This window comes from Panthera tigris, chromosome B2 (genome assembly GCF_018350195.1).
Source record: "Panthera tigris isolate Pti1 chromosome B2, P.tigris_Pti1_mat1.1, whole genome shotgun sequence".
NCBI classification, from domain to species: domain Eukaryota; kingdom Metazoa; phylum Chordata; class Mammalia; order Carnivora; family Felidae; genus Panthera; species Panthera tigris.
In genome coordinates this window covers 44728183-44789130 of record NC_056664.1, presented here as the reverse complement: position 1 = coordinate 44789130, position 60948 = coordinate 44728183, and the positions used below count along the sequence as shown (strand labels likewise).

Here is a 60948-nt window from a genome sequence, read left to right as displayed (position 1 = left end):
CCTGATTTGTTCATTTTAGCCACTCTGACTGGCGTGAGGTGATATCTCAGGGTGGTTTTGATTTGTATTTCCCTGATGAGGAGTGACATTGAGCATCTTTTCTTGTGCCTGTTGGCCATCCGGATGTCTTCTTTAGAGAAATGTCTATTCATGTCTTCTGCCCATTTCTTCACTGGATTATTTGTTTTTCGGGTGTGGAGTTTGGTGAGTTCTTTATAGATTTTGGATACTAGCCCTTTGATATGTCATTTGCAAATATCTTTTCCTGTTCTGTCGGTTGCCTTTGAGTTTTGTTGATTGTTTCCTTTGCAGTGCAGAAGCTTTTTATCTTGATGAAGTCCAATAGTTCATTTTTGCTTTTAATTCCCTTGCCTTTGGAGGTGTGTCAAATAAGAAATTGCTGTGGCTGAGGTCAGAGAGGTTTTTTCCTTCTTTCTCCTCTAGGGTTTTGATGGTTTCCTGTCTCACATTCAGGCCCTTCATCCATTTTGAGTTTATTTTTGTGAATGGTGTAAGAAAGTGGTCTAGTTTCATTCTTCTGCACAACATGTTATCTCTTGACTGTTGTTTTTTTTTTTTTTTATTGAGGTGTAATTGACATACAACATTATGTTAGTTTCGGATATACAACATAATGATTTGATATTTGTGTATATATTGCAAACTGATCACCACAATAAGTCTAGTTAACATTTATCTTTTTTGACTTTTTAATAATAACCATCCTAACAGGTATGAGGTGTTATCTCACTGTGATTTTGGTTGGCATTTCCCTGATGATTGGTGACATTGAACATCTTTTTATGTACCTCTTAGCCATTTGTATGTCTCCTTTGGAGAAATGTCTATTCATGTCTTTAGCCCATTTTAGGGTGTTTTTTTTGTTTTTGTTTTGTTTTGTTTTGTTTTGCTATTGAGTTGCAGGAATTCTTTATATATTTTCGAAACATGGTTTGCAAATATTTTCTCCCATCACATTGATTGTCTTTTCACTCCATTGGCTGTTTCCTTTGCTGTGCAGAAGGTTTTTAGTTTGATACAGTTCCACTTGTCTATCTTTTGTTTTTGCTATCTGTGATTTTGTTGTCATACCCATGGAATCATTGCCAAGACCAATGTCAAGCTGTCCCCTGTGTTTTCTTCTGGGAGTTCTATAGCTTCAGGTCATGTATTTAAGTCTTAACTCCATTTTGAGTTGGGTTTTGTGAATGGTGTATGATAAGGGTAGAGTTTTAGTCTAATTTTTAGGGAAGTCTTGACTTCCTTGCTCCTTTTACATTCTGTCAGGGAGAATTTTGTTCAGGTGACTTCAGGTCAGTGTCAAAGAATGGAACTTAAGTCACTTAGCATTTCCCACACGATGTTCTGAGGAACTTCTGGTGACATGTTTAGAGTGTTCCACAGAAAAAAAACTCTATAGGCCAATAAATTTGAAAAAACTACATACTCCATTTTTCTCCCTCCCACTCCCTGAATTAATATTACAATGGTCATTAGTAGCATATTAAAGGGCCTGAAAGTCTTGCAATGAAGTAACACACTTAGCATTGTTTAACACAGCATTTTCCAAATTCACATGATTATGAAATATACATAGATATACTCTTATAGTGAATTTGTCTGCTTGTTTTACAAATGCTTATTGTCTCACGGAATACAAATTTTCTGCAGAACAGAGTGTAGAAAATGCTGAGATAGATCAGAACATTGTGGCACCTGGAAAGAGCACGGATTTAGGAACAGAAGATCTGTGCCCATTGCTGCTGTTGCTTAATGCTGGGAATATCTGAGCACATCCGAGCCAGCTGTTGGAATAAGGTAATAACCCCATGGCTAAAGAGGCCCTGAGACTTCTAGGGAAGCAAGAGGCATAAAACGGCCACTGTTACCATGGTCAGGTCAAGCTCTGGGTCCAAGACCGGCATTAGGACATATAAACGAGAAAATTCATATGAGGCGAAACCAGTTAGAAAGTGATAATGTGGTGCTGATAACTGAAGCAAAGCTTTGGTAGAGCCAGAGATTTTACAGTCACTTTCTTTTTGGTCAGAAGCCAAGTCTGGGATCATAAGTGGGGCCTCTGGCCTGACAGGGGCTGGGACAGACATGGGAACTATGTGGGGCGATGAGCCTAAGCTGAAATGTCAAGTCAGGCCTGAAGGTCCTCATGGGAGCCCAGCTGGGAGATGTAAGGCGGCATGGTTCTAGGTAGGGTGTGTCCCAGGGATCTAAAATTTGTAGGTCACAGGGACAATTTTAAAGGCCTCACGGTTTAAAACCCACTGGTGGCTTTGAGCGGGAGTAGGGTGGGAGATCAGCCAAGGCCCAGAGAGCAGGTTTCTAGAAGGATAGCAACATGTGTCCGGTCAGCAGCTCTCCAAAGATTGGAAATAGGGGTAAAATCCACACCTAGTGATGGTCTGGTGGTGATTGAGGAGGATTTTAGTTTCCAAGTACCCCCCAAATAGCCCTTTACCTCCAAGACTAGATCTATTCCTGGGGGTCGAGGGTGCCATTGAGCTTACAGATGAGGGTGAGAGGCAGGTGAGTGGAAGGCAAGCAAGATAATCCAGTCAGGGCACAGAAAATCATGGGCCACAAATGAGGAAAATAGGCGAGTGAGCCCCTGACTCAAATGGGGGAGAAATGAGTGGCAGGGAAGTCACGTCTGGACGCAGGGACCTGGCATCACGTGGAACAAGGTTCTAAATCTCATAAAACGTGAAACTAGATCTCAACATGGTCAAACTCTCCCCTCCACCATTCAAACTGGTCACTGAGTCATCTTTCCAAAGTCTGGTTAACGTAATTTTACAATAAAATGATTATCAATGCAGTAGCTCCAGATATCCGTGTTCCAAGGATGGGGGAGTTACGTAAATGCAAGGAACATTAGAGGTCACTTAATCACCCTTCTCACTCCCAAACTCTCTCTTGCATACTTCATTGCAATTCAAATGCATGACCCCTGGGACCTACAAACATCCCTCCAGTCTTTGGGCTCTGAAACCAGTCAAGTGCAACCGCTTAAGTGCAAAGTGTGGGATTTTCAACTGCCAAGCAAATTGGGGCAGTGACGATAGCCAGAGTAGATAATTCCACGGCAATGATTGTCTACACACTCCAATTCAGCTGCCAAATGGCAACTCGGGATTGCATTTTGAGTTCTGCAAATCTAGCTCGAAGTCTCAGCTACGTGATTAAGCGGCTCTTGCGCTATGAAGTGAATATTTCCAAATATATTTGCACAGGTGCAATTGCAGATACCGTGAACCTAATACCAAGCCCAATAAAAATAATTTATGTACATTATCATCCTTTCATTCCAATTAGCATTTGTTTTGTTGCAGCAAGTGAAACAAATTGAGAAAAATAATGAGGTCTGGGCCGCTTTCTGTTTTGAAAACATTTTGGGAGAAAACAAATATTTGCACACTAAATGAACGCGCGTGCTTGAATAATATGCCTAGTCCGGCAGGTAGGTTCTATATCAAGGAAACCTCTTTGAGGGAGGCATCAGTCTTTAGTAAACTATCCAAGAGATATGCTAGTCCCAGGAGGGCATGTTCTTTGAAGTTTTTTTTTTTTTTTTTAATGTTTATTTATTTTGCGAGAGAGAGAGCGCGTGCAGATGTGCGCCTGGGCAAGAGCGGGGGAGCGGCAGACAGAGAGAGGGAAAGAGAGAATCCCAAGTAAGCTCTGCACTCTCAGTGCAGAGCTTGGTGGGGGGCTAGATTCCAGGAACCATGAGATCATGACCTGAGCCGAAATCAATAGTCAGACGCTTAACCAACCGAACCACCCAGGCGCCCCTGATAAGGCCATGTTCTCACAGGAGATACTGCAGAAGGTGAAAAGTGCCTTGGTGAGTCCAAGGGCATAAGATGCTTCATAGCTGTGTGTTCAGCATTCAGGACTCCTCTCTCCTACCAGCCCTCCTCCAACCAGCTCCCATGCCACTCCAATCGGCACTGTCCTCCAACGACTGGACATTGCTTAACTTTATGTTTTCAACTCTCATTATTCTCCCCTCTTTATCCACTCAGATTGATTGGTCCAGCCAAAAGATATATTTTGCAGTCCCCCCCCACAAGACCCAAATTTCCTTCATAGACCCTTGTCAGGGTCTGCTTCCTCTGCCTAGAATGCCCTTCCTGCACCCTCAACGGCCTCCCGCCTCTACCTTTGTTTAATTTACTTTTCAAATCTTTTTCTTGTTTTGAGAGAGAAAGAGCGTGAAGAGGCGGGGACGTAGGGACAGGGAGAGAGAGAGAATCCTAGGCAGGTTCCACGCCCGGCGCGGGACTCCACAGGGGCTACTGTGAGATCATGACCTGAGCGGAAATCAACCCACGGAGCCACTCAGGCACCCTCCCACCTCCTCCTCTGTTGGCGAATGCATCCCTACCCGGCAAGACTCAGCTGCACTCACCAGCTTCCCACTACCTCTCGGCCTCCCGTGGTCTGCTAGGTGCTCCCAGCTTACTTTTGTCAGCTGTATGGCAGGAGCCCTGCCATGTAAGTGTTGACAGAATTAATAAAAGGAAGCTTTAGAGTCATGAGAAGGTTAGGAGGTTGGTTAGGGAGGAAGAGAGAACATTAAGAAGAAAAGGAGGAAGGCAGGCCAGATGTCCTGTGGAGCACTAGAACATAGAATGTTAAATTCATGGAGAAGAAAACGTGGCTCTTGCTTCCCAGGTGTTTCCAATCCAATTGCAGCTGGTGAGGCAAAGCCACGTAAGACTATTCAATTACAAATTACAGGGAAACATATAGAACTACGATGAGAAAGGATAGATGGAATAAATACATAGTGGAGAAGCAATTAAAATGGTGTAGAATTAGTCACTTGCTGCCCATCCTGGCAGCTGGATGTCTCAGAAAAGTAAAAGGTATGTAAGACGTATGTGTCCCTTCTCTCTTTCCTTTCTTTTAAAAATATCCTCATTTCGGGGCGCCTGGGTGGCTCAGTTGGTTAAGCGTCCGACTTCGGCTCAGGTCATGATCTCATGGTCTGTGAGTTCAGGCCCCGCGTCTGGCTCTGTGTTGACAGCTCAGAGCCTGGAGCCTGCTTCGGATTCTGTGTCTCTCTCTCTCTCTCTGCCCCTCCCCTGCTCGTGCTCTGTCTCTCTCTCTCAAAAATAAATAAACATTTAAAAAAATTTTTTTAATATATCCTCATTTTATTAAATGATACAGTATTTGGGATTTCCTTCAAAATAATTTGGGTTTGGGCAGGGAGAGAGTGGGATATATGAAAATGCCTGGCTATGAGTTGACTATTCTTGAAGCTGGATGATGGGTACACTGGGACCTATTAAACTTTTCTACTTTCCTGTAAATTATTCATAATAAAAAATACAAAATAAATTCTCCTCAGGAACTGGGAGTTCTGCCCTAGTTGAATAATTTACCAAGCTAAATGAAATACTAATTGGATGTTTTTACATGCCTTCAACAAAATTTAATGCACACACGAAATGTGTCAGATATTTGTGAGGTATAAGATATTTACTGTGATACATGCAAATATCCTTATGTTTCCTGCTTCCTCCTCAACCTGAATCCTGGTTTTCCTGGACCCTCAGTTCAGGGATGATATATTTTGGGGGAGATGGTAAGGGTTATCAATGGTCTCATGGCTCAGTAATGGGAATAGCTTTCTCTTGTCATTGGATGCCACTGAGGGCCTCTTACATGGTAAATATCCACAAAATATGGGGACATTTAGCACTAGCCATGCTATATCTCTTACGTGGTTTCATTCATCCACTATCCTTAGATAAGGAAACTAAGGCAGGGAGAGGCTAAGTAACTTGTCCAATTTCACACAGCAAGTAAGGGACAGATAGAAGATTTGAACTTGAGGGTGTCAGACCCCAAAGCCAATTCATTTAATCGTTAAGAAATGCCCAAGTCAGCTTCTATGCACTGGTTTCCATATCAACTTCATTTGGTCTCATACCTTCCCACTCTCAAGTACTGGCTTTAAGGAAAACTTTCTCACTCCCTTTCCCTCATTTTAGAGGATAACTACCCCCCACCCCCCACCCCCCACCCCTCACCTGATGCCTGGATTGCCTTAGGCTAAATATGTCTACTCTAGCCCTCAGGTATAATTTTCCTGCTTGGCTAAATTATTTTTGGTACTGGGGTCTTTGAAACTTTCAGTTATAAGACGTGGTGCTATGATGGCCAAAGACAAAGAGCAGAAGGAAGGAGATGTCAGTTGCTGTCTTAAGAAATTACTGACGCTCCTTCCTCTTTCTAGAGACAGCTCATTGAAGAGGTAGAGAAGGCTAATGACAGTAACAGCAAACATTTAGTGGCCACTCAATGGATTCTAATGCCCAGCACTTTGTATTAGTTTCCTACTCAGCTCTTAGAACAACCCAGTAGGGTAGGCACAATGGGCTCCATTTTATAGATGAGGGACTGAAGCTGACAGAAGTTAAGGGCTTCCTGCAGGTCAAGCAGCTAGTGGGCACCGGGGGGGGGGGGGATTTATACCAGGGCTGCTGGGTACCTTTGTGCAGGTCTTTCTGACGGGCACATAGGTGCCATGCAGATTAGTGTGGGCCCTGTGTGAACCCGGGCCTAGCCGACTTGGGATTCGGAGCTTTGAGTCTCGATTCCCCTTGGACTAAGTCTGAACGTCCTACAGAGGACAGATTCAACATTCCATGGGGTCCAATGGACTTTACGATGACACTTTGAAAAGGGGGAGGTCAACATGGATTGGTAGAGAAGAAGCATTCATGAATGAAGTGAGCCTAAGCCATACTTTGATGGATAGGCAGATCAGTTTTAGACAGGGTTGAAGACAAGATTTCCCAGGTAAGAGAGGAGGGGAAAAGACAAGAAAGAAGTGAGCACAGAGAGCACAGGGAGGAGTAAGGGGCGGTTCTGATTAAAGTGGGAGTGCGGGCGAGAGGGTTGCTGAGCATGGGGAGGGAGGCTGGGCTGGGCTGGGGGCAGAGAAGTTTAGACTTGAAGCAGGAGGCAGTATGGAGCCAGGGGAGTGCTCTGATCCAGGGAGGGGTGAGATGAAAGCATTTTCGAGAGGATTAGGTTGGCCAAGGCACAAGATGACTTGGTCTTAGGCAGGTTCAGACCGAGGGTTGACAAGAAGTCCCGAAGGAACTGCCATATCCTGAGGTTTGGCCCAGCTTCGATCTCCCAGTTGTGGTAATGGCAGTCTTTGTACGAAGGCTGCAATTATCTAGGGGACCTCCCAGTGTGTCTCTGGGACCCATCCCGCCACCAGCTTTGCTTCTCTGTTGTCCTCTCACCCCTGTTATCCTCTCAGCAGGCTGGGGTTTTCAGAGGCAACTCCCCAAACTTGCCTGGTCTGGCTTTCCTCCCCTGCAGAGAGGAGAGAACACATTGCTCAACTTGACCAGGGCCTTGGCAATCACGTGTCCACAGCTGACCTGGGATTCTCTTGGGCTTACCTCGTATCCCCGTCTCCTCTCGGGTGGCCCTTTCTCCCACCTGTTCACTCATTGCGCTTGTTGAAACCTTCTCTAACTCCGCTGGCTTCTGGGAGTGGAGGCCCTGAGGGGAAATTCTGCTGCCAGCTCCAGCAGCAAGCTTTGGGAAGACACCATGCACTGCCAAGCCAAGGATGGGGACTTAATGAGAGGTGAGCCTCATTTCTCCTACTCTCCCTACTGGCAGTGTTTTATGGGTGACAAAGAAGGCTCCCCGCAGGCATGGGTGGCCCACCCCTAGGCAGGTCGAGGGTGGGCCTGAATTACACCTCTTGCTCCGCCATAGCCTGGCCCAAGCCCGCCACTATCTCCAGGTCCCAATTTTCCACTGGTACGATGGCAGGCCTCAGGATACCCAGCCCTCAGGAGTCACTGAGCGTCTTCCCAGTCTCAGCGTGTTGGCCGCGTAGAATCCTGGCTCCACCTGGGGCTGTGGCTGCCCAGTGTGGGTACGTGCAAGTGACCACCATGTAGAAACCACTCCTACAAGCAACAGTCACGGAAGGGCTTACCCTCCCAGACACACATACCAGCTTTGCTTCCGGTGACTCTGACACCTCTCTCTCTCGCCAGGAGGGATGAATTTGAATTCCGTTTTCCCGAGAAGCTTTAGTGAACAAACTCCCTGGCCCTTGTCACTCATCCTCATGCGTTAAGGTCCTCGGCTGAGACAAAGCCGAGGAAAATTCTATGTTGAAGTTGCCCGTGTGCTCCCTAAGTCAGACCACCGCCTGGTCCCACCGCTCTGCCCCATTCCCTTGAGTTGCCGGACTCACTTCTCTGCTGTGCTGACCCCACAGCAACATTAGTCCACAGGAGATGATGCCCACGGCGCTGCCTTGGATGTGCGCAGGACGAGGTTTCGGCTGGAAGGAAGATTTCAGTCTGGTTAAGGGAGATCGGTACCAGCCCTCAACCCTGCAGAGGTTTATGTGGTAAATCCCCAGGAAGGAAAGGGGCCACAGGAGTCCTCCCTTCAGCTGAGGAACTGATCGGCACCGGGAAGGTTTCCCGAGGATGTAACTGCGGTGAAGATAGGACGGATTGGGAAGATTTGGTAAGTGGGGTATTCACAAGGAGGTTTCCCAGAAGAACGTGAGCCAGTGCTCATGTCAGAAAGAGGAGGCCTGGGGGTGCCTGGGAGGCTTAGTCGGTTAAGCGTCTGGCTTTGGCTCAGGTCATGATGTCAGGTTTGTGGGTTCGAGCCCTGCGTCGTGCTCTGTGTTGGCAGCTCGGAGCCTGGAGCCTGCTTCGGATCTGGGTCTCCTTCTCTCTCTGCTCCTCCCCATTACCGCTCTGTCTCTGTCTCTCCCTCTCAAAAATGAATAACATTAAAAAAAATTAAAAGAAAAAGAAAAGAAAGAGGAGCTCCATGACAAGCCTGGACTTGCTATTTAAAGCAGTTTCATGGGTAGTGGGAGATGATGTTGGGGAGAGAGGAGGCATCTGTCAAGGACACTGGGGATGAGCCGAACAGCCAGCCTGCAATCGGAAAAGTGAGTGTGAAGCTACTAAGGTTCTCACGGGATAGTAGGTCTATCGTAAAGACTTGGCTATGAGTTCGCACTGCTAAGAAATCATAAGACGGCTTTGAGGAAATGAACATTGACAAGAGGTCCGTTCGTTTCTGCAGCCAGTCTCTTTCCTTGCAGTGAGATTGGCCATCCTCTGTCCATTCCACTCCCTATAGTTGCTTACAGTGCTGCCTCACAGACTTTGAACGTGAGTTTGATGCGGGCAGGACAAATTGCTAGCAATCTCAGGCGTGTGTGCATGCGCGGGTGTGTGTGCGAGAGCGAAAGAATGAGAGACAGAGAGAGACATGGAGAGGTAACACATTGAGGTTGAGCAGGGAGGAGAGAAAAGGCAATGTGGTGTCTTACTGTTGACGCTCAGTAAAAGTTAGTGCTTAACAAATGCCACTGTGTTGAACTCCAGAATACAGCACAATTAATGATCTGTACTGGGACCACCATACATTCCCTTTCCTGTTTGCTGGACTCTTTCACCCACCAAGTCAGCACCACGCAGCTGGCGTGGCATGGCAAAGCCCATGGCAACAGAAACGCTGGCAAAAGGAGGGAGCATCTTGGAAGCCAAGGTCTTTGGAGATAGCTTTGCTCTTTCTTGCCCTTAGGTTCTATAGTTCTCCCCAGTCTTGGATTTATTAACTTTGCTTCACACCAAGGCTATTACTAGTACCCACAACCCCGGGCCAACCACCTTATACCTGCAGAGACCCTTGAGACTGTGATTGTCTCCGCATTAAACTGTCGCATTAAACTGTCACTGCTACTGAAGTCCCGCGAGCGTCCCCTGAGGGTGGGCCAGCACTGCCGTGATCTGTGATGAATGGTAGGTGACATATGCCATCTTTCCCAAGGAGCTGAGCTCTTGCTCCTGTTAAACAAGCAATCAATTAATCTAATAGGTACTAATTGAATGTCTATTATGCCAGTCAGTATCTGGAGGCAGCCTCCTGGCCTTTGACACCTCAGAACTTCTAACTCTGGCTTGAGCTTGGACCTGCCCTTGCTCCAGAATCACTTGGTTTCTTTTAATTAATTTTTTTTCCTTCCTCTGGAAACCAACAAAATATCTCTGACCTAAGTATCCATGGGGCAGTAGAGAAATGGGATATTTATGAATCAGTACAAGAAATTCTTTCATGATTGAATTCGCCAGTAATTTTGGACTGCATAGATCTCTGTTCTCTTATCTTAATGGTATGGAACATTTCATACCAAGAGAGAAAAATAGAGAGTAACATTGCAGTAACCCGGATAGCCACTATCCAGTTCTGTGAGGTTACTAACATTTTGCCATCGTTGGTTTTCAAAGAAATGAAGCTTTGTACTTAGTCCCAATTCTGTGATGCGACCTAGGAACGGGTTGGTTATCTCTGTGCTGTTTTAAAAATGTAGCAAAAGGTTGGGCTTTGAGAGCAGGGAGGGGACTCAAGTTCCAGATTCTGTTGCAGAAGAATTATAAAATATACTTAATGGAAATTCTAAAGTATTTTTCAATGTGGTTTATCAATTGTATTCATCAAACAGGGTTTAAGTGGATCTTAATTTCCCTAACCACTAAAATTTTTGAAAGATTTTGAAAGTCTTTCTGTCTACAGCAAAATAAATAAATTCATCTATGATTCTAATTATTGCCCTTGCCTTCCTCAAATTAGCATGTCTGAATAATCATCAGGCACTTGGAATTTAAGAACATGACTTATTCATTTGATTTCAGTTCTTGGAAACCCAAAAGTTCAATGTCACTTCTCTCTTTTGGCTTCGTTTAACAATTTCCTAGGTTGTTCTTTGAAAAGAGACATACGTGTGAATATTAACTCAACCTCGTTAATGAGTACCATGAGCTTAAAGGTTGGAGAGGCCTAGACTTATTTCACTTGAATCAGAAAGTTGGTTTGTATTCATTCATATAGAGAGCCAATCTGATAATGATGTATAGCATTTGAAATATGAAAAACATGTGAGTAATAGTGGAAATATTTGGAGAGATCAAAGATAACCCTAGCAAATCCTCAGGTTTTCCATTCTCATTATAGGTACTATTAAAAATCACTGTCTCCGAGGACAAAGAGCATGTCATACATATAGCATGAGTTTACATCAATGCAAGAGAGAGAGCAGTCAGTTGAGATAATTTAGGTGACAGCAATGCCCAATGCACTTAGTTGGGAACTCTGAGAAGTTCAAAGATGACTAACACACAGCTAGCTTGTCATCAAGTTATGTAGTCAGGGAAACAGGTGTGTGCAACTAAACAAACCACAAGTTAAGAAGAAGCAAGTGCTATGACAGATGTACAAGGGAAATTCCGTGTGATCAGTTAACACACTTTGCTAATTCAGCAAAGATTTATGTGGCAAGTTCTGAGTAATCCATTCTAACTGCCAGGAGTGCAGGGAAGCTCAAGATATGGTAATTGATTTGGGTCTTGATAAATAGCCACCATTTCAGTGGGAAAAGAATTGGGAATAACGGTATAGGTAAAATAGGGAAGGAAGTGGGACAGGAGGAAACTGGTACAGAATGAGCAAATGGAACAAAGATGTAGTGAGTTTTGAATTTCCATAATGATTTTTTAGAATTCTAGTTGTCAGTGTCTTACCCTCCATCTCTCTCTCTCTCTATTGTAATCTAGCTTTGCCTGCATCAATTGCTTGAAGGACTCCTGGCCAGGTCATTAGTGATTTTTCTATTCTAAATCCAATGGACACTCTAGTCTCCATCTTACTTGACCTCTTGGCAGCATGGACCCTGTGGTCCGCTCTGGCTTTCTCATTCATCCCTTGGCATCTGCAACACTTTGTTTTCCTTCTTTTTCCTCTGATCTCTATTCTCATTTCTCTTTTGTCTGGCCATCCTTTCCTGCCCCAAGTCTTTATGCATACATTTCCTTCTATATTAATAACAGCCCTCTTCCCATATTATATCTGAACAATTCTTATTTAGCTTCAGTTCTCAGCTCAGTTATTACCTACTGCAGAAAACCTTTCCTATTTCTGCATTCCCTAGATCTTGCCCAATACAGTTAGGAACCTCCAGATGATTGCTCATAGTACCGAGCTGTGATCCTAGATTAGTACTTACCACATTGTGTTTCCATTGATTGTATCATCTAAGTCTGAACGCAGAAGTCCTGTCCCCCATTATATTTCCAACACTCAGGACAGTGTTGGGCTAATACAAAGTGCTTAATAAATACTTCTCAAGTGAATAATAGGTTTACTCAGGGGCCATCAAGAAATCTGGGTTGGTTAAAATAAGATGTATATATAGGAAAAGATGAGGAAAAAGATAGGTTGGGAGAGAGTCTTGGACTTGAAACTAAAACATTTAAACTCCATTCGATAGACGAAATTGACATTTGCAAGGGTCTGGAGCCTGAAAATGACATGTTCTAGCATTAGCCTAGTAGTCTGTTTTGTTTGCTGGTGTAGTGTGACCCATGAGGTGAGGCATACAGGAGATTCTGGTTGAGCAACTGTAAGAACAGACAGATAGTGATTTATTGATGAGGCATGGTGACCAAAGGTATATTGGGATGATGAAAGAGAGAAAGCCATTAGAAGTAACTCTGAGCATTCTCTTCTACATGACCACCTTTCACTGAGAGAAGGCATGCAGAGGGAGAGCCAGGAGAAGGAAGAGTGAGTTCATTTTTTGATAGTTTGCTGAACCTGGTGGTATATTATGGAGATAGTGCAGAGACATTTAGAAATTCCAGCCTGTAGTTCAGAGAAGTTTTAAGCAAGAGATCTGTATTGGAGAGACATTAAAAAAGAGGTCATGGTTGAAGCTGTGAAGTTTACCAGAGAGAGAGGACAAAAGGAAAAGAGTTAAGGGCTATGGGTGGGACCTTGAAGAAAATCCACCCTTTTGGTGGAGGGACACAAAACCAGCAAAGAACAAAGGAAGAGTTTTTCAAAAAGGAGAAGGTAGTCACACTCAAATATTGTTGTGATCAGAATCTTCAAAACATAGAAAAATATCTTGAAAGTTGGCAGATAGCAGAACAATGATGGAGAGGAGGTGATAATCTGATGTGGATTTCAACAGAGGAGAGAGAGTTAAGTTTAGAACGTGAACAGCAAAGATGATCCAGAGGCAACAGGAGGGTAGAGGGCAATGAGAATGTGCCCCTTCTTGACTTTGAGATAAAGGAGGAATGAGGAAGAAAGTAAATTCCACTCGAGAGGGTAAAAAGCCAGGTGAAAGAGAAAGTGAGGTTTTCAGTAAGGGTAGGAAGTGGAAGGAGGAAATGATGAAAGTGTTCAGGGCAAAGGTCCAAAGTGTAAAGGAATTTATTGACAATGGAATGAGAGCTCTTAAGGTTATAGTAGCAAGGTTTAACCAGTCAAATTTCCATTGAGTCAAGTCAACCTGACATTGTAGTTCATCTCATCAGCGATCTGCCCAGCTATGTAAATAATGGGTCTGTTACCTTTCAACATAGTTAATTACGTGTTTCATAAAGATGATTCTTTGGTCATTAGCATTCCACCTTCCTGATTTTTGTTCTTTTGGAGAACCATCCTCCTGTTATTTTTCTTTAAAAGGACCCATTGTTTTCTTATACTTATTCTAAAAAATAATATCCATGAAATCGCTAGTTCATACATACATTTTTATACACTGTAATATATAACTTAAGTGCATAACTTAAATATCTCACTTAAAGTACAAAATGTTTGTACAGGTAGAGCACGGGATCTGGCGCCTGACAACTTGAGCTAAATCTTATCTACTAGTTGTGTTACCTTGGGTACCTTGCTCACCCTTTCTGTGCCTCAGTTTTCTCTCACACAAAGTAAGAATGCTGGGTGCTCCAGCCTACTATGATCTCCTCCTTCTTTCAAACTTTTTAGTGGCTCTTTCTATCTTGTTTTCTGCACAACTTATTTGTCACTTATTAAAGAACAAAAATTCAACAAAGTAAACTTGATCTAATTGGCTTTATTAGGTGATTTATGAGTCAGGCAGCAAGTAGAGGAAGCTTCTAGGAGTTGTACAAAATGGAAGGTTTTTATAGGTACAAAGTTGGGGCAAAGAAATTATCAGCAGGAAAAAAAAAAAAAAGAATGAAAGGATGTTCCAGGCAAGGTCACCTCCTTTGCCTCCTTTTTCCTGGAGGGGGAAAAGAAAGGGATCTAATTAGGCAGATTACCTCATCTTTCTTTCTTTGGGAGATGGAGAGGGCCCATATGACAGATGACCCTTGGTGCTGATCCGAAAATTCCTGACTGCCCAGTTAAGATTATATGTCTGGGAAGGTTGAAAGTGCAACTACGTTAAATATTGCGCCCTTATCTGGTCACTTGGCCTAAGGACACCATTTTGGGTCTGTGGTTTTATTTTTAACACCCTTGTCATATACTGCCTTCACTCTTTTTTATTCAAAGAAAATTACTGAGCACTTACTATGTGCCAGTCACTGGGGGTACAAAATGATAAAGACCCAGGCCTCTCTCAAGGAGCCCATAGCTTACTTTAGAAGGTAGAGACACGCTGGCAGATTGACCACTACAGTATAGATAGAACCTTTGGCATAAATCTCAGAGAATCGCTGTGATCATGGAAGTCCTACCAGAGTGGTGAGGCTTGAATTCAGGCTCAGAGAATGAACAGGAATCAACTGCACAGGCACGGAGGGTAGGATTTAGGCAGAAGGAACAGATTATGAGACTGGAAGGCACTAAGGTTTGTGGCCTCACTGCATTCAGAAAACTTTTCTAAGTGGTTATCAAGGCTAGAGCATAGAGCAGGGTTGGACCATGAAGAGTTTTATAAGCTATATTAAATGCCCAGACTTTACAAACAAGATGAAGTTAAAAGCACAGATTCTAGAACCATATTTACAGAGTTGAAATCCTACTTAAGCTACTTAGTAGCTGGTATCATTGGGTAAGGAACAGAATTTCTAGATTTGAGTTTTACCATTAAAATGGGGATAATATCGGTAATTATCCATTTATCCCATACCACTTACTATACGTAAAGTGCTTAAAACAATGTTTAGCACATGGTAACTGCTACAAAATGATTATTATTAGTTTTGAAAGGATCACTGAAGAACCCAAATGAGGGAGGAGACATGGTCAGGTTTGAGTCTTAGAAAGACAACTTTAAGGGATGCCTGGGTGGCTCAGTTGGTTGAGCGCCTGGCCATTGATTTTGGCTCAGATCATGATCCCAGGGTGGTGGGATCGTGATCCCTGGGTCATGATCCCAGGGTTTTGGGCTCTGCACTGAATGTGGAGCTTGCTTGGGATTCTCTCTCCCTCTTTCTCTGCCCTTCTTTATCTCGATCAAAATAAATAAATAAACATTAAAAATAAAAGCGGGGCGCCTGGGTGGCTCCATTTGCTTAAGCATCTGACTCTTGATTTTGGTTCAGGTCATGATCTCAAAGGCCTGTGAGTTTGACCCCCGACATGGGACTCTGCGCTGACAGTGTGGAGCCTGCTTGGGATTCTCTTTCTCTCCCTCTCTGTTCCTCCCCAGCTTGTGCTCTCCCTCTCTCAAAATAAATAAATGAACTTCAATTTTTAAAAAAAAATAAATACAAAGAAAAGATGACTCTAAGAGGAATGTAGAAAACTGGAGTCAGGAAAAGAAAAGGAGGAAAATGTAGTAATTTAGCAGTGAAGAATCAGATGAGGGAGGGGGCAGATATAAAATAAATGAAGGAGGCATTAAAAGATTTGATGGCCCATTAGATGGGAAGTGTGAGGGTGAAGGAGAATGAGGAGTTAATACTCAGGGTTCTGTTATCAACACTGGTATTTCTATTTATGCCACTAACCAAAATAGGGGGAAGCCTGGGCTTTGGAGTCAGGTGAACCTGGGAGGGTTGGGGGAGTCTTCCTTTAACAAAAAAATTTTTTTTGATGTTTATTTATTTTTGAGAGAAATAGAGACAAGTGCAAGTGGGGGAGAGGCAGAGAGAGACAGAGATAGAATCCCAAGCAGGCTCCAGGCTCTGAGTTGTCCATACAGAGCCTGACACAGTGCTGGAACTCACGAACCATGAGATCATGATCTGGGCCAAAGTCAGATGCTTAACTGACTGAGCCACCTGGGTGCCCAGGAGTCTCTCTTTTATTGAATGATCATGAAACCTCGGCTAAGTGATGCGGCCATACTGAGGTTTGATGTCTCCTTCTAGAAAATGGGGTTGATGAAATGAACCTTGCAGAGTCGTGAGGCTTGAAATGAGGTCAAGTGAGAAATGTGCCTCTCCTAGTGTCTGACCCACACATGGCAGACATTCGATGGAGTCCCGTGCTGTTGGTGGTTTAGGGTTTGAAGATGCTGAATCCCAGGCCCCTGAAGCTTATCTTTGTGGACAAAACATCTCCCCAAATAAACAAAAGGCATCCTTAGACCGTCGCTTACTGCACTTATCAAAAGCTATACTTTCAACATAGAAGACTCATGACCCTTCTCACTTTGATTTACCTCGCTTTGCAGGACCTGGGACTGTCATTGCAGTGTTAGACCTCCAAGGCTTATGTGAATTCATTGGTAAGTGAGAAGCCACTTAGACTTGGGCAAAGGGAGATTGGAGAGGGGTGAGGAGAAGTAGAGAAGCGTTAGGGCCTGAGGACTGATGATTCACTAAATAGAAGGAATGTCCCTACCTGTAGACAAGGCTCACAGTGACAGGTTGGCCTTCCTTTCTGGTTGGGACTTGTCAGACCCCTGAACTCTTGGCTCCCATTTCAAATCTCAGCCCAAAGAGTTTCAAGAAAAGCACTCTCTCCTTAGCTCTAGTGGATAAAGAAAAAGCAGACACAATGCTTCACGTCACCAGACTGGACTGCTACTCTCCTTCTCCCCATGTGTAAAAGACTTTTGAGCCCTGAGCAAGCCCTTTTGCTTGACAAAGCCACAAACGTTGAGAACAGCCCCCTGTGGTCTGTCAGAAATTCAATATTTGTTGAATTAAATTTGGGGAACCACAAGAAGCCCCATTTCCAGGCCAAGCTCGGGGCAGCTACTGGCTTTTACACAAGAGGGGTAAAACTCTTCTGGAATCTGTAGACTGTCTGGTTAATCAGATAGAATCTTCTGAGATAGAATTAAAAGGGAAATTTCCGAGGTGATATCAAGGTTTTCGCTTTGACTCCTGGCACTCGGGGTTGTCTTTGAATAAACACCAGATTTATCCCCAAAGTACAAAGAGCCTGTCGAGGTGCTTCATTGCCTGAATTCTGCAGAAGAGAATGCGAAAGTGATGAACAGACCTTATAGCATTCAGGATTTCTGCATGTCATGGATTGATCTGTTTTTTTTTTTTTTTTTTAATTTTGCATATCAGCACTGTATGCCATAAAGCCAAATCAATACTAGTCAACAATACTTAATTATGAGCTGGCTTTAAGCTGCGACCTGACCAAGCATTCCTGGACATCTAGAACAAACTGTTATTTCATATATGTCATCACATTTAATCAGGTTAATCTTCACCACAAAAGAGTGAGACAGGTATTATGAATCCTGCTCTGGAAATGAAGATGCTGAGACTCAAGGTCACTTAGCTAACATCTTGCTCTAACTGTGATCTGAAGAAAATCGTTTTTCTTTCTTTCTTTTTTTTTTAAAGATACCATTTTCATGTAGTGAAACTCAGGTATCCTGAACGGATGCAGAAACATTTACCAAATTATATGTTTGAAGCGGTAAATTAAGGTTAGGGAGATGAACAGTCAACTTCTTGAGCCCACAGGCTGTTTCTTGTTTGGTTTTTTGTCTCCAGATTCCACTGGGAAGAGATGTTTGAGAAGTGTCTGTGGAATGATGCGAGTAAATACTAATGATTTCTTGGGGTCTTGGATAAATGCATACATTTGCAGGAAAAAAAAGAATTCCAGAATTGGAAGGGATCTTAGAACCACCTGCACCAGGGGTTCTCAAGCTTTGACATGTAGCATTAGAATCCTCTGGAGGGTTTGTTCAAACACAGATTGCTGTGCCCCAGCCCCTCCAGAATTTCTGGTTCGCAAGGTCTGGAATGGGACTGAAAATGTGCATTTCTTTTTTTTTTTTTTTCAAGACTTCTTTTCTTTTCTTTATTTTTTAAATATGAAATTTATTGTCAAATTGGTTTCCATACAACACCCAGTGCTCATCCCAACAGGTACCCTCCTCAATACCCATCACCCACCCTCCCCTCCCTCCCACCCCCCATCACCCCTCAGTTCATTCTCAGTTTTTAAGAGTCTCTTATGGTTTGCCTCCCTCCCTCTCTTTTTTTTTTCCCCCTTCCCCTCCCCCATGGTCTTCTGTTAAGTTTCTTAGGATCCACATAAGAGTGAAAACATATGGTATCTGTGTTTCTCTGTATGACTTATTTCACTTAGCATCACACTCTCCAGTTCCATCCACGTTGCTACAAAAGGCCAGATTTCATTCTTTCTCATTGTCAAGTAGTATTCCGTTGTATATATAAGCCACAACTTCTTTATCCATTCATCAGTTGATGGACATTTAGGCTCTTTCCATAATTTGGCTATTGTTGAAAGTGCTGCCATAAACATTGGGATAAAAGTGCCCCTATGCATCAGCACTCCTGTATCCCTTGGGGAAATGCCTAGCAGTGCTATTGCTGGGTCATAGGGTAGATCTATTTTTAATGTTTTGAGGAACGTCCACCCTGTTTTCCAGAGCGGCTGCACCAGTTTGCATTCCCACCAACAGTGCAAGAGGGTTCCCGTTTCTCTACATCCTCTCCAGCATCTATAGTCTCCTGATTTGTTCATTTTAGCCACTCTGACTGGCGTGAGGTGGTATCTGAGTGTGGTTTTGATTTGTATTTCCCTGATGAGGAGCAACGTTGAGCATCTTTTCATGTGCCTGTTGGCCATCCGGATGTCTTCTTCAGAGAAGTGTCTATTCATGTCTTCTGTCCATTTCTTCACTGGATTATTTGTTTTTCGGGTGTGGAGTTTGGTGAGTTCTTTATAGATTTTGGATACTAGCCCTTTGTCTGATACGTCATTTGCAAATATCTTTTCCCGTTCTGTCGGTTGCCTTTGAGTTTTGTTGATTGTTTCCTTTGCAGTGCAGAAACACTGCACTCTTGATGAGGTCCCAATGGTTCATTTTGCTTTTAATTCCCTTGCCTTTGGAGGTGTGTCAAGTAAGAAATTGTTGCGGCTGAGGTCAGAGAGGTTTTTTCCTTCTTTCTCCTCTAGGGTTTTGATGGTTTCCTGTCTCACATTCAGGTCCTTCATCCATTTTGAGTTTATTTTTGTGAATGGTGTGAGTAAGTGGTCTAGTTTCAACCTTCTGCATGTTGCTGTCCAGTTCTCCCAGCACCATTTGTTAAAGAGACTGTCTTTTTTCCATTGGATGTTCTGTCCTGCTTTGTCAAAGATTAGTTGGCCATACGTTTGTGGGTCTAGTTCTGGGGTTTCTATTCTATTCCATTGGCCTACGTGTCTGTTTTTGTGCCAATACCATGCTGTCTTGATGATGACAGCTTTGTAGTAGAGGCTAAAGTCTGGGACTGTGATGCCTCCCGCTTTGGTCTTCTTCTTCAATATTACTTTGGCTATTTGGGGTCTTTTGTGGTTCCATACCAATTTTAGGATTGCTTGTTCTAGCTTCAAGAAGGATGCTGGTGCAATTTTGATTGGGATTGCATTGACTGTGTAGATTGCTTTGGGTGGTATTGACATTTTAACAATGAAAATGTGCATTTCTAACAAGTTCCCAGATGGGGCTGATGTTGCTGGTTCGAGGGGCACACTTTGAGAATCACTAATCTGCTACAACAATAACATATATCAAGGGCTTATTATGTGCCAGGCACTGTGCTAAGTGCATTACTTTCCTCATGTCATTTAATCCTCACAGTAAGTCTAAGGATGGTGATGTTATTAGGATCCCCATTGCATTTATAGGAACAATGAAACACAGAGAAGTTAAGTCTTTTGCTCAACTTAACCCTTCCAAAAAGTGTTGGGAGCAGGGTTTTGAACTTGGGCCGTCAGATGCTAAGTCTGGCACTATCAGTCACTTTATGGCATAGGACCTCACAGAGTGAACTGCCCACATGAGGAAATAAAGGCTCACAAGAAGTGACTTGCCCAGAGTCATGCAATGAATTGGAACATGAGCGTGAATGAGGACACAAGTGTCCTAATCCAACATCTTTTTAGGCTACTTTCTTTTGACATAGAACACTAGGAGCGAGCAAGGGTTGTACTTGCTCTCTTCCAGTTTGGATCCCTAAGGTGGACACCTTCTAATTGGCATAGACGGCCTTATGATGTTCTGATATTCTAATCATTTTCCCCCACTTACCCACTATTTCATCTGACTGAGGGAGGTGGCGTTTGCCCTGGAGGAGAGAGTGGCGGGCAATGGTTAAGTCCTGAAGCTGCAAGCAAAGCCCCAGAAAGGAAAGGGGTTAACCAGCTTGGTAAATACATAGAGTGGGTGGAAGGAAAGTCTCCATGTGTCCGGGCACGTCCTCAGTTATGTCTCAACCAACACTTAGAAAATCCAGCTCTTAGGGACTTTAGGTCACCGTACCTCGACCTCCAAGTCTCCCAGGGATGCTGGGAAGGAAAATTAAGAGTGTTTGGTTAGTGGAAGATTGGGCCCGGGAGGACTCATAAGATCCAAAAATCAGTCCCTCAGAGGCCTACCCTCAGCTGTGCTGTACCCATTGTCCCCGAGCATGCCCTCTCCTGGGCCAGTTGTTGGACAAATATTTACAAAGAGAGGCAGCACACTGCAGTGGACAGGGCACCGGCCTCGGCCCAAGTCCCTCCTTGCTGCTGACACCTTCGTGAACTTGAGCGGGACGGTTATCTTTCAGAGTTGGCTTCCTCTTTTGTAAAAGGGTGTGTAGTAAACAAAGTAATGACTTCCTCCAATGTCCACGTCATAATTCCTGGAACCTGTAAATACGCTACTGTAAATAGCAAAGGGAGATTTTCAGATGTGATTAAGGGTCTTGACATGGGTAGATTGTCCTATATTATCTAGGTGAACCCAACATGATCACAATGGGTCCTTATAAGTGAAAGAGAGGCAGAGGAAACAGAGCTACAAGAGATGTGACTACAGAAGCTGAGGTTGGAGTGATAGGGGTGCTGACTTTGAAGACGGAAGGGGACCACTAGCCTGGGAATGTAGGCAGCCTGGGAGTACAAACTGGAAGAGGGAAGAATCTGATTTTCCCCTTCAAGCCTGCAGAAGGAGCATAGTCCTGCTGACACCTTGATTTTAGCTCCTCAGCACCCATTTCAGACTTCTGACCTACGGATACTGTAAGATAATACATAGTTTTGTTTTAAGCCACTATGTCTGTGATAATTTCTTTTTTTTTTTTTTAATTTTTTAATGTGTATTTTAGTTTTGAGAGACAGAGACAGAGCGTGAGCAGGGGAGGGGCAGAGAGAGAGGGAGACACAGAATCTGAAGCAGGCTCCAGGCTCTGAGCTGTCAGCACAGAGCCCAGTGTGGGGCTGGAACCCATGAACCGTGAGATCATGACCTGAGCTGAAGGTGGATGCTTAACCAATGGAGCCACCCAAGCACCCCTGTGATAATTTCTTATAGTAGCAGTAGGAAACTAATATAGGGACAGATAATGCTTTCCTTGTCTACCTCATAGGATTGCCGTGAGAGCCAAAAGAAATCATTTATGTGATGCCACTTTAAATATTGTAACCCACCGTCCAAATATAGCTATCCCCGTTACCCAAAACTAGAACGTTCCTATGAAAACTTTCATAATGCAAAATGGCATAAAAGGAAGAAGCGATCATCATTAATTTATGTGCAAACTTTTTTTTGAGGGTTTGTTTGAGGGTTCCTAGAGCCCCAAAATAATCTGTAATGCATGGACAGTGTAAATTGAGATAAAGCACAGATGCTCCCAGACACAGTTCAAAGTTACGTTGGCTGGATGCTGGGATGCTGGGTGTAGCTCCCGCGGAAGAGGCTTGGCAAGGCCCCTCTTCCTGCGTGGGGTATGCTGTCTCCATAACAGCTTTGCTGCAAAAACAAATGCTGAGCGCTATTTTTGCTTTTCTTCTTTTTTGGTCAACGCAAAAATCCTCTGCGGATTTCTTTCAGTTAGCAACACCAGGTAATAATGTAGGTCTTCTGTAAAAGCAAAGTGGCCTCATGCAAACTTTTGAAATTTTAACTAGCTCTTGGGACCAAGGTTGGGTGAGGGGGGCACTGGTTTGTAGCATTTACTTATTTCCACGTTGTAAAAACTCCCATGATGGCTGAGTTCAAGCTATGACATGAAGCCGCTGAACCAAGAGTTTGGGGAAGATGAGTACATCAGGTTACTACTGCAAGGCAGCTCCCAGACACTACCACAGAAGCCCAAATTCTGCCCCTGCCACAAAAAATTGCATGGAAAATGCTCATTCTGGTGGGTGGTCAAGGTAATCCTCACAGGAAGGCCATAACATGACAGTGAGCTCAGTGGTACCATCAGGGAAATAACCTTCTTTGAGAATCTGCACTGGGTTAGAGTTTGTGATTTTCTCAATTGGAGTATCTCTGCCTTGAATAAGGGAAGATGGAGAGGGAATGTGATCAAAAGACAGAAACTGCTAGTTATAAGATAAGTAAGTTCTGGGGATGTCACGTACAACAAGGTGGCTGCAGTTGGCAATACTGTGGTCCAGTCTATTGAGACTTGCTAAGAGAGTAGACCTTAAAAATTCTCATCATAAGAAAAAAATTGTAACTCCGTGAGGTGATGGATGTTAACTAAACTTATGGTCATTTTGCAATACATACATTTATCAAATCGTTATATTGCATACCTTGGACTAATACAATGTTCTATGTCAATTATATCTCAAAAAATCTGGGGAAAAGAGTGAATAGAATCTTTACATAGCCTCAGGAAGAATTCAAATTTAGTTGAAGGAAAAGTCTTGTATTATGAACCCTACCAGGTCAGGTTCCTATAGAGAAAACAAATTTGGGGACCTCGATGGGTACTCTTGAAATGTGACGCCTTGCTTGGAGTTGTAGGGAGGTTCCATCCAGCAAATATAAATTAGACTTGTGCTGTGTTAAAGGTGTAACGATAATTAGACATGGTCCCTGTCCTCAAGGAGCTCACAAGTCTAGTATAATCATCATGCAGGTCTCACATAGATGTCATCACCTGGGTCTCATATTTATGACATCATCACAGTTAGAAGTCATCACTTGGATCTCATGCTTATGTTTTTTTGCATTAATCATGGATCATCTATACTTATACGCATATTTTCAAGTTGAAGAATTTCAATATAAAGTACAGAATTAGATTTGGCTGGATATAAAAGAAACCTAACCACAGTGGCTTAACCAAAAAAAAGGGATTGTTTTGCATGTAGTAAAGAGACTACAGTTAGAAAGTCGAAGACGAGGTCAGTGAAACAGCCTCTTTCTCCCTTCCTTCTCTCCCATGCTTAGCAGTTTCATGGTCCAATGAAGCAATACCTTGTCCAGCCATTTCACCTGCCTTCCAGGCCAGAGATATGGGGGCTCCAAGAGAAGTGGACAGAAAAGACATCAGAAAAGACATCAACTGTCTGACCCTCTTTATCAGGAAAACGATAGTTTCCCTTAAATTCTTATTCAGTAGACTTTTGTTTGCATCTCGTTGGCCAGAACTTGGTTACACACTACCTGTAGCTGCAAGAGAGTCTGGCGAGATGACTATTTTTAAACTGGGAATATTGCTACCTGAACAAAACTTGGGTTCTATGAATAAAGGAGATGAGATAGTCTAGGCAAGTGGAAATAGCCATCACCTTGTTAGTCTCATTTAAGAAATATCTGTATAATCATGTCCTTAATGGACCAGTTGTAGTTAGTGGGCCAGCTGGGCTAACACATGTTAAAATACAAAATGGAAGTTAAAACCATAAATGCATAGCTATAAAGAATTTAAGTGGTGGACTTAGGAGACTGGACTGTCACTAACAGGGATTTTCTGGATGGCTTTGTGGGGATGTCGTATCTGCCGAGTTCCTTTCTTGGGCCATAGCGCTAGCCCCGGCTTCAGATGAGAGGTGATTTCCGAGGGCATATGGCCAGAACTGGCTCTGATAAGTAGGATTAGAAAGCAGGAATAAAATGGTTTTTAATCGAGGTATAATTATATACATTGAATTGCATAGATCTTAAATGTGCCATTTGTTCAGTTTTAACAAATTGTGTACCCTGTGAAACCAATACCCCAATCATGACCTGACTATTTTCATCACCCCAGGAAACCACCTTGGGCCCTTCCTAGTCAACCTTTCCTCTGCCCAGATATAACAACATTCTGATCTGTATCCCCATAAATTAGTTTTGCCAAACAGGTGTCTTTGAGCCACTTTCAGAGTGGTCAGGGTAAAAACATTTTAAGGGAGGTGAACAAGAATTAAAGAAGAAATTGGCCCGCTTTTCAAAGATACACAGTACGTGGCACATGGCAGATATTGGCAAACAGCAGTTGCTTTAGTTGTGTTGCTAATCAATGTTGTCCTTTCTCTGGCCAGGAAAGGTTTCATTCAACACCCTGCCTGCAAGGAGTCAATTTCCTAAAGGACTCTCCTCCCCTCGAGGGAACCTCATGCACAAAGCTCTTTAATATTGAGATCAGGGGCGTGAAGATTAGTGGGACAATTTCCTAACTCCCTCCACAGCCTCGTATGGATGATTAACCAGGCAAAGCATGCGTGGCAGGCAAGTTGGTTCTTCAGGATGAGAAACTCTGTGAACACGCAGCCCTGAGAGAGCGGGTGCCTTCGATGAGTCATCGGTAACAAGCAGATGAGACAGAAGGCGTGGTTTGTCCACTCGCCCTGCCCCGGGCCCTCCCGGCTACGACATCTCCCCGGACTCCACCCTCAGCAGGTGGAACAGCTGGGTGGGAAGACACATTTTTGCAACCAAGATAAGGCTGGAGTGACAGTTGCTGTGACCCAGCTATTCATCAGGAAAGCACTTTCGGAGTCAGCACAATCATGGGTGAGCTTGTCACACCGCGCTTCTCTTTTGCTCTGACTTACAATGGAGATGCACTCTTTTGTAGCTTTGTTTGGTAAAAGCCAGTGCAAAATGGATGCCGTGCCTGGAACACTGATACCTAGCTGAAGCCAAATGCATCTTTGGCCAATAAAACGCCAAGGGCCTGTTTTGTTCGCAGCCACACCAAGTTATACGTGCTGGGGATTTCCACACACGCTGTGGGTCTGGGGGTGGGCCAACTGAACAGCTGTGTGACCCCGGTGGCTCTCCTCATCCGCAGTCCCCAGAGTTTCTGGAATCCCTTTGTTAGCTATGGTTTGGGCATGCAGTGTCCTTGGAAGGTTGTATCTTTCCTCACACTGAATTATTCTTAATTAAGCCCACAGGACTCAGCCTGGTGTTCTAGTCCCTGGACAGCCTGTTCCCAACCAACTGTTGTCACTGGATTCTACCCCGAGCAGACCGCATTTTTCTCTTACTGGTAGAATGTGATAGGCCTGGACTCTGGAGAAAAACCTGGGTTCTAATCCACCTCTATCCATTCTTCTTTTTAAAAAAAAATTTGTTTTTAATGTTTTATTTATTTTTAAGAGAGAGAGAGAGAGACAGAGATAGAGAGAGAGAGAGATAGAGGGCAAGTGAGGAAGGGGCAAAGATAGAGGGAGACACAGAATCTGAAGCAGGTTCCAGGCTCTGAGCTGTCGGCAGAGTGCCCAAGGCAAGGCTCAAACCCATGACCCATGAGATCATGACCTGAGCTGAAGTCAGACCTTAACCGAATGAGCCACCCAGGCGCCCCCCTCTATTCATTATTCTTAGCTGTACTGAGCTATAACTATGTTTCCCCATCCCCACACCCTTGCTTATACCATTATCTTGGCCTGAGATGCAATCTCTGCTCCTTCACATAGGCAAACCCTATTCACTTCCTAAGGTCAAGTGCAAATACCACCTTTAGCCCTTCCTAACAAATAGGTGTGATCTCTTCTTCTGAGTTATCTCAGCCCCATCTGTTTGCCATTTTTTCAGAGCTTGATTTTTATTGTTCCTAGAGCTCTCTCTCTTCTGCATTTCTACCTTGATTCTCAAAGTCATAAAACCTATTGTCCAGTAGGGTTGCAGATAAAAGAGAGACACCCGGTGAAGTCTGAATTTCGGATAAACCACGAGTAAATTCGTTTGGTGTAGGTATGGTCCCAGCATTGCATGGGAAATACTTCTATTAAAAGATTTCTGTCATTTATCTGAAATTACAATTTAACTGAGCACCCTGTATTGCACACGCACTGCATCTGGCCGCCCTTCACACCCGATTCTTTGAAGCGGATAGTTGTATACTTCTCTGGCTTCTTCACTGGGTTGCACATTATGTGACAGTAGCCATCTTGTCTCATCCATCTTTGCAACACGCAGGGTTTCTTCCTCCAAGCAGTTGCTTAGTAAATCTTCACTGATGAGTACAGGGATTGTCCCGCCAGCAGGTATGAGCGTTCAGCACAGTTTCTGAGAAGCTCAGCTTTGGAGTCATATGGACCAGAGTGTGTCATGTTCCCACCACTAGACCAACTACGTGGCCTTAACAAGTTACCCCATTCTCAGACATGCTCATCCGTGCAATGGGAAGAAGAGTGCACCTTTTCTGCAGGGATTACCAACCTTCAGTTCTTAATACACATCTAAAGGGCTTAGCACAGAGCCTGGTCCATAGAAAATGCCTAGTAATCGTTAGCTATTACTATGGGAAATGATGAAACACATTCAGACCAGATAGTGTGGCTTCAGCGGCAACTACTTTGCTGCCGGCAGTCAAGACTACGTAAAGGAACGAACTTTGTGTAGTTTGGAAATATAAAATGTAAGATGGACCTTAGTCTTCCTTTAGAGAGAGTTCTTTTTTTTTTTAATTTTTTTTTTTAACGTTTATTTATTTTTGGGACAGAGAGAGACAGAGCATGAACGGGGGAGGGGCAGAGAGAGAGGGAGACACAGAATCGGAAGCAGGCTCCAGGCTCTGAGCCATCAGCACAGAGCCCGACGCGGGGCTCGAACTCACGGACCGCGAGATCGTGACCTGAGCTGAAGTCGGACGCTGAACCGACTGAGCCACCCAGGCGCCCCTAGAGAGAGTTCTTAACTCATCTGGTTTTTCTCTTCAGTTTCCTAGGTCAAGGGCATGTTCTTTTCTCAGGCTGAGGCTCTTGTCTGCCCTTTTGAGATGTCAGTTCATCTCTCGTTCTAAGGCTGTCTTCTCCAGTATGCATCTTCCCCTTTCCCCCCGGTCCTGGGTGCATAGTTCCCCAACCAGAATGATTTGCTGCTTCCTTTGGATGGCATTGCTGGATGTGTGTGTGTGTGTGTGTGTGTGTGTGTGTGCATATATATGTGTATAATGGAGAAAGTAAACGGCCGTTTTGGTATCTCCTAATCATCCAGGCACAGTTGGGTGGGTGGCCATTAGCAAAATCACTTCAATCTGACATGTATTTATTCCTACCAGGCTATGTGCAGGGAACACCCTCAGTGACTTTAATGGGGCCTCTATGCTCTACCGGGCACTGCGTCAGATACTTTGCTTACATTGTCCCACTGATTAATCAGGACAACTCTGTGAGGTAGATGTTCTCACCTCAGTTTTGTGAATGCAGAAACAAAACGTAAAAGATTAGAAACTTGCAGGACGCCTGGGTGGCTCAGTCGGTTGGGTGTCCGACTTCGGCTCAGGTCATGATCTCACGGTTCGTGGGTTTGAGCCCCGCGTTGGGCTCTGTGCTGACAGCTTGGAGCCTGGAGCCTGCTTTGGCTTCTGCGTCTCCCTCTTTCTCTGTTCCTCCCCTGCTCTCACTCTGTTCCTCCCCTGCTCTCACTCTGTCTGTCTCTCTCTCAAAAATAAAGATTAAAAAAAAATTAAAAAAAAAAAAAGATTAGTAACTTGCTTTAAGGCCACAAGGCAGGTAACTTCTAGCTGCAATCAAACCCAGCTCCCTGACTCCAATCCTCAAGCTCTTTCGAATGCCATTGGCTCTTCACCCCGGCTGCTCATTAGAATTAACCCAGGGAGCCTTTCCAACGCACTGATGTCTGGACCACCTCCCCAGAAATTCTGATTTAATTATTTTTGAGGATCATTGCAAGGATATTGGTCTGCCATCATCCCATATGCTAGGACATGAATTAAAAGGATCCAACACAATCTAGTACAATTCTCCATGATCATCATTTGTAGATCTTGGGTCCTGAAACTTCCCTATGCTTTGTATTCAAAGATTATTTGCCTCAATTGCTGTAGATTGGTCCCAGGTATGTACGTATGTGAAAAGAATCCTTAAAAAAGTATTCTGGTGATCCTTTCCAAGTTCATTTTATATTGCTCTTGGGGGAGAACTTTGTTGCAATTTACCCAATTTCCAGAGGCTCATTTCTTCTTGGACAGTCTACTCCATGGACTCGCTCATCTTTCTTCAGGCCGGGATGGGAGCAGGCTAAGGCTGTATGATTTGTTTTCTGTGCTCCATCGAATTTGTCTTCTTTTTATTTCACTCTAAGGATTTTTCTGATTGTATTCATTTTTCCCTTTTCTTTTGCCTTCAGGGTACCTTAGAAAGTCTCCCCCACAAAGAAAGCTGTCATGTGCTATTCATGATCTACATTTGAAGTTGCTCTTTGTTTCAATACCATTGGGCTACTTATTAGGGCTGTAATCTGGGACCAGTTTCATTTTGGGGATTCTCAGTTTTATCCATTGCTAAATGGATTACTAAAAACCTACCACTCACGGGGTGCCTGGGTGGCTCAGTCGGTTAAGCGTCTGACTCTTGGTTTCGGCTCAGGTCATGATCTCACGGTTCATGAGTTCGAGCCCATGTCAGGCTCTGTGCTGACAGTGTGGAGCCTGCTTGGGATTCCCTCTCTCTCCCCCCTCTCTCTGCCCCTTCCCCTGCTCGTGCTCTTTCTCTCTCTCAAAATAAATAAATAAACTAAAAAAAAAAAACATTCAAAACCCTACCTTCCACGATTTCCATGAAAATTCATTTACCAAACAAAATTGATGTGTTTATTTGTCTAATGCATCTCCTCTACTGTAAGACCTTCTAGGAACCAAGTCTGTTTTGATTACCATTATATGTCTGGTGCCTTGAGCTGTGGTGGGTTTAGTAGATGCTCAGTAAATACTGGTGGCACGTGGACTGTGGAGGGGGCTTGGGAGTCAGGCATGCTGCGTTCTGGGTTTCTGCTGCACCACTTACAAGCTGTGTGACCCTGCGCAAGTTGTTTAACTTCTCTGAACCTTCATTTCTACATTTGTAAAATAATAATAATAATAATAATAAACCTAATATGGTTGTAGTGAAGATTAAGTGATATGTGCCAATAAAGAAATCAGTTCAAGGGTGCCTGGGTGGCTCAGTGGGTGGGGCATCTGACTTTGGCTCAGGTCATGATCTCATGGTCCGCGTGAGTTCAAGCCTCATGTTGGGCTCCCTGCTGACAGCTCAGAGCCTGGAGCCTGCTTTGCATTCTGTGCCTCCCTCTTTCTCTGCCCTTTCCCCCCACTAATGCTCTGTCTCTCTCTGTCTCTCAAAAATAATGTTAAAAAATTTTAAATTTTTAAAAAATGTTTATTTTTGACAGAGAGAGAGAGAGAGAGAGACAGACAGACAGACAGAACATTAGCGGGGGAGGGACAGAGAGAGAGGGAGACACAGAATAGGAAGCAGGCTCCAGCTCTGAGCGGTCAGCACAGAGCCCGACACGGGGCTTGAACTCAGAGACGGCGAGATCATGACCTGAGCCGAAGTCGGACGCTCAACCCACTGAGCCACCAGGCACCCCAAATGTTAAAAAAATTTAAAGAAAAAGCAATCAGTTCAGTGCATGGCACATAAAATACCCTTGTAAGTGCTAATGAAGGGACACCTGGGTGGTTCAGTCAGTTGAACGGATGATTCTTGGTTTCGGCTCAGTTCCTGATCCCAGGGATAGAGCCCCATGTCCGGCTCCACACTTAGAATGAAGCCTGCTTAAGATTCTCTTTCTCTCGCTTCCTCTGCTCCTTCCCTGCTCGCACACACATTCTCTCTGTCTCTCTCTAAAAAAAAGAAAACATACTGCTAATGAAGATGAGCGTGTTTTCTAGAAATATTGACTTCCACCATAACATTGTTGGAAACCAGACATATATTCCAAATTTAAGAAAAAAATACTTAAAAAAAATAGCTGTGAAGTTCCAATGAGGGAAGTTAATGAAGTAGAATTTGAGTACTTGCTTTTTCCTATATATTTTCATCCTGCAATGTGTTACGCCTTTTGAAGAGGAAAAAAAAAAGAAGTAAATTCAGTTTATGCTCAGATATGAATTACGTCAGGAGTTCTGGGTGTGTGTGGGGGTGTGTATATGTGTAATTGTATTTTAAAAGAGGACCCAAAGTAGGACTCATTGCCACATTTAAAACCTGTGCATTTCATTGTATGTAAATAATACTTAAAAAAAAAAGGGGGGGGGGCGCCTGAGTGGCTCAGTCGGTTAAGTGTCCTACTCTTGATTTTGGCTCAGGTCATGATCTCATGGTTTGTGAGATTGAGCCCCGTGTCAGGCTCTGTGCTGAGAGGGCAGAGCCTGTTTGGGACTCTCTCTCTCCCTCTTTCTATGCCTCTACATTGCTCACACTCTCTTTGTCTCCCTCCATCTCTCTCAAAAGAAATAAATAAACATGAGAAAAAGAAACTGCATACAAATCTTGAACTCTAGTTAATGATACACATGCTACAGGATTTAGGGGTAAACTGTAATGATGTCTGCAACTTACTTTGAAATGCATTACAAAATATAATGCGTTGATGAACGGAGAGGTGCCTAAATATGTGATAAAGCAAATACACTGGAGCCTTGAATAACACAGGAGTTAGGGGATAGCAACCCCCCCCCATATGGCCAAAGACCCATGTGTAACTTTGGACTCCCCTAAAACTTAACTACTAATAGCCTACTTTTGACCAGAAGTCTTGCTGATGACACAATTAACACACAATTTGTATTTTACATGCGTTACATACTGTATCCTTACAGCAAAGTAAGCTAGGGAAAAGAAAATGTTATTAAGAAACTCATAAGGGTGAGAAAATACATTTACAGTACTGTACTGTAAAAAATACACATGCGAGTGGACCCATGCAATTCAAACCTGTATTGTTCTAGGGTCAACTGTACAGCAAAATGCTCATTATAGAATCTAAGGGTTAGCGGTGTTCATTGCACACTTTTATCAATATTTCTGTATGTCTGACATTTTTCATAATAAATTGTTGGGGGGGCCGCCTGGGGGGGCTCAGTCAGTTAAGCTTCTGACTCTTGATTTCAGCTTATGTCATGATCTCAGGGTTGTGACGTGGAGCCCAGTGGCGGGGTCCATGCTGGGCACGGAACCTGCTTAAGAGTCTCTCTCTCTCTTCCTCATAAATGAATACATAAATAAAACATTGGGAGGAAAAAGAAAAATGCAATCCTAAATCCAAGACAGGCTCATCGTGCTGGATTTCAGGCTGTGGTACTTGTCAATATCTATATTTTAGGAAGACTTTCCTGCTTCTCTATTAATCACAGCCCATAAAAAACTTCCAACACTGCCTCTGCATAGTGCTAACCCACATGAAAGAAAACAAGGTCTGAGTTGAAAAAAAACAGCAATGAAGGGGCGTCTGGGTGGTTCAGTCGGTTAAGCGTCCGACTTCAGCTCAGATCATGATCACGCAGTTTGTGAGTTTGAGCCCCGTGTCGGGCTCTATGCTGACAGCTTGGAGTCTGGGGCCTGCTTCAGATTCTCTCTCTCTCTCTCTCTCTCTCTCTCTCGAAAATAAATGAAACATTAAAAAATTAAAAAAAATAACACTGAAAAGAGCACACGACGAATGGAAGACAGAAGTAGGCTATCCTTTGGCACTTTGGGGAACAACTAAATTATTAGAATCTCAGACATCCAGGGTTGCTGAGAGATGATGAGACTCTGATCTCTGGCTCTTAGACTTCTTATCATGCCTGCTACTTACCACGTAGGTAAGAAATGTTAGAAATAATTGGCCATTTCATAGAGAATCATGAACAAAGGTACATGTAGGCCATTTCTTTGGAAAGGTATTTGGGTTTTTGGAAAGGTAGTTTTTGTCTTGTTGTGGAAAGACATAATAAGAAAGGATGTGATAAGTTTGAGACTATATGCCTACAAGTTAGAATGTTTTGGAGAATGGGTAAAGAGAAGCTTTAGGTTTATATACGTGTAAATAATCAGGAACACACCCTGGTAGTCGAAGGAAATACAAGTATCTTCTCTTGGCCACAGGAAGTATATGATGGAACACAGGAAGACTTAAAAGCAGATGGGAAGGAGTGCTCACGCTATTGTACATCTGAACAAAAGGGCCATGGTTTTATCATTAGCTCATTCAAGTGGCAGTTGTGAGGCCCATTTATTTGACTTTTTCTTCTGTTTGCATAAATGGAAACACCCTGCAGGGTTTACTAAAAGCAGATGTATTAAATATCAACACTAAAAACTGGTTTAACAAGGAAACAATGAGCATTAAAACACACAAAAAGGAGAGAATGAACAAGAGTCAGGAGAGAGCAATGTGGCAACCCGCAAGAATCCCAGGCAGGGCAAAAATATCCAAATCAAGGTCATAGCCAGTTACCGTCAGTCACACTGGGAAGAGAGCAAATAACACTCACTTCTTCACCATTTGCTCAAGAAACAGAACCGACTCCCTGCCTGTCTTTGATGTCTCCTTGATGATCCCAGGACTCTTTTTTTTTTTTTTTTTTTTTTTGAGACCGAGAGAAAGCATGAGCTGGGGAGGGGCAGAGAGAGAGAGAGGGCGACAGGAACTAAAGCAGACTCCGCACTGACAGTAGAGAGCCCGATGTGGGGCCTGAACCCACGAGCTGTGAGATCATGACCTGAGCCGAAGTCAGACACTTAGCCAACTGAGCCACCCAGGCACCCCAGTCCCAGGACTCTTTAGAGCCCAGGGGTTTGTCCTTTGGGGAAGGTTGCGATTGACAAGACCCTGGCAGTGAGCCCTGCTAGCACAGTGAACACCCCTGTGTGGGTTACAAAAGGTGCCCTGTGGGTGGATGAGTTACAAAATGTGACTTTTCCTCTGGGCTGGCACAAGATTTGGGGAGGGGAGTGGGGGCTGGATTTCAACCTCCATCCACCCCTCGGCTGGGTCCTTTCGTGATGTGCACTCTATAAGTGTATATAGTGACCCTGGAAAAGTTCACTACTCTACGACACGTGGATCCCCTCTCACCAATGAAGAAGCTAAGTCCCAGGAGACTAAAACACCTCATTTAAGGCTACAACATAGATAGTAATAGACTTTTCTTGGGAGAAAAGCCACTTCCAACGTGGGCCTTGGTCAATGCCATTGTATAAAGCACACGCTGCACACAGAGTACTCTGCCAGGTTCTAGGGTGTGAGCTGCATAGAAGCCTGGGGGTCTCAAACCCAACTCCAAGGGCAGGCTCGAGCGCTATAGATGGTGAGAGCTAGGGGAGCTCACAAGAGAGAATAATCCTCTTTTCTTTGCAATTGGAGAAGGTTGCACTGACAAGGCGGGACTTGAGTGGAAGGCAGGACAGATAGGGCTCAGAAAACTGGAGAAGACTGGGCAGGATTGCCAGGGGGAGAAAGCAGCGCGCGTGATGGTGTGGAGACAGGCCCCACGTTGGTGACCCTGGTCACCCCCTGGTATCATGGCACCCGCTCTCGTTCCCCATTCTCATGTGCAACTGTCACTCCAGACCACAGCACTCTCTTCGACAGAGTTACCCGTCCCAGGTCTCATGAACCTCAGGTCTGCTTTCCGAAGGGTGGTAGCTAGTTATGTGAGAGAGTCTGGGGCTAAGGGCTGATATATTAACCCACCCACATAACAGAGAGACATTTGAAGGAGGGGTTTCTGGGTATCTTGCCCTAAAACATTTCTGAAACTTTTGGGAATGCGGGCAGGGCAGAGGACGTTTATGTTTGATACCTATTTGCTATACAATACCTTCTGCCCCAAACTTAGCAGCCTGAAGCAACAAACATTTATCTCATACAGTTTCTCAGGATCAGGAATGTAGGAACCACTTCGCTGGGTAGGTCGAGGTCTGGGGGTCTCTCATGAAGTTGCAATCACCGTCTTGGCCAGGGCTGTGTCATCTGAAGCCTTGACTGGAACTGAAGGATGGGGCTGTAAGCTCACTTATCTGCCTGTTGGCAGGAGGGGCCTCGGTCTCACGGGCATCTCCATAAGAGAGCCGTCTCACAGCTGGCCCTGGAATGAGGGATCAAAGAAAGAAAGAGCAAACAGGAAGCTCAGTGCCTTTTATGACCTAGCCCTTGACAAAGCATCACTTCTGCTATATTTTACTGGTCGTGCAGACCCTCCGGGACACAGCGTGCCAGGGAATTATATAAGGGGACACATAAAGCTGGGGACCACTCGGGACCATCTCAAATGCCTGTGCCATTGAAATCATATTTGGGGGACACTAGAGCTTTTAAAACATATACCAGCAGTAATATGGTGCTCTGGATATCCTAAAATTTCCATCTTTAAACACCTAAGTATTCTTTTTCAAAAAAACATTTTAATGTTTATTTACTTGTTTATGTATTTATTTTTTGAGAGACAGAGCGAAAGAGAGAAAGAGAGAGAGGGAGAGAAAGTATGAGTGGGGGAGGGGCAGAGAGCAAGGGAGACCGAGAATCCAAAGCAGGTTCCACGCTGTCAACACAGAGCTTGAACTCGCAAGCCGTGAGATCATAAACTGAGCCGAAAAAATCAAGAGTCCGGTGCTTAACCGACTGAGCCATTCAGAAGCCCCTAAAACACCTAAATATTCTTTTTTTTTTTTAACGTTTATTTATTTTTGAGACAGAGACAGAGCATGAGTGAGGGAGGGGCAGAGAGAGAGGGAGACACAGAATCGGAAGCAGGCTCCAGGCTCTGAGCGGTCAGCACAGAGCCCGACGCTGGGCTCAAACTCGCGGACCGCGAGATCATGACCTGAGCCCAAGTCAGACGCCTAACCCACCAAGCCACCCAGGCGCCCCAAGATCACTTTAATTTTATAAGGAATATTTACTTACCAACAAATACATTTTAAAGGGCATATTATATTTACTTTGGAGAAAAATTTAACTGTTAGGGCACCAAAAATTGATAAATGCTCTCATAAATTGGTGTTTTGAATTTTTGCATTTTCCACTTAAGAGCAAATCAACTGCTCTCTTTTCTTTTGAGTTTTGTTTACTAATGATGAGGTAAGAGGGGTTGCAAGCACCTTCCTGCAAATGACACATGTGGGAGTAGTCATGTCCAATAATTGAAAAGTCTTGGTGGCAATAATCCTTGCAACAGTTTTGTATTTAAGTTTGATTTTTTTAAAAAAAAAGAAATCAATACATGTGGATGTACTGTTTAAGAATTTTTAAAAAATTTTTTTTAACATTTTATTTATTTTTGAGACAGAGAGAGACAGAGCATGAACGGGGGAGGGGCAGAGAGAGAGGGAGACACAGAATTGGAAGCAGGCTCCAGGCTCTGAGCCATCAGCCCAGAGCCCAACGCGGGGCTCCAACTCGTGGACCGTGAGATCGTGACCCGAGCTGAAGTCGGGCGCTTAACCGACTGAGCCACCCAGGCACCCCCTAAATATTCTTAATAAAATACTTTAAAAATCTTCAAGAATGCACTGCTACGCTGACTGGAAAGGAAGAGGAAAAACAGGCAAATGAGAAAGCATGAATCCAGAGAGATGCACGAGTGTTTACGCTGAAAGTTAACCTTGGGGGTATCTGTCTACCCTCAAGTGACCCAGAGAGTTGGTTTTAATGTCTGCCTGGCAAGCATGAGACCAAGTGTAGGGGAACATGAGAAGTCAGATCAGCGGCTCTCTAATAAATTACGTTGGGCCCCAAAGGATGTCTCCTCAGTGACAGTTAAGCCAGGAATTTCTGGGACTCCATTTCCGCACTGAAGGACATAGAAAGGAAACTGGCCTGTCTTATCCCTGGGTCTGGAGAGCGGGAGGAAAAATCGGAAAATTTGTAACCACGAGCTAACCTAGGCCAAGTTGACGCTCTCAGTGTGGTTTGAAAACCCCTATTTGATACTTTGTCTTAATGTGGCTCAGAGTGGGCAGCACTCTTGGTCTAGAAAGAAATCGAATCCTCACTGAAGTCATCACCTTTATCAGAGGCCTTAAAGATTCCCAGGAACGACATCCCATTGAACTGGTGCTCATGATTAAAAAAAAATAATAATCACAGAACACTTGAGGAAACAAGGCATGGTTAGAGAGAACCAGCAAAAACCACAGACAGCAGATCAGGCTGACAAACACTTCAGATATTTGGCTATTGATTATGGAATGAATTTGAGTTTATTTAATATGGTTAACAAAGAAAAAATGTTATCAAATGGACGAGTGAAAAATAAGAGGGTGTTGAAGTTACCAGTCCTGACAACCAAACAGAACCTCCAGAAGTGAAAATTAAATTTACATTTAGTTTATTTATTTATTTATTTATTTTTTTTTTTTTAATTTTTTTTTTTTCAACGTTTATTTATTTTTGGGACAGAGAGAGACAGAGCATGAACGGGGGAGGGTCAGAGAGAGAGGGAGACACAGAATCGGAAACAGGCTCCAGGCTCCGAGCCATCAGCCCAGAGCCTGACGCGGGGCTCGAACTCACGGACCGTGAGATCGTGACCTGGCTGAAGTCGGACGCTTAACCGACTGCGCCACCCAGGCGCCCCTACATTTAGTTTAAATTTAATCTAAAATTACACTTTATTTATTTTTTAATGTTTATTTATTTTTGAGAGAGAGAGAGAGAGAGAGAACAAGTGGGGGAAGGGGTCAGAGAGAGAGAGGGAGACACAGAATCCTTAGCAGACACAGGATCTGAGCTGGTGCTGACAGCTCAGAGCCTGATGCGGGGCTCGAACTCGTGAACCACGAGATCATGACTTGAGCCGAAGTCGGACACTCAACTGGCTTAGCCACCCGGGCGCCCCTGTAAAATTACATTTTAAAGGGTTGTATAAGTACCCACATGTTACCTTTGATTTTGCCTGTTGGCTCATAAAGCCTAAAATAATTGCAATCCGGCCCTTTACAGAAAGCTGTGCCAATCCCTGCCATGGAGGCACCTCCACAGAAGCCCCTCAGTCAGCCTGAGGGGGCATTCTAAGGTTGACAATACAAGGAATAGCCACACGGACAAGACTGACCGCTGTGGGGGAGTTGGGGGGTGGTGGTGAGGAGGAAGCAATGGAATTCGAGAGTCCAGAGAAGTCTCAGTGAGATGCAGCCTTAGGTTTCACAACAGAAAGAAGGCTAGTTTTATGTATCCATTAAAAATAGCTGGATGTATACCTTGAACGCACTTTTATGTAAGGGGTGGGGGAAATAACTCTTTGTCGTCCTGGAGCCTCAGAAGTGGAATGCATGTGTGTGGGCAAGTCTGGGGTAGAAAGATACCGGTCCATGTATGTAACTATTAAGCAATTATGGACGACCTTCTGTAAATAGAGCATGTTAAGAAGGAAAGGGAGGAGGGGGATTTCTTCGCCTGAGTCATGCATCTCAAGCTGCATATCCTTAGGTGTTCTCTCATTGCCAAATGTGGATCAAGGCTAAGTGGCTCTTTTATGGCCATTGGGTATGCAGGGATGGGCCTCAAAACTCCGTTTCTAAACACCAAGTGCTGACACGTTTGGCCCCGGGAGGAGGGAGGGAGGGGCAGGATGCTGGCAGGAAGCTTGAGATGACCCCAGGGTGGTCTGAGCGGCAGGAAGCCAGCAAGGGAAGTGATTTGGGGAAAGGAAAGCAAAAAGCTCACCACACCCAAGGGCTCTCTTTTGAAGATGGACACCACACCCAGCCTGTCCAAGCTTCCCTTAGCATAAATGCTCATCTTCCCCTGGTTTGTGAGAGTGCGTGAGCAAGGATGGAGTCGTAGAAAAGGAACCTGGCCGTGAGCAACCGTCTTCTGAGCCTTTATTATCTGCCGGGTGCTCTACACATCAATCTCACAGAGGCAACATTAGCCTTCCCATTTTGCAGATGAGGAAGCCGAGGCCCAGACAGAAGCATTAAGAAGTGCGTCCAGGGCCACAAAGCAAGTTAGCGATGAATTCAGGTCTGGCTCCAATTGGAAGGTCTCACTCCAAAACTCCCCTCTTTCTTCCCTAGTGAGCAGGCATAGGCAAGAGGCCACACGAAGGGAGTAAACTTAGTCCTCTGGCAAGAACAGGAAGAAAGGCAGAAAATTAAGCCCTGCTACCCTGACTCCCCTAAATGCCGTTGTCTGACGTCCAGGGTTACTCTGCTAAACAGAGTAGTTTGCCCCCGAATGCCTCAAGTGATCCACCATGGCTCTTTTTGTCAGACACGTTAGCTCCACCCCCAGTGTAAGAAATGGAGGAAAGGACCAAAAGAGAGAAAAAAAAGCTTCTGTTATCAGGAAGTTGCTGCGACAATACTCACATGTTGGAAGTGGAGAGTACAGACGGGCTACTGAGATTTTCTACTGGGAGAGATGCACTAAGTAATTAGGCTCAGAAAAAGCCAAGAGAGCCTAACCCTGAGGCTGGAGGGACTGATGGCCAACACATGGTTGGAGGAAGAGTTCAAGGGGGTACAGAGAGTGGATCAACATAGCTCCTGAGTGAGCAGAGCAGGCCTGCGGCCCGTGTGGAGACCGACTTCATTCACAGGCTTCGTGGCTCTCTTGAAAGCTGGGCCTGGCTCTCACCTTCTGTTGGAGGTGCCAGACCTACAGTGAACTTTCTAGCAAAGGATGGAGAGAAGGGAGAGAAAGAGCCTTGTGATGATTAATTTTATGTGTCAGTGGGATTGGGCCAGAGTTGCCAAGATAGGTGGTTAAACATTATTCTGGGTGTTTCTGTGAGCCTGTTTCCGGATGGGATGAATATTTGAATTGATACATACCAAGTAAAGCAGACTGTCCTCCCCAGTGTGAGTAGGCCTCACTCAATCCATTAAAACCTGACTGGGCACGCAGCCTTTGCCATGGACCCTGAACTCAGGTGGGTCTACACCTAGTGCTTTGCTGGTGCAGTCTTGAAATTTTTAATAAGATCTGAACGGGGCCCCACATTTTTTTGTTGCCAAAATTGCGTCACTAGTCCTGAATGGACAGGTGTGGTTGTGTCCCGAGAAATGTCAGTGACGGAGGTGGGGCGTGACAGAGATAACTATTGCTACATAAAAAGCCGGAGAGTGTTCCCCGAATGCCCCCATTGTTCCCCCACCCGTGACTGACCTTAGGAGCCAGGGACTCAAGTTTCTGCTTTAAGCAGCTTGCATAAAGGGAAGAAGCTTATTACACAAAGCTAAAGAAGGTCCTCAGTGGAAAGAGTATGGACTCATTCTGGGCCCCCAGGCTAAGTTTCATAACCTTTTGTAACTTAAACCCTTTTCTCCAGGGCTGAGAAGTTAAGAAGGTGAATAGTGTGGCAAGGCCTTGCCCTAGTGCAGAGAGACTCTGCACCTACACTGAATGACTTCCCCGAGGCCTAAGATGGTGAGTCAAGCACATTTTGCTGGAAGGATCGTCAGAGCTGCGCTGGGAAGCAGGTTCTCAGGCTGCCTGCGTGGCTCTAGGGCTGGGCGTGGCCAAACCGTGCAGGTCGGTACCAGACCTAGAGAAGCTTACAACAGCTCACAGACTTTCTTGGGGGACAATCTCAAGCATGTTGTAGCCAGTATTCCCAGCATTTGATGTAACTTTATATAACCCCATCTCCTTTTCTCCAGGAAATCCAACCTCACAAATGACATAAGTTCCCAAACCACAGTTCAGTCTTTTAGGTGGTTGGTGAAAGCCAGTCGCTAGTGAAGCCTAGGAAAGGATACCTTTAAACAGTCTCTTGGCTGCCTTTATTCAGATGTAAATACCGCTCCTGTAATTCCTTATGGCCTGCGGCATAGAGGGATAGATGGTTTCAGAGAACAGATTTTTCTCCTTCCCACTTGCTACACACCCGTACACAAACACGGGCACACTACATGCTCCGCATTCTTCATTCTTTCCTTTTAAAAGATTTCCACTTTGGGGTACCTGGGTGGCTCAGTCATTTAAGCGTCCGACTTTGGCTCAGGTCGTGATCTCACGGTTTGTGCGTTCGAGCCCCGCGTCGGGCTCTGTGCTGACAGCTCAGAGCCTGGAGCCTGCTTCCCGGATTCTGTCTCCCTCTCCCTCTGCCCCTCCCCTGCTCACACTCTGTCTCCCTCTCGACAATAAATAAAGCATTAAAAAAAAGGAAACATTTTTTTAAAGATTTCCACTTTTCTTTGGGAAAATTTCCCTTCCCCGTTGCAGGTGTTCTGCTTGGAATCAATGACGCTTATGGCAGAATGTCATCCTGCTGGTGGTTCCCCAAAGGGCCCGTCCATTAGCTCTGGTTACCAAGATCCCCAGAACTGCTTTCTGTCCCATCCTTCTGAGCGTTCAACAGTTTATTTATTTATTTTTTTAGCCCGTGAGCTCTCCAGGACCTAACACGGAACTTCTTTTTTCCTTATGGTTTTCAGGATCAATCAATTAATCTTTTGGGATCAAAGACACGTGGTGGGGAGGGAATATCATTGTGGAGGCCTTCTCTTCCTTCAAAGTGGCAACGTCATAATGACTTTCTTCAACAGTCTGTCGGAATTCCCTTAGGAAGGGAAATACGTGATGCGGGATATTAAAAGCCTGTGCTGTTAGTAATCACTTCTCTTTAGGAATTCAGGTCACAGAAGCACCAAAACTTCTTAACTTAAACGGCTGGTTGATACAGTAGAATAGATGGACCGGTTTGCAGCCTGAGTAGCTTTTGGGAGTTTGTGAAGCAAAAAGAGAGCATCCAGGCCCTTGAGTCGCTGCGGGTGTGGCAGGGTGGTGGTAGGAATCACTATTACGGTAAGCCACGTTCACAACCAGCTCCGAGGGAAGATTGTTGGCGACTCAATCCTGGGAGGGACGGATGGGGAGGATGGACGCCCACAAACAAATGGTATTTCTTTGGCATCGACTTGGAGACAATCTTATTCCCCATCATTATTAACAAGCAGGAAACAATGACAACGGCATTAATTAAACTTGTACATAGTGTGCAAAAATGACATACCGTGGTCAATATTTAGAAAGACCGGAGTAACATTTCAACTGTCTGGACTAACTGGTCTCATAGAAACAGGGTGGTATTCCTTTGAAAGACAGTTTCCTTCTTTCAAAAACTGAAAAGCATTTCGGGGACATTAATCATTCATTATTGAGGGATGAAGGAAGATGTTCCATAATAACTGAAATGGTAGGTCTTTGGAGCCACATAGACCTGCATTCAAGCCCAGCTGTACTGTCACTACGAGGAGCCTGGCCAGTGGCATTGGTTAAGAATGCTTCGTACTACGAGTAACAGAAACCCCAAACAGCAGTTGCTTTCACCATAAACGTTTTGTGACCTCTCCGAACAAGACGTTTGGAAGTATCTGGTTCCAATGTGTATGCAACACGTCAATGACCATATGTGGAAAGGGTTTGCTGCTCAGCCCTATGGTCTATCATTGATTTCTGCTTTAATCTTTATTAGTTCCTTCCTTCTGCCAGCTGTGGGTTTGGTTTGTTCGTCTTTTTCTATTGTCTTAAGATGTAAAGTTAGGTTGTAATTTGAAACCTTTCTTTTTTTTTTTTTTTCATGTATGCATTTACGGCTATAAAATTTCCCCTTGTAAAATTTTCCACTGCTTTCTCTGGTGTCATAAGTTTTCTTGTTTTCCCAAGTTTTCTTTTTCATTCATTGTTAACCGTTTTCTAACTTCCCTTGTGAATTCTTCTTTGATTCTTGGTTGATTAAGGGTATTTTGTTTCATCTCCACCTTTTGTGAATTTTCTAGTTTTACTTCTGTCGTTGATTGCTAGCATCGATGAGTTACAGTTGGAGAAGATACTTGGCATGTCTATCTTTTAAAATGTAATCAGACAATTTGTCATCTAACTTATGGTCTCTCCTGGAAAATGACACGTGCACTTAAGCAGAATGCATATGCTGTAGTTGTTGGGTAGAGAGTTCGGTGTATGTCTGTTAGATGTAGTTGCTTTGTTGGGTTAAGCCCTCTCTTGCCTTAGTCATCTCCTGTCTGGTTGTTTTGTTTATTACTGAGAGTGGGGCATTGAAATCTCCAACTACTTTGGTAGAATTATCTCTTTCTCCTTTCAAATTTGTTTAGCTCTTACTTCATATATTTTGATGATGTGTTATTAGGTTCATAGATGTTTATAACTTCTATCTTCTTGCTACATTTAACCTTTTATGAATACATCATCTCTTTTGTGTCTAGTAATCTTTTTTGATTTAGAGTGTATTTTGTCTGATATTAGGGTAGCCACCCCTGCTCTTTTTCGGTTAGTGTTTGCAAGGGACATTTCTTCCATCATTTCAATTTCAAATCTATTTGTGTTTTTAGATCTGAAGCGAGTCTCTTGTAGACAGCATATGGTTGGATCATGTTTTTGTTTTTTTAAATCCATTTTGCCAGTTGAAGAGTTTAACCATTTGCATTTTAAGTAATCACTGATGAGGAGGGCCTTACTTCTGTCATTTGGTAGTCAAATGCTCTACTCCTGAGCTCTGCCCTCCTTCTGTCATTTTGCAATTTGTTTTCTATAGGCCTTATAGTTTTTATCCCTCATATCATGCATTTCTGTCTTATTCTGTGTTTCATTGATTTTTTTGTAGTGAAATGTTTAAATTTTTTCTCATTTCCATTTTGTGTATATTCTATAGCTATTTTCTTTGTGGTTACCATGGAGATCCAAACTTATAATATGAATATACTCTTGTTTAAACTTATACTGCCTTAACTTGAATAACACAAAAATTTCGCTCCTTTATAGCTTTGTTCCCACCATTTTTGGTAGTTGGTGCCACAAAATTACATTTTTATACATTGCGTGACCAAAAAAATAAATTAATAATTCTTTCTTTTTTTCTTTTTTTGGTATTTTATTTTATTTTATTTTAGTTTATTTTATTTTATAGAGACAGCATGAATGGGGGAGAGGGGCAGAGGAAGAGAATCTCAAGACCTATGCAGGGCTTAATCCCACAACCCTGGGATCATGACCTGAGCTGAAATCAAGAGTCAGATCCTCAACCAACTGAGCCACCCAGGTGCCTCAATAGTTATTTTAAATGCATTAGTCTCTCAAATTGTGTGGGGAACAAAATGTGGAGTCACAAACTAAAGTTACCATAATACTAGCTTTCATACTAATCATTGTTACTTTTAGAAAATATATTAGTCTCAAATTATGTAGAAAACAGTAAGTAGAATTTTTCAGGATTCTCTCTTTGGCCTTTGGTAGTTGGATTATAAAGTGTCTCAATATGGGTCTCTGAGTCATCTTATTCGGGGGTTTTGGGTTTCTTGTGGGTTTATATTCATGTCTTTTATCACATTTGGGAAATTTTCAGCCATTCTTTCTTCAAATAATCTCTCTGCCCTTTTCTGTCACTCTTTTCCTTCTGGAACTCCCACAATACATGTGTTGATCTGTTTGATAGTGTCCCCAGGTCCTTTAGCCGGTGCTTACTTTTCTTCAATCCTGTTTCTTTCCGTTCTCCGGACTCAATTTCCATTGCCCTATCTTCAAATTCACTAATTTTATCTTCCGTCTTTTCAAATCTGCCTTTGAATCCCTCTAGGAATTTTTTTTCATTTCAGTTATACTTTTAATCTCTTTATTTATATTTCCATTTTGTTCATTTATCATGTTATTGACTTTCTCTATATCTTTAACTTTTTGAGCATCTTTTAAACGTTGTTTTAAAGACTTTCCCCAGTAGATTTGTCATCAGGTCTTTTTTTTAGAGACAGATTCTGTTGACTTATTTTCTTCTTTGAATGAACTATACCTCCCTGTTTCTTTGTGTGTCTTATAATTTTTTTGTTGATGTTGCATACTGGACATTTGAATCTAACAATGTGACAATTCTGGAAATCAGAGTCTCCCTCTTTCTCAGAGTTTGTTGTTTTTTGTTATTATATTTATTTGTGGTTTTGATTGTTGTAAGCCATCTCTGCCCCAAATATTAGCCTGAGGTGTAAATTCATGGTCATTTTAGGCCTTTTCTGAGCCCATGCCTTTACTCGGGCATGTGTGGTCAGTTTCTAATTTTCCCTTTCTATATGGCTATTTTTGAATGTCCTAATCTTCACTCCCAAAAGGGGAAACATTAAAAAATGAAGAAGGGGAGGTGCCTCGGTGGCTCGGGGAGTTAAGCATCTTACTCTTGTTTTCTGCTCAGGCCATGATCTCACGGTGTGTGAGATAGAGCCCCACATCGGGCTCTGCACTGTGCAGAGCCTGCTTGAGATTTTCTCTCTCCTTCTCTCTCAGCCCCTCTCCTGCTTGTGCTCTCTCTCTCTCTCTGTCTCTCTCTCAAAATAAATAAATAAATAAACTTTTTTTTTTTTTAAATGAAGAAGGGGGAGAAAAGGCACCACTTCAGTCCCCTGGAAATCATTTCAGCTGAGGGGTAGGCGCTTTTGCAACAATGGGAGAAAGTGCAGCAATTGTTGCCTCTTTGTCTGTGCTAAGAAGCAGCAGTCAGTGATTAGGACCCAGATCCCTGATATTTGGAGGACAGAGTCCTCTCTGACTACCCTGGCTCCCAGGAAGTGTGTGCCAGTTGCTCCAGGAACGCGTGCACACCTGGAGTTGTGGGATGGTTGGCTCCTCTGGGACTAAGAGTTGAAATTGACTGAAACTAACCACAATTAACTTTCCAAGCCTTCTCCCGGATGCTGCAAGCCTTCAATAGATTCCAGAGTTCCAAAATAGTTACCTCAGGTAGATTCTGCCAGTGCAATTGCGGTCTAGGTGGGGAGATAGATTCTTGGCGCTTCCTCGTCCCATCTTCCCAGAATCCTCCTCGGTTTGTCTTTTTAACATGACCCACATATAAATCCGTGGGATTTTTTTCCCATGGATATTTGTGATGTCTCCTGAATTACCGTGTATTAGTGCTTTGAAATTACCGTGTATTAGTGCTTTGTATTAGTGCTTTGAAAGTGAAGAAGGCATCTGAGAATATTTGTGAAACAGAATGTTAAGATGGTACTCTGCTAAGAATAGTTCCTCATATCATAAAATTAAATGTTAGACTATCCAATTTACTGTTTCCTTCTGGACAATTTAATTGGGCCAAATAGCTCTAAAGCAAATGGGTAAAACATTTTTTAATCATTATGAAAGATATGTGTCATTATAATGGAAAAACAAAAGAGTAGAAGGAAGAAATATTTATACTTCCTTGCATCAGAGAAAGCTGCCATTAATTATTAAAAGCCAAGATATAATAATGATGGTATTTTGAGCAGGGGATCAGTGACTCTTGATTAATTTTATTTTATTAAAATTTTATTATAGTACATTTACCATTATTTTTAACCCTGCATATAACAAGCATTTTTGCATGTTATCATAAACAAAAGTTGTTTTTAACAAGTTGATATAAACAAAAAGTTTTTTTCCCCTTCCCTTCTATTTTTTAGTCATTTTCTTCCATAGCCTCTCTTTGTAATAAAGTAGAAACAAACAAACAAACAAACAAACAAACAACTACCTTTGTGTAAAAAGGATTTTCCACCCAAGCAACAGCTGTATGACTTTGGACAAGTCCATTCACCTCTATGATATAAATTGTCCTACCTGTAAAATGAGCTAGTTAAATTAGACAGGCTCGTTATCTGGTTCTGGTATCCCACTCTTTCTATGCATCCACCTCTCTTTTCTGTTCTCTTCTTGACCCAGACTAGTTCATGCTATGGTTCCTGAGTGAGCAAGCTGTCTCCTAGAGCTGTTATGAGACATCCATCTCTCATTCTAAGCCCTTCCCCAGAAGCCTGTAAACAATATATCTGAGCTGCCCAGGACACAGTCCTCTCACAGAGCCTGGAAGTTGACTTCTTTTGATAACCTCTGCCTGGTGGAGATAAAAATGAAAGACTGTGCTTGATGGCTTGCATGATTAGTATGGCAACAACCTCATCTAAATCTCAGATATACTTTCCAGGTCCTTCCTGGATTAGTGGGAATTCTAGTTGATAAACCCCAGGGCCAACTGCACATGCACGAAATCCCAAAATAGCAATGCCTAATGCACATTTGATCCTGATGCAAGAGGACAGTTTCTAGCAGTTCTCTGAAAGCTATAGAAAGGGAATTGATAATAAATTCAATAGAGGAACCTACCTTTGATGACTGGGACAGCTATAAGGAGTAAAGAAATTTTGAATAGTTTGAGGAGGTAAAGAAAGAAATCAGCAAGGGTTCTGCTGAGCATTGGTTAGTAAGTTTCAAGGGGGCAGTGTGACTTAAGGGGAAGAAGTAGAAATGACTGGACAATTTTTGAAGTCATAACTCTAATGAGAGATGAGGCTCACTGAAGGAGACATAGGCACAGCTCCAAGGGGTGCAGTCAAGATCTTTACTAGGTGTGGTAATGATTGTGAACAGACAACATCAGAGTGGAGCCATCCTTCCAAAGGAAGGGAAGGGAAGGCGAGACTCATTTGACTAATGGGTGCTTTGGACAGACACAAGATTCACTTAAGTTTCATCTTTTACTATGGTGGGGAACTCCCAAGGGAAAATCTGGGTAAGGATGTTAAGAAAACGAATATGTGGGCCCCAAATCAAAATGAAATGGAAATGAGTACACAAATATGGTATTTGGCCAAAGAACCAAGAACACTGATGTATCAGACCATAGTCATATTTTTCTTTAAGAGCACTGAAGGGCATACAATAATAATAAACATTGATATATCATTTTGTGCTAGACATTGTTCTAAGCACCTTGGATTTATTAGCTTATTTAGCCTTCACAACCAATGTTATATAAAGAGAAGTCTAGCATGTCAGGTGAATCATCCACTTGGGAGTCAAAGCAAACTTAAATGGCAGCAGACCATGAGGCAGAGAGGAAATACGGAAAAGTCACTGGGAAATTGGAAGGGACAAAAATAAAGAGAAATAGAAAGTATCTTAACTAATTCTCTGAGTGGTTATTTGCTCATTAATGTATTCATTCAACGTTTACTGGGATTTGTTATAGGGTATGCCAATGCTCAGCTTTAACAATAATACCAAGTTATTTTATTTTATTTTATTAAAAAATTTTTTTAATGTTTATTTAATTTTGAGAGAGAGAGCGCGAGCCCGCGCGCGCACGAGAGAGACGGGGGGGGGGGGGGGGGGGGGGAGGGGCAGAAAGAGGGAGGGAGATACAGAATCCGAAGCAGGTTCCAGGCTTCAAGCTGTCAGCACACAGCCCATTGCAGGGCTTGAACTCACAAACTGAGATCATGACCTGAGCCGAAGTCAGACACTCAACCGACTGAGCCACCCAGGTGCCCTGAAAACTGATTTTTTTAAAGCAAGAAAATGAGAAACATAAAATTCAGGATGGAGGTTATCTCAATGCAGGGAGGTAGGAAGATGGGATAGGGAAAGAACATAGAGAGATGAAGTTATTGACAATATTCTAATTCTTGGCCTGGATGGGATATTCGTGGAAGTTCATTATAAAAACATTCCAAATAATCAAATTCAAGGGAACAGATAAAATGAAAGAGGATTACTGACATGGTTTCACGAGCCAAAGATTACAAATGTTTTAATTTGGTGGGTCTGACAATTTAATTTGGTGGGTCTGACAAGACAATGAAATAGAATATTTACTGAGCTCCTAGTGGGAACTGAAATTATGCTCTAGATTTATTCTGCAATCACAAGCATGTCCAAACTATTGGTGAGTTTCAGCTACAAAGGTTTGTTTCTTGCTCAACTATAGCTCAGCAGAAGGTCTTTCCTCAGGGACCCAGGTTGAGAGAACAAGCAACACCCTGAATGTTGGTATTTATCATACGTTTTGATCTCTCTACCATGCGATAGATTCTCAGCGTTTTCTCCTTTGATTTCTATTCCTGAGTTCAATGAAGGGAAAGAAAGAAGTTGAGAAGGACCAATTGTGAGGAATACCAAACACAATACCAAATGAGATGTTAGAGTTCAATACTTAGGTTGAAATGCTACTAGATGTGAAATTTTCCATTTCCAACAATATTATATATATATGATATATGATATATATCATCCCCATTTGCATCGAGGCTTCAGTTACCATAGTACATTCAGAATTTCTAGCTCTGGTCATGCTCACTAAAAGGATTCTTAACTGGGAGTTCCCATTAAATGCAATCAAAATGATCCATAATTCTTATTCATGAAATTTGAGCTTTCTCAGGTAATTCTATTTTGTTTAAATGTTTCTTGACAGTTCATCAAATCAATTAATAACCCACTAACCTTGACAGTTCATCAAATCAATTAATAACCCACTAACCTTGACAGTTCATCAAATCAATTAATAACCCACTAAAACCAGATGCACTTGAGTTTTTAAGATTTCAAGTTAGTTTAGAGATCTCTTGATACAGGTAATTGGAGGAGTATTGCTCAGTTTTTCCTCAGCCAGATTTATTCTCTGATAAATGTGCACAATTAGGGTTTTCTTTTTCATTTTTTAAAATTTTTGTTTATTTATTTATTTTGAGAGAGAGAGAGAGAGAGAGAGAGAGCACATGCAAGCAGGGGAGGGGCAGAGAGAGAGGGAGAAAGAATCCCAAGCAGATTCCATGCTGTCAGTGCAGAGCCCAATGCTGGGCTCGATCTCACAAACCATGAGATCGTGACCTGAGCCCAAATCAAGAGTAGGATGCTTAACCGACTGAGCCACTCAGGCACTCCTAGGGTTAAAAACAAAACAACAGCAACAACAAAAACTTAGTAGGACTCCCTTTCACTCATTCCCTAATTGATCCATTCACGATGTTTCTGATTGTCAGATTCTGGTTACCTAATGATGACTGCCAATTACTGTTCAATCACGTATTCAACAAACATTTTCACTCATTTTTTCTAGAAAGTACAGGTATAAAACAACAATTTATAGTAGCATGGCACTTAGTAGGTGCTCAAATAGGTGTTAATGTTATTACTAAGTACAATTGGGATTGTATTTAGAAATATCACCACTGACCACTGCTACAATGGATTTTGCAAACTTCCCCACTCCAGCATTGTAACCTTTTCTCCTTAAGTAGCAGAAATTGCATACTAAAACAAAAAGAGTCACACATCATTCGGTCTTGAGGTTGGGAAGAGTGGCTAGGAAAAAGTCCCTGGAGGATTTGTTTCCAATTCCTCTTCCTCCCAAGTCGCCCACCTGCTAAGGTCAGGTGGTGCCCCAGGAAAACACTGATGCACTGATGTGGTTGGAGAAGTCTCTTAAAAAGTCTCTGCCATGCAATGATGTGGTTGGAGAAGTCTCTTAAAAAGTCTCTGCCAAAGTTTAAGGGAGTGGTTCTTCTGGCTGTCATGCTAATTCCTTCTCTTTTGAAATATTGTCTTTTCATCCTGCACATTGGTGAGTCTAAGATGCAAAAGGAAAATGTTCCTAAATGACTTCAAAATAGATTTTCAGATGCCTATTTTGAAAATGTCTGCCTTTCCTTTCCCACTTCCAAGGCTCCCTATCTCGGGGACAAGAGCCTCATACCTATGCTTTGTCTAACTCCCCCACCCTGACCTAATGTGCAACCCCCTGGAGTACTCTTCTGCAACCCTCCCATGCGAAGTTATTTATCTTCCTTCACAGTCAACTCAATCTATTTATGGAGAATGCTCCCCCAAGCTCTGTTGATAATCTATTCCAGTGCTGAATTATTCCTGTAATCACAAAGTTTAAAAAAATACCTTAGATTGCTCATTTAGCTGCAATCACCCTTCACTCTTCTTAGAACCCTTCTATGTCCTCCCATTGCTCTTGAGCTAAAGTCTAAAGTCTTTAATATGGCCTTGGGGGCCCTGCATGATTTAGCTTCTGTCTCCCTGTCCAGCCTCTCTTGCGGCCCCTTGCACACTACCACTGCTTGTCCCCTTCATTCTCAAGGCTCTAGAATATTTCCTCCTCTTGCAGTTACCTCTTTCTCGACCCCATAAGTAATCCTTGTCCTTATTCGGTCTCATCTTGGTAAATTACCAAGGAGCTCAATTGCTGGCTCTTATGGTAGGAATATGTTTAGTTTTATAAGAAACGGCCAAATTAGGGGCGCCTTGGTGGCTCAGTCGGTTGAACGTCCGACTTCGGCTCAAGTCATGATCTCTTGGTTCGTGGGTTCCAGCCCCACGTCGGGCTCTGTGCTGACGGCTCAGAGCCTGGAGCCTGCTTCGGATTCTGTGTCTCCTCCTCTCTCTGCCCCTCCCCTGCTCATGCTCTGTCTCTCTGTCTCTCAATAATAAATAAATGTTAAAACAAAAAAATTTAGAAAGAAACTGCCAAACTGTTTTCCAAAGTGCCTGTACTGTTGTGCATTTCCACCAGCAATGAATGAGAATTCCTACTGCTCCAAACCACCATTTGGTGTTATCAGTGTTCTGAATTCATACCATTGTTGTAGGTGTGCAGTGGTATTTCATTGTCGTTTTTAATTTGCATTTTACTCTGATGACTATTATGTGGAGCACGCTTTCAAAAGCTTTTTTTTTTTTTTTTTTTTGCATCTGTATATCTTCCTTGGTGAGGTGGCTGTTGAGATCGTTGGCTTATTTTTAGCTGATGGAATGGGAAAAGATATTTGCAAATGACATATCAGATAAAGGATTAGTATCTAAAACCTAGGAAGAACTCACCAAACTCAACACCCAGAGAACAAATCACCCGGTGAAGAAATGGGCAGAAGACATGAATAGACACTTTTCCAAAGAAGACATCCAGATGGCTAACAGACACATGGAAAGATGCTCAACATCGCTCATCATCAGGGAAATACAAATCCAATACATCCAAAGGACACAAAAATGATGATTTGAAGGGGCACATGCCGCCCATGTTCATAGCAGTGCTATCCACAATAGGCAAATTATGGAAAGAGCCCAAATGTCCATTGAATGATGAATGAATAAAGACGTGGTGTATATATAGAATGGAATACTACTCGACGATCAAAAAAAAAAAAAATGAAATCTTGACATTTGCAACAACATGGATGGAACTAGAATGCATTTTGCTAAGCAAAATAAGTCAGTGAGAAAAGACACATAACATGATTTCACTCATACGTGGAAATTAAGAAACTCAGCAGACCAACATAGAGAAAGAGGAGGAAACATGAGATGAAAACAGAGAGGGAGGCAAACCATAAGAGACTCTTAAATACAGAGAACAAACTGAGGGTTGCTGGAGGGGAGGTGGGTTGGGGGATGGGTTAAATGTGTAATGGGCATTAAGGAAGGCACTTTTAGGGATGAGCACTGGGTGTCATATGTAAGAGATGAATCACTGGGTTCTAGTCCTGAAGCCAAGACCACACTGTATGTCAACTAACTTGATTTAAATAACAATAATAATAAGAAGAAGAACTTTGAACTACTTTTATTTATTTAAATACATTTTTTAATGTTTATTTATTTTTGAGAAAGAGAGACAGAGCATGAGCAGGGGAGGAACGGAGACAGAGGGAGACACAGAATCTGAAGCAAACTCCAGGCTCCGAGCTGACAGCACAGAGCCAGATGCGGGGCTCAAACCCACGAACCGTGAGATCATGACCTGAGCTGAAGTCGGCCACTTAACCAACTGAGCCAACCAGGCATCCTTTGGCCTACTTTTAAATTGGATTGTTTGTTTTCCTACTGGTGAATTTTAAGAAGTCTTTGTATATTTTGGAAAGCAGTACTTTATCAGATGTATTTTTTGCAAACATTTCCTCCCAGTCTGTGATTTGTCTTCTCATTCTCTTGATGTAGTCTTTCACAGAGCAGAAGCTTCTAATTTTAATGAATTCCAGCTCATCAATGATTTCTTTCATGGATCATGCCTTTGGTGTTATATCTAAAAATTCATCCTCAAACCCAAGGTCCTCTAAATTTCCTCCTATATTATCTTCTAAGTCTTTTAATATCTTCTTTTATTTTCAGTTGAGGAAACTGAGAGGCAGAGAAGTAAAATGACTTTTCCAGTCACTTAGTAGCTCAGGACAGAAAGGTCAAAATCATTGTGTCCTGAATCTCCATGCTGTACCTCTCTCACAGCTTACCTTGATGTCTCCCTGACTCAGCAACTTACCTGTGATGTAGTCCACATAATTTTTCTAAATTTAACAGTCCTTTTCTAGGCACACAGCTTTCCAGTGTGAGCCAACTGAGGTTGGTCCTGTAAAGCTCCTTAGCCCGTGTTAGTTACCCATTTCCTTACACAGCAAGCCAGCAGCTGTGGTGGATGCTGGATTGTGTCACCCAAGTCCCTCATTAACAAAGGACCCTTTCCCCAGCTGCGTGGTACATGGTCCACAGAGCCTTCAGCTATCAGTCCTCTGCAGAATTATTTAAAAAAGGTCATCTTACCCAAATTGAAGACCACTTTCCTGAGTCAGCCTGTATCTAATGACTAGTTAATATGGAGATACAAGTGTTTGGCCTCTTGGCCCAACTCTGCACAACGCTATAGGTCATCCAAGATTCAGAGCATCCAAGGAGTCAACTGGGGCTTTGTCAAGACTGCCTCATAAGCTTTCCCTTTTCTTCCACAGGTATTAATATCAAGAGCTATCTGTAATACAGTTCCTGTGTGTTTCTCTGGCTCAGTGTCAGCTTCCTGGGAACTTGGTCCACGACAGTTGGTGCCAAGAGTGGTTTCAGAAATCAGTTGCTAAGATGAGATTTTGGAGCTGGATCACTTGCTGCTCGTTTGGCAATGAGGACCTCCACCAACCACAGGATAGCATCTGGCATGAGATAGCAGTGCACCTGCTAATACTTACACCAGACGTAAACTGGAAAGGTATTCTTATAGAAGAGAATGTTCTAGCAGTTTTGAGACATAGGGGAAAGAAAAGTTACTCTATGAACAGTAAAACTGGGTAGCTGTTGCTAAGCACAATGGACAGTTTGGAAACTAGGTAATGAAAGGCTGTGAGGGATTAATTGACAAATAAAGGCTAAGTGTTCTGGATTCCTGGATGGCTCAGTCAGTTAAGCATCCAACTCATGATTTCAGCTCGGTTATGATCCCAGGGTCATGGGATCGGGTCCTGTGTTGGGCTCCACACTGAGCACGGATCCTGCTTGAGATTCTCTCTCTCTCTCTCTCTCTCTCTCTCTCTCTGCCCCTCTCCCCCACTCACACACTCTCTCTCTCAAATAATTTTTTTAAAAAAAGAAATAAAAGGTAAGTTTGCAAGTCAAAGGGTTTTCTTGGTAGCATTAAGAGAGGTGCTGATGAGAGGGGCACCAGCATTATTAAGAAGCTCAGTAGTGGCCATGATCTGTACTGCAGAGCTGTTATAAGAGATGCCACTATAGAGCTGGACTGCCTGACAGCAATAGGGATAATAGGATCCCAGAACAATAGCTGCAGGTAGTGTTACTTAACCCTAGGAAGCCAGGTGGATAGAATTTACCATAATGAAAGGCAAGGACAGAGAAACAGCCAGGGGATCAGACCCACAGAGAATGATGGAATTAGTTAACACAACTTCGCATCACTAGGATCAAAATAGATGGTCAGACGACAAGGAACCTATGCGGTCTACGGGATCAAAAGCTATCAAAGGTGTATGATTAGGATGCTGAGGGCAGTTGCCCCAACACAAAGTCATGACTTCTCACCCGGTTTCACATATAAGCCCGTTTTCAAACCCAGAACCCACTGACTGAAGGGTAGGTTGTGTACCCAGGAGGAAGGATTCCGTAACACCATAATACGTTAACAGACAATTATTCCTCCAGTACTCCCCCAAGTGAATCTATACACATTTACTCAGGGAACCATATGTTAGGGAAAAGGGAATAGTGAACACTTGAGAGTATTGGATGCTGGGTCTCACTTAACACTGATGTACAGAGATTCGAAGCCTCAACTTGGGCTCTTTATTAGAGTAGGGCATAGGACACCTGGTGAAAAATGGAGCTCAGGCCTATGTCTGGATTGCAGTGTGTCCACTGGGCCTGTGGACTTGTCCAGTGGTCCCCTAACCAGTCTTTGAATGGATAGTCGGAGGAGACATATTTGGTAAGAGGCACAATCTTGACATTGGCCTCTTAGCTGGTGGGATACGTGCTACTGTAGCAGAGAAAACTGGGTGGGAGCCTCTGGAGTTGCACCTCTACTCTCCTGCCAAGGTAGCAAGTAAAAAAAAAAAAATCCAGGAGGAATGAAAGAAGTTAGTACCACTCCTGAAATTCTTTCCCATCCTATCTCCTTTTAATTTGTTAGTATGAGCCCTGAAAAAACCAGATGGATCCTGTAGGAAGACTATAGATATTTCAAGCTCAGGCAAGTTCTGGTGTCCGTTGCACCTGCTGGCCCTGAGGTATCCCTTTTAGAGCAGATTAGCATAGCCTCAGATTCATGGTATGCGGCCACTGATCTGGCCAATCCATTCTTTTGTTATCTCTATCAGAAAAAAAGATATCTGGAAGGCTTCAGATTCACTTCAGACAGAAACCTGTATGCATTTACAGTCTTACGCTAAGGCTATGTTAACTCTCGGAGACTTGGACATTCTACACAACATCTATTGGTTCATTATATGGATAGAATCGTGCTATTCAGACTAGATGAAAAAGTAGTAACTGGTTCATGAAGCCCCATGTGCTTCCAGCTGTAGTAAAAAACTAGAAAAATTTAGGGGGTTCCATATGAGTAAAAACTTTAGGTGTTCAGTTCATCTCGGCAGAAAAGGGTAAATGATTTCATCTTGCACCTCCAAATAGAAAGAAGGGCACTCAACACCTGGTGGACCTCTTGAAATTCTGGAGGCTGCACATTCCACATCTAGGAATATTGCTGCAGCCCAAATACCTAGGGAAACAGAAAGTTGCCAATATTGATTAGGGCCTGCAGCAGATTAAGGCTTCTGTGCATTATTTGACACTGGCCTTTGGCCTAATGACCTAATAGACCAGTGATATTATGTAAATTAAAAATAAATAAATAAATAAATAAATAAATAAATAAAGGAGTACTCGGGGCGGGGGGAAGAAGTATCTTCAGTGGTGGGAAAAGACTCCATAGACTCCATGTAAAGAGTATGCTAAGCTCCGAAGGCAAATCACAACACAGACCCTAGGGTTCTGGAATAAGACCACAGAAACTTTAATAAACAATTATACGCCTTTTGAAAAAAAGCTCCTGGCATGCTATTGAGTCATGGAAGAGGTGGAATGATTGATCATGAGAAATCTAATGACCACGGAGTCACAGCTGTCCATCATGAGCAGGGTTCTATCCGACCCACCAAGTCATGTCGTTGGACAGATCCAGCAAGCATCTATTGCAAGATGAAAGCAGTACATGAAGAATTGGGTGGGAGCAGGGCAGAGGACACAAGCAAGTTCCCTAAGCAAGTGGCTCGGACACCCATGTCATCCATCCAACAGAATCTCTCTCTCTTAGTTCACACCTCTGACCATATAGAGTATCCCTAACAACCAGCTGGTGGATGAGGCAAAACTCTGAGCTGGATTCTAGGATGGGGTGGCTATATATGCAGGTTTAAGCCACAATTCTAGCAGGGATAATTAACCTTGATAATCAGGAGGAAGTATGGCTTCTGTTACACGATGGCGGCAAAGAGAACCCTGTTTGTAACCCAAGTAATTCACTTGGGTTCCTCCTGGTTCCTCTTGATACTCCCTTGTCCAATAAGAAATGCGTGCAGCAATCACATAAAGGCAGGGTAACCAGGGGTGAGATTCCTTAGGGATGATGATATGGGCAAAGCCACACAAGGTAAGTCACCAGGACTCCAAGTACTAGACAAGAGGGGGGAGCATCTACAATGGTTGAAGAGGAAAGAGATAATGGGTATAAGCAGTTACCCTGAAACCAGCTGCGGTGCCCAGGGCTAACCTTCCTGTGTAAGTTTTCCTTGAGAGAAGCTTCCCTCCTACAAACTGACCCCAGAAGCCCAGAGGAGTTGCTTCCAGAACTTAAAGTAGTGAATCCAAGTGGGATGAGGGAAAGACCAGCATAGGCTGTGGTGCATTGCCTAGATCTCCTTTCAGCCCTGTAGGGCTTTATTCCTCCACCTGCTGAGAATTACCACGTGCAGATACCCTCAACTGTCAGCCCTTTGTAATATTTGCCTTGGCTCAAGAGGGTTGCCTTGCCCAAGGCCACATGCCCCCTTTCTGCAGCAGCCCACATCCAAAGACTGAAGGGTAGTGGTCTTCAGTGGTTCAGTGAAGAATACTGGTTTCTTGGTGATTGCTGTGTCCTCAAAACACAGGAATTACTTTGCACATGGTAGTGTATTCATGCATTTCTGTTTAGTTGAACTGGAAGCTAGTAAGGAATGAGTTTCTGAAGACTTTAAGGTTAATAAGATGCTAGCCGGTCTGGCAGGGAAGGCTCTGGGCTTGGAGCTGGCCTTGGGGAAGGATAAGTTGAGGCTAAGGAATCTAATGAGCCTGCTTCTGCCTACCAACAGCCTTCAAATTCATTCCCCTCCCCTCCGAAACCTTACAGCTCTTGCAAAACATGCCATGAAGTGTAGTAACTTAGTATCATTTGACTTTGCTCACTCTTGTTTCATTTGTGATCATCTTGGTCCTTAAAAGCCTATCACCTCTTTCAGTAAAAGGACACGTTTTTGAACCTCTCTATTTTCTACAGCACCAGGCACAGCTCTGAGAACTTAGGACACGCGTATTTGCCAATCAGCTGACCCTAACCCAGCCGATGGGCACAGATTTTATCTGGTGGCAAAGTTTTAATGGTGGCCAAGTGGATTTCACTTTAATTTGTTGGGTATCTGTCACGTGGAAGAACACTGGGGGAGAACGGCGTCACCAGTGAAGGGAGAAACAAAACAACACTGTGATCCTAAAGTCGGCACACTTTTCTTGGTCCCTATCTGCCTGTTTGAATTTCATCACAGGGAGTAATAGATTTCTTTGTTTCCATTCTAGGTCTGGAGCGAATTAGCACTAATGTTTTTGTTTGTTTGTTTGTTTAGTTAGCAGAACTGCCTTCCATATTCCTGGAATCATGAGATCTTGGAAGAACATACTCAACTGAAAGAAAAAAAAAAAATAAAGAAGACTTTCTCATCTACTTGCTCCCCAGATTTTTGAAATGGATCCAATGCATAATCTTTGGTGGTAGTAGTTGTTAAAATCGCTGGTGGAGGCAAAGAGGGATGACGGGAAATTTTAGAGTCAAAACTCTGGAATTCTCTGTGTTTTCTGGTGGCAGACGTTTCATTTATTAGTCAGTTCACTTAAAATTTGCATCAAGGACTATAACCTGACAATATGAGAATTATACTTTTTTCCCCATTTTGCTCTGCATTTTAAGGCCATCCCAAGCCCAATGGCATTTTCCTGTTGCATTTTGCTAGTCGTGTCACCATAAGATATATTAAAACGAATGAGATGTAGCTTGCCTGAATCTCTAGGCTTGTCAGCTAAGGAAACAATATTTTTGAGTGATTAAATGAAATAAACTAAAGAACAAGCAACTAATACTTACAATTCTCTAAATTCCCAAGGCCAAAAGAAACACCTGGACCCTGGACTTTAAAAGATAAAATTTTGGGGGCACCTGGGTGGCTCAGTCGGTTGGGTGTAGGACTCTTGATTTCGGCTCAGGTCATGATCCCAGGGTTATGGGATTGAGCCCCCTGTCAGGCTTAGCCCTGAGCATATAGCCTACTTGATATTTTCTCTCTCCCTCTGTCCCTCTCCCCTGTTTCAAATTAAAAAACAATTTAAAAAAAGATAAAATCTTTTGTTCATCAACATTTTGTTTTGCTATGTGCCTCTAAGAAGTCAGGCCTTGTATTTAAATTTCACTTTACTGTGGGAGAAACTATGGGATCAAAAATTCTGGGTTCAAGGGGCGCCTGGATGGCTCAGTCGGTTAAGCGTCCGATTTTGGCTCAGGTCGTGATCTCACAGTTCATGGGTTCGAGCCCTGCATGGACTCTGTGCTGACAGCTCAGAGCCTGGAGCCTGCTTTGGATTCTGTGTTTCCCTCTCTCTCTGCCCCTCCCCCCCTCATGCTCTGTCTCTCTCTCAAAAATAAACATTAAAAAAACTTCTGGGTTCAAGTCATACTTCTAGGTACTACCTATATAACTCTGGTTGTGTATTCCCTTATTAGCTCCATTTTCCTGTTTATGAAACCAAAACAAAAGAGATGATATTGTAAAGTTGTTGTAAAGATTAAGTGAATAGCTTAAATCATCTGGCACAGAGCATGGGTGGGCACTTGGGAAATGTGAGTTGTTTATTTTCCACTCCCCTTTTTGTGGATGCTATGAAGAATGAATCAGTTACAGCAATGATGGGATGCCAGCTGTCTGAGTTAGCTTGGGCTGCTATGACAAAAGAGCAGAGACAGAGTGGCTTAACCAACAGACACTTGTTTCTCACAGTTCTGGAGGTTGAGAAGTCCAAGGTCAGGGTGCTGGCAGATTCAGTTCCTGGTGAGGGCCCTCTTCCTGGCTTCTTGCTGTGTCCTCGAGTGGCAGAGAGAGAGAGTGAGAGGGGTGTTCTGGTTTCTCTATCTCTCCTTATGGGATGTTAATCTCATCATGGGGTGCCACCCTCTTGAGAACCTAGCTATCTCCGGGGCACCGGGGTGGCTCAGTAAGCGCCCAACTCTTGATTTCAGCTCAGGTCGTGATCTCACAGTTTGTGGATTCGAGCCACGCATGGGGCTCTGTGCTGACAGTGCAGCGCCTGTTGGGGATTCACTCTCCCCCCTCTCTTTCTGCCCCTACCCCACTTGCTCTCTCTCGAAAGATAAATAAATAAACTTAAAAAAATAAATATACCTAGTTACCTCCAAAGGCCCCACCCTTAGACACCATCACATTGGGGGTTAGGGCTTCAAGATATAAATTTTGAGGGACACAGACAGTCAGCCCATCATATCTGAGTGACAGACAGTGGTTTAGAATATTACATCTTTCTTGGCCACCATTCCCAGATGGTCTTGTTCGCAGTGCCTGCCTTGTGCTCACTAGTAGGGAAGATTCCAGACGTGGAACACCAAACCCCAAAGGACCATGAGAGGCTGTCAGACTCTGAGGGGCACCAGTTTCTGAGTTTCCCGAGACTTCGCAGGGAAGAAGGAAAATCGGGGGAGGTAAGAGAGACAAAATCTAGAACACCCACCACGTAATAAACAGCCTCATTTTCTGCAAGGGGGATGGGGGTCCCAGTGCCTGTGGCCGCTGCCACTATCACTGAAACATAGGCAGCTTGTCAGGCCATGGGCAACTGTTGCCAGCATCTCTTGGAAAGGCAGGATGAACAGGTCTCACCTGCTGCTGCAGACGGGCTGGGGAAGAGTTCTGAGATGACGAGGTCTTGAGCTTCTTTGGGAGCAAGAAGGCCTGAGTGATTCAGGGAAGGTGTCTGCAGGTGTGCACGAAGGACTGAGGGTGGATGGCCATAAGCCACAAGTGCCACAGAAGGGCTAGGTATTCGATAGGGTCCCAGCGGCTGGGAGGTCATGCTGAGCAATGAAAAGAAATGACATTCAAGTCGAGGAAAGAAGACTGAAGGCAGATAAATCCAAGAAACTTCAATTCTCGGGTGCCTGGGTGGCTCAGTTGGTTGGGCATCTGACTACGGCTCAGGTCATGAGCTCTTATGTTCACGAGTTCGAGCCCCGCGTCGGGCTCCATGCGGACAGCTCAGAGCCTGGAGCCTGCTTTGGATTCTGTGCGTCCCACTCTCTCTGCCCTTCACCTGCTTGCGCACGCACTCTCTCTCTCCCTCAAAAATAAATAAACATAAAAATATATATAAAAAAAAAAGAAGAAGAAACTTCAATTCTAAGTGCACCGTGAGGTAAAGAGTGTGATATGCTTCAGGGGCCATGGAACTGGAAAAAGAGATGTGCTAACTCAGCTTTCCCATTTATAAGGCTTAATGACTGCTTACATTCTCTATTTTCCCATCTGTGAAATGAGGTTAACCCACCTCTACGTGGTTGTTCTGGAGATTAAATGAGACAGAGCATGTTGTACAAGTTAGGATTCTTGGTTGCAGGCAACAGAATCCACTTTGGGCCAATTTAGGCTGAAAACTACCTTACTGGGGAATGGATAGCTTACAGAATCCCCATTAGGACTTAAAAATTGGGCTTAGGGGCTACATAGTGAGGGATGCCTAACATAGAAGATCTGGGCTGGGGACAACAGGAATGGCCTCTCTCTGAGCAGGGACACTGGAAGCTACTGCTGGAATCGCCATTGCTGCTGCCTTGGGAAACTGGACTTGGCCATTGCCATCCTCACCAAAGTGCAGTCTGCATGGTACCTGTTCCTTTATGCCACTGGCTTCCAAAGTAAAGTCTGAAGCAGGTGGCTCTCATGGCAACAGCTAAGTAACATTCCAGGCCCTAGTCTGGAAAAGAAAGCCTGGTGTCTACAGTGAGGAACTTCCCAATCACAAGAAACGTGTTGAAAAATGCTGGGAGACTGAAAAACAACAACAACACATGTTTATTACATATGTTTAAGTCTGCAGTTCATCTTTGTTTGAGAGGAAGGTCTTCACCTTGGCAGTGAGGAAGGTATGGAAGGAGGATGAAAGGGCCTGAGTCCCAGTTTCCACTAATCCACCAAACATGGAGCCTACTAATTGGGCATGTTGAGTTTGATTCATGTTGGTGGGATCTGTTGAACCTCAATGTTACTTTTCTACTCCCATGAGAGGTTGGTGAAGGAGCTTTTAAGGGCACATAGAGTCAGCCATGTGATTAAGTACTCTAAATAATTCAG

At 43.4% G+C, this 60948-nt stretch overlaps 1 long non-coding RNA gene across 2 annotated transcripts; it reads left to right on the top strand.

Moving 5' to 3' along the window:
• The first annotated feature begins 1033 nt into the window (after positions 1–1033).
• On the top strand, positions 1034–25467 carry LOC122238649. 2 transcript variants are annotated; one of them, XR_006217675.1, is made up of 5 exons: positions 1034–1818; positions 7372–7645; positions 8294–8550; positions 16490–16543; positions 24544–25467. It is a non-coding gene; the product is annotated as an uncharacterized LOC122238649 (long non-coding RNA). The 2 variants fall into 2 exon arrangements; XR_006217676.1 differs by lacking the exon at positions 24544–25467 and adding an exon at positions 17778–17821.
• Positions 25468–60948: the final 35481 nt, after the last annotated feature.